We start from the raw sequence: 69,428 nt of genomic DNA on the forward strand, positions 1-69,428 counted from the left end.
AAATGCACTGAAGTGGAGCAGAATGTATAGACTGCTAAGTTGTTATGAACATGCCTCAGGTCAGAGGTTGAATCTGGAGAAAACAACTATTTACTTTAGTAAGAACACATCTCAAGCTGCTAAAGATGCTATTCTTTCAGGAGTAAGGCTGAGGGAGGCAAGATCTTATGAGAAATATCTAGGACTCCCTTCATATGTGGGTAGACACAAAGTGGCAGCTTTCATACCCATATTAGAGTCTATTAGAAATAGAATGAACAATTGGAAGGTCAACTTTCTCTTGAAGGCTGGCTAGGAGGTGATGTTGAAGTCTAAAGTATAGGTAATTCCAACCTACTGCATGAGTATTTTCAAACTTCCTAATGCAGTTTTAATTGCTATCAATAAGCTCATGAAAAAGTTTTGGTGGGGGAGTAGAGATGAAAGGACTAAAACTCAATGGATTTCATGGAAGCAAATGGGAAGACCAAAAGGGAAAGGAGGTTTGGGGTATAGAGACTTTAAGGAGTTTAATCTGGCCCTTCTTGCAAAACAAGGGTGGAGAGTCATTCAACAGCCATCATCATTAGCTACTCAAGTCCTTAAACCCAAATATTTTCATAGATATGATTTTTTACATGCTAAGGTTGGAAGTAATGCCTCTTTTTTGTGGAGGAGTTTTATGGAGGCTAGACTAATTCTGCAAGAGGGTCTTTTTTGGAGAGTTGGCAATGGGGAATCAGTGAACATATGGTCAGACAAGTGGCTCCCTCATCCATCTACTTACAAGGTTCAATCTCCTCATCTTGAGTCTAATGCTAGTAGAAGAGTTTCTGATCTCATTGACAAGCAAGCAGGAGTATGGGACATGAATATTTTGAGATAGTTGTTTGTAGAAGAGGAAGTGAACCTGATATGTAGGATCTCAATCAGTGTGAGTAATGTTCAAGATAAGCTTATATGGAGATGCACTACTGATGGCAGATTCACAGTTCAAAGTGCATATCACTTAGCAGGGGATATGGCAGCAGATCAAAAGGGGCAATCATCTTATAGTGTGAAGAAGGGTGAAGTCTGGAAAGATATATGGAAGTTAATGGTGCCAAATGCAACATCCATGTTATTGTGGAGAGCTTGCCATGAGTCTTTACCAACAAACCAGAACCTGGTTAAAAGGAGAATTAGTGAGAATGTTATGTGCCCAATCAATCAAATAGCACCTGAATCTGTGACTCATGCTCTTTGGTCATGCAGTTCTGCTCAAGATGTGTGGGGAGCTAGTTTGAAGAGTTTACAGAAAATCAAAGTAGAGGAAATCTAGTTCAAGGTTTTGGTAAGGGACCTATTTTCAATCTTGAGTGTCTTTGATATGGTTGTTTTTGCATAAACCAGTTATCAGATATGGAAAAGAAGGAACAATTTTATGTTTGAGGAAAAATTTACAAACCCAAACTTAATTGTTCAAACTGCTATGCAAAAAGTAAGTGATTTCCAGGTTGCCAACCAGAAGCAAGTAGCAGAAGGGGTGACAGCATTCCAAGTCTCTCAGTGGACTGCTCCTCCTCCACAGGTGTTTAAGGCCAACTGGAATGCCTCAGTAGATCGTGTAAACTGCAGAATAGGTGTTGGGGTGATCATTAGAGATTGGCATGGTCAAGTGGTTGCTACCCTCAGATCTCAAAGGGATCTTTTTCCAGATCCAACGATGGCTGAAGCAGTAGGTGCTCTTAATGCAGTAATTCTATGCCAACAGCTACATTTGTCAAGGATTATACTTGAAGGAGATGCCAAGATTGTAGTTGATGAGGTCAATAGTGATTCAGGGAAATGGACTTCAGTAGGTATGATCATTCAGGACATTAGAAACAAGCTTGGTCTGATGCAACAATGGTCGGTTAAGCATGTCCCAAGGAATCTCAATAATGTGGCTCATTTATTAGCTGAGGATGCACTAAAACTCTCTGAGGAGAGCATTGTAATGGAGGGTATTCTTCCTTGTATCCAAGCTGTATTGATTTAAGATGAATAAGAATTGCTATTCTTCTTTAAAAAAAAAATAAGATTTATGATCAGTTATATTTTTATAAATTAGAAATTGAAGGGCCATTCTGGGAATAAGAACCTAATTAATGGTCTTAATTTGTGTACATATTGAAATGTCGTTTAAATAAAAATTAAATGAGAAATAAGAAATACTTGTAAGGAATGAGAATTATTTAACTAATTATAATAAAATTAATTAGGGTAAATAGTTGACATGGCAATTATGAGCAAAGGAAATGTTTCGAAATTTGTATATATAAATAATAAATAGAAACTAAATAATAGATGAAAAATTCAGACGTGAACAGAGATGAAATACATGGGAGCTAGGGAGGAGAAGAGCAAGAGGATATATGGAAGTTTCAATTGGAAATCCAAGAGTAAAAAGTAATTAATAAATTGCTTGCAACTAAAAAAATGAAAATAAAATTAATGCTTTTAAGGCAATGTTAAATGATAAAATTAATTAAAAGAATAATGGTGAAATGGCTTAATAGAAAACATAGAAGATCCAAAATATACAGGTAAATAGAAACCACCTTATCTCATCTCATATCAACTTCCAAATATCATTCAAATATAAATATTTTTCAATTTCAAGTTTTCAAGTTTATCGTCTAATCATTATAACTTTTTCAAACTTCTAAACAAAACACAAAAAATAATTCAACTTTTTCAAATTTCAAAACAAAAATAATATTAAAAAATTATAATTTAATCCTCTTTTAACTTTATAACTTTTTTATTCAACTTTCTCTCATTTCTCAAAACTCCATAAAAATCTTAACTCAAACTATTTTATTACTATTTACAAATTATTTCATTACTATTCACAAATTAATCATCTCATCTCATATAATCTGTATAATCAAATGATGACTTATATAGTTGACGTGGCAATCAAGGGGGAAGGGGAACTTTCAGTTTCCTGTCACAAAGGTTCTTAGTTCCAAAGTCTGATGAAAACTACAACAGTATGAAAGAATTGCAATCGGCCATCAAAACTCTTTACTCGATCGAAGAAGTTTTCTTGTAGAATAAACCATGTAAACTGACTTGGGACTTTGATTTCGCTTTATCTAAGATTAGCAAGAAATATTGGAATACTGAGAATTTTAAGAGTTTTACTCTGTTCCTATCTACCCATGATGAACTAACTACCCTAATTAAGCATGCAAATCCAACATCTAGTTTCATACTGCGCTTATAATGACAGTGGCAATGCCGGAGTTTATTTGAATGAAAGCTTAAAGAATGGAGGTGTTTACAATTAGGAATGGAGAGTTTGTTAACAACTCCATGAAAACAGATTCCACCAAGTATAGAAGCTTCTTGATTCATGACAGAATGCAAAACCCGAAACTTTGTGCTGTCCAAACTCAAAGCATTTGTTCAGCTACATTAGGTTATATAGCAGATGTGTAAATATCGTTAAGGGGGAATTTGATCTGTGTCAAGATCTTTTGGGTACATGGACATGATACACAAACCGTGGGGGAGAAAAAAATAAATAGCTAAGAATACAAGAACTCCAAGATCAGCCTCTTCGCCAACTGCCGGCCGACGAGGATTTACCCAGTATATTTGGCTTGCACACCATAAGCAGTATAGGCTTGCTATGATCAGTATAAGTATCATTGATTGATATGATTGTTTTCTTCTGGACTTTAAGGGCTTCACTCTGTACACCAAAAGAATCAGCAATATGATTATACCAATAAGTACAACTTTGCCTGGTATAATTTAAACAAAACTTTGGATGAAAAAAAGGTAAATACCTGTTGATGTGAAAAAAGCCTCCAATCAAGCAAATGCATAAGAAACCAACTATTACAACGGCATCTGGGTTTATAGGTGCTCGGCTCTCCCACCAACCAGTGCTCAATACCCAAGTATACATTGTGGAATGTCCATTTTCCTGAACATTTAGAAAATGATGATCCCCATCAATTTGAACTGAACATGACTCCAAACTAAAAATAAAATTTTAGCATGCACAAAAAAGAAAAAGATATAAACAAGGTTCTTTCTTTTGTTAAGCATAAAAAGGAATTTTTCTTTCCAGCCAAAGAACATGAGTTTGTCTTCTTGTGGCTGCAATTGCAATGTGGTCCTCATAATGTTTCGATACCCAAACTGTTTAACTGGCCAGCACACCACAAATAATGGTAATTAAAATGCTGGTGTCCTTGATATGAGACTTCAATAACATAATTTGCTTGTGTTATATGGCACAACATAATTTGGTTAAAGAAAAAATTTCCCCCGTCTACCATAATGATTTGTGGACTTTTAACTTTTAAGGCTGAAGGATGCAAGTCTCCGCTAAATCTAATATTACAAGTGCATCAACGCCTCAATATAACTTGTGCAAGTCCAACTCAAGCAAATGCAACATATTAGCAGCTCACCCCAACTAATTGAAGTCAGTTAACAGAACTATATGTCATCACGATTCTGTATTGATGGTGATTTAGGGGAACTTCTGTCCATATTATCCGAATGGTGCTGCTTCTAACTTCTCAGAAATTTAAATGACAACAATCGTATCCAATTTTCACCATGTTATTTCATCCAATGAACATCTCCTTGCTCGTTTTCTTTACATGTAAGTGAACTGCTTTCCAACCAGTGCTATCAGACATGGCTGGTCCTCGTGGCCATATATGCCAATCAAACAAGTAAAAGCGATCAGTGTGGCAACTCTACTTCAATCTCTATCTCCTTACGGAGGTCTGAGACAAGAATACCAAAGCTTAATTCCATCAACCTTGGATCATCTGAAAAACACAAAGGTTGATGGACAATGCCTCCTCATCACGGTGCATCATGGTGGGATGGGGATGTAGTATGTAGCATTTTCCATCATCAAAAGTCTTTCTGCTAAACCTAACTAGACGGCTCATTTGAACAACAGGTTATAACTGCATTACATATCAAGGCCTCCGCTTGACTATCACATAACCAAAAGCCTTTCATGCTTCATTTTTTTTTTTTATCGGTAAGAAATTATCACTATTCTCGAGGTTTTTTTAACTGCAAATAACTTAATCTACAAAATCTCCAACATTGGTTACATTTAACAGAAATACACTTTAAAAAACAAAAGTGGAAAGCAACATGACATATTAGCTTCCATATACCTCAAACAAGTGGTCTAGGAAAAAGTGCGTTAAAGAACCTGCTGAGACCAACAACAAGCATTGCTTCTTAGTAAGCGGCACCTGCAGCATAAAACCCAAGAAGATTATGTTATTGCATTTAGCACCAGCCCACCTTACAAAGAATCAATCGACCCAAGTCGTCACAACTTAAATCCAAAAACTTAAAACCACAATAACAAATCCCAGTTACTGAATTCAAAATCCTAATCAAATTATCTACACAGTATTCATGTTTCCTACATTTGGTCAGCGGCCAAACAACGAAAACACAGAGATTTTCATGCTCAGCAAATAACTCACCCCAGACACTGAATCGAGAACCCCTTTTTGAAGCAAGAACCTGGAGACCCAAGAGTACAGAAAACACAGAGGGAGCCCAAGAATGAGAACGTAATAAAAGGGGTGGTGGACCGCATCGGCCAGCGCGGAGGCGAAGGTCTTGCCGAATCCGAGGGTGGAGCCGAGCCACTCGGAGAAGGAGCCGATGTCGGGGCCGAAGAAGGCGTTGAGGGCGTAGGTGAGAGTGTGGTGAGGGCTGAAACGGCCGTCGGTTAGGGATGTGAGGGCCAGACCGGAACCCATGGCGTACATCATGTGAGGACCTGGGCCTGGCATGGCTGGGGCAGCTAGTTCCTTCCTGCTGCAACGTCTGAGATGCTAGAGAGTCGAGAGGGACAAGGAGTTGTTTGTGATTGGCAGTTAGGTGTAGGCCTTTGATTTGGGTTTGGGTTTGGGCTTGGATTTCTATTTTGACTTCGATTTTTGTAACATCGATTCTTTACAAACTGTCGTCAGCCTAAAGAATCGTCAAAAAAGCTCCAACCTTGAACATATCTCAATGACAAAACTCTCTCTCTCTCTCTCAAATAAACTATTTAATCTTATTATTATAATTTTTTTAATTTTTTATATAAAATATAATAAATAATTTAATTTTTTAAAATTTTAAAATAATAATATTAAAAAATAATATTTTATTTAACTCATCTAAAATTATCTTATCTCATCTTATTTCATATCACTATCTATCGTGAAAATATAAGCTTCTTTTAATAAGTTTCATTATCGCATAAGTGATTATAAAATTAATTATAAAATAGTTTTATGAATAAGATGATGAGTTAAAGGCATACGCATGCAATCTTTTTCACAACTGTTTACGTAATGATGTTTAAAATTAGGGACATTCCGTAGAATAGCATCCACACTAGACTTATTCAACAAATGAAAAACAGCCCATGGAAATTGAGTTTACATTAATTTTATAAAGGAAAGGTTCCCTCTTATGAGCCAACTGATATTGCTGGTAACTCTTTGCATATATATTATCAACTATGTCATTTGGTACAATTTCAGCATCTTAATTAAAATAGTCTCAAATTTCTACATTTCCATATTCCCAAGCAATGGTCAAAAACTTGGAAATTAAGAACCAATCATCATGTTGCATAACTTCCCAGACCAAGTCCCGTTTGAATTTAGAGAGTATTTCATCTCATCTCATCTCATCATTACAACTTTTTCATATTCTCACATAAAATATAATAAATAATTTATTTTTTTCAAATTCTAAAATAATAATATTATTAAAAAATAATATTCTAATAATATTTTTTTCAATTTTTATCTTTTATCTAAAATCATCTCATTTCAGAATTCAAACAAGCAAAATCAAATCCAAATTGGTTACTATGATCAAAACGATCTACCCAAATTTGATGTATAGTAGAGCAACATGATAAGCTTTTTTAACAGTAAACAAACCATTTTTTACTGTAATTCAAACCAAAAATTGAATTGAAAATAGAAAGACAAGGGCTTGTTTGGATTCACAAGTCATCTCAGCTCATCTCAACTCATCTCACTACTATTCATTACTATTCAGCAACTTTAACTCACAAATCTCATTACTATTCACAACTCATCTCATTACTATTCATAATTCATCTCAGCTCATCTCAAGTCATCTTCGAATCCAAACATCATCTCTCTCTCTACACATCCTATATGGGTAAGGCATAGCAGCCCAGCCAATGTCACCATATTAGGAGCATAGAAGTGTAAAGAGGGTGGTGACTAGTCTTCACCAACTTCACGAGAAATTTGGTAACCATCAAGCAAACGTCAAAGGTCCTTTTTTCATATTATAAAAACAAAAAAATTGGGATAAGAGTGTTGGAACATTCCATCAACGTGCGACCAGATGGGACCCACACTACTGTTTTGGTGCTTCTAGATCTTCTTACTGGATAAGACTTTGTGGACCCCACCTACCCTCCCCTCCTCCCACACGCAATCACAGGGCCCCACGACACCCTGCCGTGTAACACGGCCATTCTCTGGATAACGCGGTCCCCACACATTTCTTATTTCTTTATGCCCGAAAGATTTTTCTTTAAAAAGTAAGGAATCATTCTCTTCCACCATCCTACGTGGCTCCGCCTGACCAATGGCCTTCCGTTTTGGTCAATGACGTGGACCTCTTTGTTCTTGAATTTGGGATTAAAGGACTATTTTTTTTTTTAATAATACTATATATAATTGTAAAATTTATAAATACCATATAACTATTTTAAAAAATTAATTAATATTAAAAAATTAATTTTTTTCGTATAAATTTTACATTTATTTATTTTTTTAAAAATAATTACACGATTTTTACACACTCACGACTGTAACTATCATCTCTTTTCTTTTTTATTCCAATTTTAAAAAAGAACCCAACTCCTTCTCTTGCTTTTATATTAAAACTATTTTATCATTAGTCCAATTGCATTTGAAAAATGTTTATATATTGTGTTATGAACAATTCTATTATCTTAAAGTATATAATTCACATCATTTAAATAATTATATTTAATTTATAAAATTTAAAATTTAAAATTTATCTTTTAAATCAAATTATATCATACAATATATTTTAATGACCGATTTGTGGATGTGATTTTTCATCGTATCAAATTTATCTATTGAGGTTTCATGAAAAATCCATAAAGCTAATGACCATCTTTCTTGTCACTTACTTTTTAAAAAAGGGCATGAAAGCGTGTAACGCATTCGAAGAAACTAGAAGACATGAACTACTAATATATTAATGATTAATTAACGTATAAGAAATAAATGCTAACAAAAATGACTTTTTCTTCACAAATTCACGTGGTATTGAATTTTGTTTGAATATGCCATGTAACACGATAGGAAGTACTACTGCCTCCTAAAATTCAAATACCCTTCTTTCTTCAAAGCTTCCTACGTGACCTTTTGTACGTTTAGATAAGTTCACGTAGACTATATTAATTTTCTATCATCTTTAACTCTTAAAGAAATTAACCTTTAAAAATATTTTTATTTTTTCGGACTGCCGTCAATCTCGATAATTAACATTTCTTCTAATGCAAGTCAAGAGCTCCAAATCTCACTTTTACTTTTTTTTTATTTTTAAGAATATCTTATGATTCATATGATATCATATAGAATGAGAAAACTACAACCATCCTGAGATTTTAACTTTGTTTCGTTAAGATATAGAAAAGATTTCATCTCATCGTTATAATTTTTTTTAATTTTTATATAAAATATAATAAATAATTTAAATTATAAAATAATAATAATATTATATTTAACTTTTAACTTTTATATAAAACTATTTTATTTCATCTCCCTATTTAAATAAGCATAAATTTCATTTTATATTATAGAAGAAGATTGTTGGATGCAAAAGTAGGAAAGATTGGTATGTAAATTTGTAATGACATTTGAAGTAGGGAAAATATATTTATAATTGTGAATTATGTAATTATTTTTAAAAAAATAAATATATATAAAAAGATATTAATTTTTTAATAATAAATTTTATTAATTTTTTAAAAAATTACGTGATATTTATGTATTTAATAATTATATATAGAATTACTGTTCGAGGAAGGAAGAAATTTCAAAATGTGAAAGCTGGAAAAGTCCGTACGAGAACAGAAAAAGGATAATGCAGGGAGGATGAGGAGAATGGAAGAAGTGGACTGGCTGACTAGGAAATTTTAAAAAGGCATCAAAAGATCCTTGTCCCCCCACTCTATTTTATCCACATCGTACTCCGCTTCTCATTTTACGACCTCCTTTTCTTCACAATTACCTTTCTTGCCATCCTCCTCTACTCTTAATTTTTTTTTTTTTTTTTTTACAATTCTTTAAAATTTCTTTCGGATTACTTTCGTAAATATAGTTTTAAGATGTATAATATTTATGCACTCCATTTTAAATATAAAAAATTCTAATATTATAAAATAAATTTTTTTTTTTTAAATAGATCTCAAATTTATTCATTTTTTTAAAACTAATGTATGAGACTCTGCATCTTCTACAAATTATTTCCCTAAAATATTAAACTATAATATTTTATTCTACCTTCTAAATTAATATAAAAAATAAACAATTGATGTGTTGATTTTGACATGTCACTATTATACTTCTAAACAAACATGAGCAGTATTATACTTATCGAAAATATATCTTGAATGTGTGTCTTGAAAAGTATAATTTATTCTTTTTATGTATTTTTGTAATCATTATAAATATTTAAAAAAAATAAAAAATATTTATAATATTATTAAAAAATATTTTCTTAATCACTAAACTCAAAAAAAAAAAAAAATCATTTGAGACACTTTTTAGATCCCGAAAGCATTTTTCAACAAACATAATATAAATAAATTTATCCATACGTTGATTTTGATAAGTCAATCTTAAACTTGTGTTCACCGGAAATAAAAGTCGGAAATTTGCAATAAAATATTATTATTTTAATTTAAACAAATTATGGTCGTTAAAATTCAAAAGAAATACAATCGAGCATTACGATTAATGTTCTCTATAATTATTCATTTTAAACATTTTCTCATAATCATAAAAAAAGGAAAAAAATAGTATATTAATTTTTTAATATTTAATACTATTTTTTAAAATGAAATAGACTATGAAATTGGAGTTGGATAAGATTGAGCAATGAAACGCATTAACTTCTGCTGCTCATTTGCGTGACTGTCAATCAGTTTTAGTTACAACTTACAGAATTTAATATGCTAATAAACATATATTTAATTGAGACTGTCGTAAGGATTTTAACCGCACAAATTTAATAAATAAAAAGAAATACAAAAAAAATAATATTAGATATAAGTCTCGTTTAAGATTCCGACAAGAGCCTTAAAAAATATTTGATGTACTAAATCAACGTAACATATTTTACAGTATTTTAAACATAGACAATGATACCCTTTCAACCGGTTAACAACCTTAGGAGACGTTTGGATTCGCAGGACATCTCAACTCATCTCATTACTATTCATTACTATTCAGCATCTTTAACTCACAAATCTCACTACTATTTACAACTTATCTCATTACTATTCACAATTCATCTCAACTCATCTCAAGTCATCTTCGAATCCAAACGTTTCCTAGACATTAAAATTATCTTGCAAAATTATAAAATATATTTTACATTAGTTTTTTATTATTTTTTAAAATTTTTTATTACCTAAATTGTAAACTTGTCGTCAACTGGCAAAAAGGCTACCATTGTTCTTTAAATATATGCTTACAAAATAATAAATAATTTTTTAATAATATAATTTATTACTTAATTTATAAGCTATAAATTCTAAATTTATAAATTATATTTTTTACCGTAATTCTAAATATATACATAATTTTAAGATGTATAAATTTTGTATATTTATTTATGAAAAATAAGATTTATTTTTGAAAAATAAATTTTTTATATAAATTCTATTTTTTTAAAATATAAATAATTGCATAACTGAATACTGCAAATATTATTATTTTTTTAAAAAAAAGGGAAGGAGTGAAAAACGTTACGGGAGCGGAAGAATGGGAGGGAACAAAGGGGAAAGTAATAAAAATGGTGCTGCGGTCTCGAAAACAGAAACTGGAGGACAGATGTGAAACAGCTAGCGTGGTCGAGCTGCCGCGTCAATTCCACCTTTAACTTCACGCTCTCTCCCACTCCTGCTCTATTTCAAAGCTGGTCACACGCTTTTCCTTTTTTTTTTTTTTATCTTTTTATGGAGAAATGATATTATAATAAGTATCCTATAATTATTTTTAAAAAAATTAATAAATATAAAATTTATATTAAAAAAAATTAATTTTTTAATAATAAATTTTATTTTTTTTCAAAACGATTGTACAGTATTTATGTATTTCACGACTGTATGTAGCATTATTACTATTTTTATTATACTTCTTCCAAGTATTTTTATTGTTTTATAATTTAGATATATGAATATTATATTATATGATAGTTTTTTTTCCTAAATTTAATATCCGAATTTTCACTATTTAATATTAAAGAATATTTTGTTTACAACTCGTTTGACATGGTATATTAAATTTTTATACGCCGATATTATCCTTGAACATAATTTAATAAAAAGTAAAGCTAAATTTGAAAAAAATAATAATAATCCATTACTTAAGGGCTTAGATATAAAATTAATTAAAATAAAAGTTGAAAGTTAAATAAAATTTTATTAAAATATTTTTTTTAATATTAATTTTATTTTAAGATTTGAAAATATTGAATTATTATTATTATTATTATTAAATTACAAAAGAATACAATTATTTGAAATAAAATTACGGAGTGGTTTACATCAAAACTCATCATTTTTGTGTGTCTCTCTTTACACGACTTATGGCAATGAGCGTTAAAGTGCCAATTTGTTGGGTTTCTACTTTCACCTCATCCCCTCCTTTATCTGTTCATCATTGGCTTTACAGCTCGCATCTTGACCTTTTTACCCCATTCCCCCATTAATTAATTCTCTTTAATCCATATTGTCCCCAGCTGCTTACGTTTTTGCCCTTTTATGCCCCATATTCGTTCCCAATGCCCCCTCATTTCTTAATTGTTGATAAAACACAACTATTACTTACAATTTTATTTATAATTTTACGTAAAAATTTAATATATATATTTTAAAAAATTAAAATTTTAAGATTTTTAGTATATCACTAATTGAATAAATTTTTCTTAAGAATAAAAAATATTTACAATCGTAAATTGTGCAATTGTCTAGTAATCTTTTTGAATAAAGTAAATAAAGTATAAGACTCACATGAAAAAAATTAATTTTTTAATAGCATACTCCACTCTTTTTCAAAACCATTACGCGGTATTTACGCACTTCACGATTGTATATAAAATTACTCATTTCTTAAATACAATTAGTATTTCTCTTATCAATTAATTCCTACTCCAATTTTGAAGATAAATATGATTTGGGAATCTAGAAATTGGTGGCCTTTTCTTCCACCTTCACCAAACCTTTGAACGTTTCATTCAGTGGATAGCAAAACACAGCTAAAAAATATCTGTTATTAGATAGTTGAATTTTCCTAATTCTATCCATCCATGGATGCAAGTGGGTATTTGTTTTTTAACTAAACCGATAAGAACAAATACTACACTTGATCTTTAGCCTAACGATCGATAAAAATATAAATTTATGAGAGTGGACATTTCTTTTCTTTCAAGATATTTGGCTCTATACCCTACTTAAATATAAATACTGAACATTTGAATTATCTCTCGTTTAACTGTGTTTTAAGGAAATATAAACAAAATTATAAGGACTAGTTTGGATAATGAGATTAGTTGAGATGGTTTTAGATAAGTTGAATTGTTTATTATATTTTGTATAAAAATTTGAAAAAATTATAATTATGAGATGAGATGAGATCAAACCATCTCTATATCCCAAATGGAATATCGCAATTTCAAGAAATAATAAGAAAAATTATAACTCAAGCATTTTGAGTCTATCTACTACAAGAAATTAAATCAAGCATATGAAATTCACTTTTGCATATTCCATTGATTTACAAACAATGAAATTTTACTAGTTTTTAGATCCATACTTGATACTAGGAAAGTATTTATGTGGGATGTGTACTCTCATGGAATATTATACTCATTTTGTGATGCTTACCAAACCACAAGAGTTAAAACTAAGAAAATTGATTTTGGACCGACCAAAAGTAAATTAAATTTAAAAAAAAAAAGGCCACAGGGAGACTTTTTGTGGGCCCATTAATGTATGTTTATCCATAGGCTAATATTGTTAATGATAATGCTGAAGACTTGTATTTTTCACCTTAGGAATTAGGTTGTAGGTAGATTAACATTAAACTCAATTTTTTATAGCATTGTTTTGCCATTTTATTATATCCAAATACCTATTTAGCCCCTTCATGTTTGCTCCATATGTATACTTTTTTGTATCAAGTCGATGTGTAGAACATATCTTTTTGAATATCCTTCCCTCCTTTAGAGGTGGGTGTTAGTTTTTTATCTATGTTTTATACAGAGACTGATATTCTCTTATGAGAGTTTAAAGTTAAGATAATGTTTGTTGCAAATAAATTTGTGTGCGGGAAGGCGTATAACAGATATTAGTTTGGCTTGTATTCGAAATTTTTTTTTGTATTAACTAGTCATAGTTGTAACTTCTTTTATGGATGAAATGAAGTCTATTTCTTATAAAAAAAAATCATAAGATTTAATTTATAAAATTCAAATTAAATTATTTTATATAAACACTTTACTAAGTATTACACACTAGCTAGAAAATAGAATTTCTCTATTTTTTCTTTTCTACTCCAATATATTTTCTCTCTTTCTCTATATACAATCGAAATGAGATAGTTCTCTAATTTCACAACCATTTTATTTATCTTTTTTTAGTTGTGTTTTTTTAGAAAAAAAATATTTTCCTCAGTCATATTTGCTCTCCATTGGATTTTTTTTTTTATCAAAATACCACAAATCACGTGGCGAACTTTTAATAATTAAAAAAGAAAAAGAAAAAAGAAAAAAGAAAAAAGAAAAAAGAAAAAAGAAAGGGTATCACACCAAATAAAGTAGAAGTCCAGGGGCATTTGTGGATGACCAAATCCACAAGACTATAACGTAAGACCAACCAGAGTTGCAATCCAACTGTATCTCTCTATTATCTCTCTCTCTTTCGGATATATCTTTTATTTATTTATTTATTTTATTTTATTTTCTTGACTTGGTACGTTTTTATCTGTCGCAAAGCAGGAGCTTCCTTTGTTGAACCAACCATTATCAATGACAAAGTAAGCACACACCGACCGGAACGGAACCTCTATCCATACATACATTTTTAATAATAATATATATTATCACACACTTTTTCTCAGTCCGTTTCGAACCCATCCATTAAAGCTCCTCACAAATCTCACCAGTTTCGAACCTAATATACTCTCTCACCATTTCTTTTCTTTCACGCTCATGTGATTCTTTTCCCTACTTTTTTTTTTGTTGTTTCTCTCTTTGTAAGCTCCTTCTCATTGCTGCAACGAAGGGTCTGTTTGGGGTGCTCCGGATTCTTTTTTTGTAGGTATGGGTATAGCTACAGCTCCGTTGAATTTGCTTCTGGGAGATGATGCAATTTTTTTTTGTGTTGTTTCTCTGATTTCTTGGTGACTAAACGGAACTCGCATTGTTATCTGATTTTTGTGTGATTTCTTCTCAAAAAATTGATCGTTACTGTCATCACGTTGCTTACTGGAAGCTCCATTGTTGGATCATTTTGATCTCGGTTCAGGTCTCTCTCTCTCTCTCTCTCTCTCTCTCTCTCTCTCTCTCTCTCTTTCTGTTCTTACGGTCCTCTGGGTATTATACCAAGTTTGTTTGTACCTATGTTGAACATATATGAATGTCTCTAAGGCTAGCTGAAGGGACATGAGAGATATTCTTCTGCACAGAAAATACGGGGTCGAAATAATTGCAGCCTTGAAGGGAAAAACATATCGAGAAAATGTCAACGAACTATTTTCCACCGAAACAAACATATTGCACGTAAATTCTTTGGAATATTAAATTTAGACATCGATTAAGCCGTGGTTAGGGTGATGGTTTTTCTTCTGCATTTTGCTTTTTGTGGCATGCTCAGTAAAGATTTCAATTACTGTTGAAGATAAGGGTGGAGTCAAGAATGCTCATCTATTGCTGTAATTGTTTTTGACACTATCTATTGCTGTAATTGAAGATTATTCCTTTTGTCCATAATTAGCGGACGGATAAGCCTATTTAATGATGATTCATTGATTTTTTTCAAGGAGTTATTTTCTGCTAAAAACGAGAGGCCTCGTGACGAGATCAGTGAAATAAAAATTCTCCATAGAAAAGATCTTTCTTTCTTTCTATTTGTAGGCTGGTTGATGGCATATTCCCATCCATATTGAATACTAATAACCAGATCATTGGCTAAATCTAAACATTAATCACATATATCAAATCTCATTCGTTGAATTGAATATATTCCCTTATCTATGATTAGAAGTCGGATAAGGTGATTTACAGCTTTTGGTGGCAGCCAGGGGATGCTTTTTAAGTATTATATTGATGGAATTTACTGACATTTCTTTATCAGTTGAAAAAAATATTCTTGTCCATTCCACTCCTTCCATAAATCTTGACCTGATCCTAAATTTATAGAAAACCAATTCAGACGTGTGCTAGAGTAAAGTGGCACTTCCCCTCAAAACGACTATGAACCATAGAAACCGATGAAACAATCCCATCAGTTGTGTCTGACCTAAAAGCTAGGTATGTACATACATACATGATCGTCTGTGTTTACTGTGAATAAATTTATACCGTACTGACTCCTTTTTTTATTGTTGCTTAAACCATGGATGATGTAAATTTTTTGGGTTGGCATGGATAGTCACCTCTTGGTCGAGTCTCTGACCATTCACTGGTTTGAAGTTATCTTATCATGGAGAAATGAATGCAACTTCTTTTAGTCAAGACTTCAATGGAAAATAAGATAAAACATTTCAATCATTGCAAGTTTGATGCTATTGAAACTATGGTTGTGGTAGTTACCGTTTTAATCTGCTTATTTATATTTATTCTGAAACTACAAATTTTGTCCTTTGCTCTTCACATCTTTATCCATATTTTGACTTATGCACTTTCTCCATGCCACAATTATCTTAACAAATGAGGTGGACTTTATAACCATGCGATTTGAAGATATGAAGTGTAAGAGCATTTGGCTTCTTTGCCTTTTGAAAATCTTGGTAGACAATCAAGCATAAAAAAAGAGTACATTTCATGTCGAATTGGAGATGCTGTTATATTTGTTTTGAATAGAAATTTTTTATCGGCGATAAAAGAAAAAGGCTTGAAATTTTGATGGTATTGCAAGCAAGGTCATCCATGCCTTTTTGTCTTCATTTTCTATAATTTAGAAAGCATCCAAGGTTCTGTCTTTGCCTTTCTTTCATTCTTCATTATCTCTTTCCCATTTTCAGGTTAGTTTGGCATGGTTCCGTTTGGTTATCAAATTTCAATAGCAGCTAAGCATGCCTTGCTTCCATTATCACTATGTTTTGGGACTCAGAGTTTGTTTTTCTTGCTTCCTAGGTTGAAACAACCACAAGTTCCCCCGGCACCTGCATTTTGCATTCATAAGTGTTAAATTCTTTATGATTTCACTCTAAATCTGATGAGTTCCTAGCTGAGCATGTGCCAGATTGAGAGCTCAATTTGTTATGGTAGCAAATAAATTGGATATTTGTTATATATGCCATATTAGAAACATGCGAAAGATTTGTCTAGTGTGAGTTTGGCTGTTTGTGACTTATGCTGGTGGAGAAACTTTTTTGCAAAAAGTAGGATGCGTATTTTGGAACAAAAAGTCCTGATATAAATTTTGGGCCCTAGCTGATCATCTGTAAAATGTTTATTTGTCCATTACAATTAATCGAATGTTTTGTTTATAAAGTTTATTTGATTGCATAGTTTGGTCGGCATTGTATTGTGCAGGATAGTTATAACAGTAATTACCTGCATTCCTGTGCGTATTAGGTTCTCTGTAATTGGGTTACCATTTCACAATCCTTTTGGTGGAAAGGTCTGTCTTTTATTATCCTAAAACTTTTTATTCAATAAACAGATTTATGAACTCCTACAGGCAATCATGGTGTCAAGGTCTTACATGAGTTTGTTGGAATTTGCATCTGGGGACATGTTAAATTTCCCTCAGACTCCTAGAACCCTTCCAAGGGTGATGACTGTTCCCGGAATCATTTCTGATGTAGACAGTGGTGCAAGTAGTAATGAAGATTTAGATGTTCCCTCTAAAATCCGTGAAAAGATAATTATAGTGGCAAATTTTCTCCCTCTAAATGCTCAAAAGGACCCAGAATCTGGCAGATGGTGCTTTAGTTTTGACGAGGATGCACTTTTATTGCAACTGAAGGATGGTTTCTCATCTGATAGTGATGTTGTTTATGTGGGATCTCTGAAGGTTGACATCGATGCCAGAGAGCAAGAAGAAGTTTCCCAAAGACTGCTGGAGGAGTTTAATTGTGTGCCCACATTCCTCCCTCCTGACCTCCAGAAAAAGTTCTATCATGGGTTCTGCAAGCAATATTTGTGGACCCTTTTTCACTACATGCTGCCCCTGTCCCCAGACCACGGTAATCGCTTTGACCGGATGCTTTGGCAGGCCTATGTTTCTGTGAATAAAATATTTGCTGATAAGGTTATGGAGGTCATCAATCCTGAAGATGATTATGTGTGGGTTCATGACTATCATCTCATGGTTCTCCCTACGTTTTTGAGAAAGCGTTTCAATCGAGTTAAGCTTGGCTTCTTCCTTCATAGCCCATTTCCCTCATCAGAAATTTACAGGACTCTGCCTGTCAGAGATGAGATTCTGAAAGCACTGCTTAATTCAGATTTGATTGGTTTTCATACGTTCGACTATGCTCGCCACTTTCTCTCTTGTTGCAGTAGAATGCTGGGCTTGGAGTATAAATCTAAGCGGGGCCACATTGGACTTGAATATTTTGGACGCACAGTTTATATCAAAATTTGTCCCGTGGGCATTCATATGGGTCGACTTGAATCTGCATTGAATCACCCTACTTCTTCCATCAAGGCCAAAGAGATCGCAGAGCAATTCAAGGGGAAAAAGCTTATTATTGGTGCTGATGACATGGACATTTTCAAAGGCATTAGTCTAAAATTATTAGCCATGGAGCAGCTTTTGCAGCAGAATCAAGAGTTAAGGGGGAAACTTGTTCTGGTGCAAATTGTAAATCCTGCAAGGAGCACAGGAAAGGATGTTCAGGAGGCAAAAAGGGAGACATATATGACTACCAGAAGGATAAATAAGGTTTTTGGTTTTCCAGGTTATGAACCAGTTATCCTTATTGATCGTAAGGTGCCTACATATGAGAAGACTGCCTATTATGCTTTGGCAGAATGTTGCATTGTCAATGCTGTGAGGGATGGTATGAACTTAGTCCCATACAAGTACATTGTTTGTAGGCAAGGGACTGCAAAAATGGATGAAGCTTTGGGAATCACCTCTGCATCTCCTCGTGCTAGTACACTTGTTGTTTCTGAGTTCATAGGATGCTCACCATCCCTAAGTGGGGCAATTAGGGTGAACCCATGGGATATTGATGCTGTGGCCGATGCACTAAATTTGGCCATCACGATGCCTGATTTAGAGAAGCAGTTGCGGCATGAGAAGCACTTTCGCTACATTAGTTCTCATGATGTGGCTTATTGGTCTTGCAGCTTCCTGCAGGATCTGGAGAGGGCCTGCAAAGATCACTATAGCAAACGATCCTGGGGCATTGGGTTTGGTCTTAGTTTCAGAATTTTGTCTCTATCTCCCAGTTTTCGGAAGCTTTCGGTTGACCATATTGTCTCTGCATATAAGAGGACGAAAAGAAGGGCAATTTTTTTGGATTATGATGGAACAGTTGTGTCTCAAGCTTCAATTATTAAAACCCCAACACCTGAAGTCATCTCTGTTCTGAACAACCTGTGTAATGACCCCGAGAACACTGTTTTTATAGTTAGTGGTAGGGGGAAAAACTCACTTGGTGAATGGTTTGATCAATGTGAGAATCTGGGTATTGCGGCTGAGCATGGATACTTCATAAGGTACCTGTGTCGTGTCCTCTCTCTCTCTCTCTTTTTTTCTTTTTAAAAAAGTGGTGTCATATGATGAATGTTGTTTAATAACCGTAGCTACTTGTTTGTCAAACTTTTAAACATGTTTTTCTAAAAGAAATGGGAGTTCCTCAATGGTTTGGAGATCATATCATCTTTTTCTAAGTTGTTGTTTTCTTCCGTATAATGAAGGTTAATTTTAAGTGCATATTTGAAGTTGTCCCCTTCATCAAATCAACATAATAGTCTTCAGATAATTGGCAACAACTTTTATTAATATCACAGTTGCTGTGATTCTTCTCATAGGTGGAGTAGGACATCCAATTGGGAAACCAATCCCATTGCCACAGATTTTGATTGGAAAAGAATTGCTGAACCTGTAATGACATCATATACCGAGAAAACTGATGGCTCCTATATAGAGGCCAAGGAGAGTGCCTTGGTGTGGCACCATCAAGATGCTGATCCCGACTTTGGATCTTGCCAGGCCAAGGAGCTTTTGGATCATCTTGAAAATGTCCTTGCAAATGAGCCTGTAGTTGTTAAGAGGGGACAGCATATTGTTGAAGTAAAACCACAGGTATACACGTTCTCTCTCTCTCTCTCTCTCTCTCTCTCTCTCTCTCTCTCTCTCCATGCATCTGTTGTTTCTCATAGGGTCTAACATTGCCATCTACGTTGCAGGGAGTTACTAAAGGATTGGTTGCAGAGAAAGTTCTCTCAACAATGATCAGTAATAGCAAACCACCAGATTTTGTTATGTGCATTGGGGATGATAGATCCGACGAGGACATGTTTGAAAGCATATCAACCACGTCTTATAGCTTATGTTTACCGGCAGCTCCGGAGATCTTTGCATGCACTGTCGGCCAAAAACCAAGCAAAGCTAGGTACTATCTTGATGATACTGTGGATGTTGTGAGATTGCTTCAAGGTCTGGCCACTGCTTCAAATATCAAGCCAAGGTGTAGTTCAGAAACTCAAGTTTCCTTCCAAAATTCTGCTTGAAATGCACACAGGTTGAGAAGCAATGGTGTGGATATGGACGTGTTGAAAAGGATTGCTCTATTACTACAGCAATTTGGGATTGGTCTTTGCTTTTGACATTTAACTTATTTGTTGCAAGGTCGGGGGGCTGCTTGATGCAGCTCATGGTTCCTTTAGAGAGGCGGATGAGCACCTGGGATTATGGTTGTCTGGAATCGTCGCCGACTGACTGACATAGCATTTTTTGTTTACTTGAAAGGTGGGCCGGTCTGCGTATCTATCCGCGCTTATTAGGCACCATTCATCAGATGTTAATTACAGGTATAGTTACCAATACATGGAAATTCATTCTACTATGGACGTGTTCCTCCTAGGGCAATGCTTTCTGGCTGGAGATCCCAATGAGGATGGTACTTTGCACCTTCACCCCTTAAAACTGAACAGGTTTCTTGACTCAGACGATGTATAGAGAACTTCATACTTCACAGAATGTTAGATAATCCTATTTTTCTTTTGACCTATCCACGATTTTACTCTCTTATTTGCACTCTTTATACATTCTACAGGGTAACCAAAAGCCATTCAAGGGCACTACTTGGTTCACTATTTAAACATTTTAAAGATATCATTACGAAACCAATCTCATTATTCTCTTGAAAAAAAAAAAAAAAAATGGCCTGATCTGTTATCGGTAGCCTTGCAATCATATTAAAGAGAAGAAATCCAGAAGATCAAGAATCAAGGACTTCTACTCAGACTACTCCTACCCAAACCGAAACTCATTCAAGTGAAAAACAACTAAAAATGTGAAGAAATGTTATTTTTTATCCTAGATTTTGTTTATCTCCAATTACATTCGTTGATGCGACATATTTTAAGTAGTTGTCTACGTGCGTTGTAGATATACGTAGTCACTTAAAATATGACATATATAAATTTTGATAAGAATAATGCTACATACAGTCGTAGAGTGCGGAAGTGCTGTGTAATCATTTTGAAAAAAAGTGAGATCTACTATTAAAAAATTAATTTTCTTTTCATGTGGGCCAAGTATTTATTTATTTTTTTTCAAAATGACTGTACAACACTTACACATTAACGACTGTAACTATCCTTTCTTTTTTAGCAAATAAGTTGATCTTAAAACATTTGTTAAGCAACTCATCGAGTAGCTATACATGTCGTAAGCTTCGTGTTATATGTTTATCTTTTTCCTATTCTAAATCTTAAAATCTGGATATAAAGATCTTGACCTATAAATATGGTATAATGTTATTAGTTTCCTATACATCGCCGTATGGAATGGAACTTTTTTCCTTTATTTCATATTAGAATGAATTTGTGTTTCTATTTTTTTCAAAAGATCCACGATTTAGTTGATAAAATATACTTCTCAATACTTGGATAGATAATAAAATTATTTCAAATATTGCTTCATTTACAGTAAAATTTTATTTTAATTTAATAACATCATTCCATTAATAAGACCTAATAAAAGAAATTTCATTGTAAAAATAAAAATAAATATTTTTTAAGTTAGGCTATAATACGAAAGATTCTAATCATCATTTCACATCGTACGTCATATATAATTTTTTTATATTTTTTTTTTATCAAATATTTAGTATATAGATGATAAGTAAAAGAAATTAATTAATTTAAAAAAAAAAATTAAAAAATGAAAAATAAATAAAAATAAGTTTGTTGAGATGATAAAAAGTAAATATCTGATTTTTTTATATTTTTTAATTCTTTGTCCCAGACAAATAACAGAAATTCTAGAGACAACCGAGATGTGTTCCCGCCGCGGCACCTGCTGACTGCCACGTCAGTCTAATAATATTAAAAAAAAAAAATAAAAAAAATGTAGAAATGAGAGAAAATCAAAAACGAAATCTGCGGCTGGGTTCGGAAGAGAAATTGGACTTTTGAGAGTAGTTTGGTTCGATATGGGTTCGGATTCCATAATGTTGGAAGCTCAAGAAGTAAAATTAGAAGACAATGCTGAAATAGCCAAAAATGGGAAAAGAAAGTTCAATAAAACCATGGATAATGCGCACGCCATACCAAAAACTCATCAAAAGGATTATATTATCTTTGACCAAGCCATCTTCTGTTCTAGGACTTGGTCCAAAGACTGGCTTGAAGATTGTGAGATGGAAAAATCGCATCAGGTTATGCTATCTGTTGTGCAAGCTCGGCAAGAACTCGTGGGTGGATCTGCGGCTTTCTCGAAGACGAAAGGTAATCGTGACAAAAGGGAGAAGAAGAAGATGAAATTAGAAAGATAAATTGTGGGGCGAAATGGGGGAGACGAGAGGCCCTTCTGTCTGTTACAAAACGATGCCGTTTTTATTTTTGCCACGTGGGATGCGATGTCGCAACGAAGATGCAAGACGGTTGTATATAGAATTTTTGGACAAATAAATACTAGGTTTTCTCACTTTCTGCGCAGAGAGGGTAGACCTAGATTTCACCGATCACTGAGGTTGTCAAGTGTCAACTGTCAAAGCATAACAAGCAAGCAAACGAACAACCTGAACAAAATGTATTCCCCTAGCTTCGTCTTCGTTGTCTTGGCCATTCTCTCCTTCACGATCGTCCCCTATTTTCAGGTAAAGTTTTTTTTTTTTTTTTTTTGTTTTTCTCTTTTTTTCATGGAAACCGAATTTGTCTGTGTAAATGTGCAGAAGTGCCACGCAGAAAATGAAGTGAATGAGCTGAGCTTCGAACCCTCGTCGCCGTTTTCGATTGCGCTCGAAGCCCTTCAAAAGCAAATTGGGTTTGCCTTTTTCTTTCCCTGATTCTTGCTTTTTCCGACTTCTAATTTATTATCTTCGCTTGGTTGCTCGGATTATGTATGACCAGAAAAACTGGGGTTTTTATTTCTTTTATTTATTTATTTATTATTATTATTATTGTTTTTTATGTTAATCTTGCGGCATTATGGGACGAAAATTGAGCATGTCACGGGGTCTCAACACAGCAAACAAGGGAAAGCAGAATCCATATCCCGCATATCACGCGTCTGATTGTGAGATATGGGCAGCACGCTGCTTTCCTTTGCTTTGTTGACACCCAGAGACACGTTCAATATCATCAATTTTGTCCCATAATGGCGCATGATTAACATTTTAAACCATACGTTCATAAACCAAAACATTGAAAATATATTTTTTTTGATTTTCATTCATTTTTTCTTTCTCATACTTGTTAATGTCTTAGCTTAAAGTACATTCTGTATCCAATTTCTCTTCTTTATTTATTCATTGTTGTTCCATTTTCTGACTTTCCTATAATTTCCTAGGGAAGTTATAATATCAGAGACTTGATTGTACACTATTGTCCATTTACTAACAGTTTTAAGCTTTAGGACTTTCCAGAACGTTGGAAACTGAATCCATAGTGGCTAACATTTGGGATTTGGTTTACACTTTTTGGCCAAAAGATTCGTTTTATATCTATTTGCCTATATTTTCTCAAATAATTGGGTTCTGAATTTCTTAGTTCTTGTAGATATTGCCACAAAAGTTTCTTTTATTTTTTAAAGAATTGTTGGTTTCTCTATCTTCAGCTATACTTTCCAGAGCAACGTTCTTCTTCGCCGTGCCATGACACATGCCTCCTTTTCTGAAGAGAACAACCGAGGGTTGGGTGTTCTAGGTGCCAGTGTGATTGAAACATCAGCTGCCCTCCGATTTCTTGGAAAAGATATTGAGATGTCGGTCAAAAATCTGAACCAGCGCATATCAGAGATCTCCAAAGTGGAATCTTCTTGTATGATGGATGGGATGCGGTTGGGGTTGCAGAAGGTGGTCAGGGTTTCTTCCAAGACAAACTCTTCAACTCCTGCAGTGGTTTGTGGTGCTTTCCGAGCAATCTTTGGTGCCATTGCTATTGATGTTGGGAAGTCTGATGATGCTGGAAACATTTTCTGGGGTGTTCATCGTGGTGATGCCGGAGGAGTTCTTGTATTGTAAGTTGAGCTTTCTGGTAGTGTGGTACTAAAAAAGCACGGATTCTAAACTACTATTAGCTAGTTATGACGTTGGTCTTGGTGGAAAGAACTTGTTAGCATGTTGTTTGCATCTTTGTTAAACTGCTTATTATTGTGTTTACTAAAAACTAACCCTGGGTCTATATGGTGTACTTGTATACTTGAGTTTGTGGCAGAATGTAAATTTGTCAATGCATTTTAATTTTGGTTTCAGCCTCTTTTATCTTATGTATGAATTATTTTGTGTTTTGGCCGGTTGGGTTATTTTTCTTTGAAAATGGATCTTCTCTCAGTGACTTCTGAGATCTACTGGAGTTTGTGTTTTGGATACTAAGAATATTTCATAATATTTGTGAATAGTAATGAAATGATTTGTGAATAGTAATGAAATAGTTTGAGTTAAGATGTTTTATTGGATTTTGGGAAAGGAGAGAAAAAGTTGAATAAAAATATTATAAATTTAAAAAATTATTTGAATATTATTTTTGTTTGGAAGTTTGGAAAAGTTGTATAAGATTTTGTGTTTTGTTTGGGAGTTTGGAAAAGTTGTATTTAAAATTAAAAAAGTGTTTTGTGTTTTAGTTTATTTGGAAAGGAAATATTTGAGAACAATTGTGTTCCCAAATGGGTCCTGAAGTCAGGAAATGTATGCCAAATGGTCTTGAATACTCAGTGAAGAACTTCATCTGTCATGCCTCATGACTGAGGAGAATATTTCCCACTGCGGAGAATACTTCTGTGGAAATTCGTATTTGATAGAATTGGACTTGTAGAAACCACATACGAGACCGAGACCGAGAAAAAAATGTAGGAATTCATGGTCTTCATATTATATACATTGAAGTTGACATATTTGTTTGGGTCGGGATCATGATGCTGGTTTAAAGATTGTGTCAAATTAAGATTAATTGTGATGCTATGAGTTTGCTTGAATTGAATAATGCATTGTAAAACCATGTGACATTTGGGCACTATTGCATATCTTTGGTCTCCACAGGATACTGTACAAATGAGGTTAAGGCATCTTAGGTTGTGATGAGAATGACTTCATACTTTTTTATTTGTGAACTTCCTTTCAACCTTTTTTTCTTCTTTGATGGGGATGAATTTTGAAGACTTTTACTTGAAACTTCGCAAGAATGTGATAAAAGTTGTTTGGCTTTCCCCTCTAGATAAGACAGCCTATGCTTGTCCATGAATTCATATTTGATGATGTCTTGATTCCTAAGTATCTTCACAAGACAAGTAAGCTGATTTCGTGCAGGATGGGGTTGATATTGGTATATTATTATATAAATAAGTAAATATCACAGCAGCTGACCTCATGCACACGACAAAGCCAGATCTTACATACATATCTCTTGCCTTCTTCTGTTTCAATCATCTTCATGCTGCTCCACACTCTTGTTCCTCAAAATTAGAACAAATCACTCTATACATCGAATAACAAAGAACAAAATACAGCCGGACGTTCTTTTCTGAAACACCAAAGCTGAACATTATTAATGTTTTTTTTTTTTTAATCCCAAAGGGTTGGCTCAAGTGGTGAAGGCTTTGGTCTTGGAGTATCACTTTCTTTAAGGTCTAATGTTCAACACCTTATAGTTCTAAACAATCTTTTGGGGCCACATTTCAAAAGTAGCGATTTAACCAATTTCGTGTAGATAAATTTTTGAAAGTGCGGTGCACGAGATCGAGATTTACTCTGTAGGAATAGATCCGAAGGATCCTGCCTTAGAGAGGTTTCCCAGCATTAATATTTTCTTCTTTTTTTTTTGGGGGGGGGGGGGGGTTTGTTTTGGGTTTGAAGGTCGCCAGAGTGCTAGTGACAAGGGTAAACAACTTAATTTGATCTAAATAATGGTACACATTTCAAATGACAATTGAGGATTGTTTGCTTGAAAGTGATTATGATTATCTCTAAGTAGATTATATTAAAGATTTCTTTAACATGGTGAGAGACTAGGTTTAGGATATGCAAATCGTACACATTTTTTAAAAAGAAAAACGAAATTTACGTGAAAAAAATCATTTTGTTTTTCAAATTACACTTTTAATTTTAATTTTTTATTTCTTATTCCTTATGCATGAAAAATAAAATTATTTTATTTGAATGATATGGAATATGAATCCCACCGCACTCGCTTGTGGATAGAAGTTTTGATTATGAGCTGCTAATTTAATACTTGCTTAAGTCAAATAGAGAACAGAAAGGAAAATGCTCAGAGTCACAGACGCGTCTCATTGGTTGTCACGTTAGTGAAATGTGTTTTTAAAGTAGACCCCACCGACTTTCCAATCGATTACACCTAAGCACCGGGACCCACGTTTGTTTCTCACTCTCTCTAATTCCTGTTGACCTGGTCTACTTGCAAACCACCCAATCGCCACACTCCACAACGGCTCTATTCCTCCCTCCCCACACTATTTAATTACTCTTATCACAGATAAATAAACTCGAATCACCGGCTACTCCAGGTGGCTCTACTACGCCTCTACCGGTTCTTCCCGGTCACTCTATTTTCCGTTACAACCCTCCACTTCTCCTCCCCTCCCACCGTATATATCACAACTCTATATCTCTCGAAGAGATAGACGACGATAGAGATTTAGGGTTTGTAGGAGTGCGAATTCCTGCTTACCCTCAATTATTCTGTCCCAGAGATGGCACACAGAGACCCTGAATCAAACGGCGAAGATGTTAACAATACTCTCGTGGCCAACACCCGCTGCAGCTTTTGTTTCCCTTGCTTTGGTACCCGCCGATCGTCGGCTGTTGGAATTGTCTGGTGGGAGCGGATACGGTCGGTGCATATCGATGAGGACAAGTGGTGGTTCAGTGGCTTTCGCGCCTTCAAGAAAATCAGAGAGTGGTCGGAGATCGTCGCCGGCCCGAGATGGAAGACCTTCATCCGGAGATTCAACCGGAGCCGGAGCGGTGCCGGGGGCAGTGGAAGTAGGCACGCAGGGAAATTTCAATACGACCCTTTGAGTTACGCTCTGAATTTCGACGAGGGACCGGGGAAGAAGGACGATATCGACGGCGACTACGATTACCCCTTGTACCAGAATTTCTCGACACGGTATGCTTCGGTCCCTAGCCAAAAATCATCATCGTCGGCGTTGGATAGCAGTAAGGATGTGGCGGTGTTTTCGTAAAGATACGCGGTATGGGCTAAGTTGCGCCGCTGGATGAGCTGGAGAGTTGACTGCTTGACGTTAACATGGCGGCGACAAATCGCTTTAACGTTTTCTTTCTTTCCAAATGTTTGGATAATATTATTATTAGATAATTTAATTATATTTGTTTTTATTTTTAAAATAATATTTGTGAGGATGGTGGTGTATGATATATATAATAGTATTAGATAGTTGTGTTTGTATAAATAAAGTAAGAAAAGGTTGTTTTCAACCATTACGTGCATATCTTCATCCATCCATCCATCCAATCTATATATTATATTACATTATTAATTATGGTTCATTCTACCAATTGACATAACTTATAATATTAAATTACGTTAATTTATAAATTTATTTTTATAATAAAAATATTTATATTCAAATATAAGAATTTTTAAAATTTCTACGTCATCTTCTAATTTTGAAGTATTTATTTTATTAAAAATTCTTTTTATTAGTCGTTATTTACTACTCTACATCTCATATCTTAAGAAAAATATTTTATATTTTATGAAAAAAAAATTATATGTGTCAGATGTAAAAGTAAATTGTGACTGATGCATAAATTTTTTTATTTTATATTCTTTCTAAATCTTGATTTCAGCTTGACCATTTAAAATTTTAAACAATAAACTTGAGCTCATACGGCGCTTATAAATAACAAGTCATAGTGTTCTTAAGAATATTTTTTGTGTGCTCCATGGAAACAGCCCAACATATTCAATAAAAAAATAAAAAAATGATAATAGTTTTGCATCCTATATATTTATTAAGAGGGAAAATGGTCAAAAAAGAAGAAGAAGAGAAGGAATCTTTTATGTATCTTGCCTTATTTACAAATAAAAGAATTAAATGAAAGAAAGCAAATTTATAAATTTAGTTTTACCATAATAAGTTTTTTTTTTTTTTTTGGTTGAGAAAAAGAATTATTTTAAGAAGGATTTACTATACATCAGCTACTATTCATCCACACCTGATAATTTTATTTTTATTTTTTTTATATGGTGTAGTGTGTACAGTGAATAGTGACTTATGAAAATAACTTTTTTTTTTTTAAAGAATTAGGAGGAATTAGAACGAGGATGGATCAAAAAAGTAGTGAGGAGGGGGGGTCCAGGTAAAATATCCCCATCTTTCACTCCCTCCAACCCTTTCCATTCTTACCAAACAAGGGACGAACACATTCCACCACTTATTTTTGCTTTCTACCAAACCAACTTTTTAATGATATATTTTTGTTCTTGTTGATATGTTTATTGAAACTTTATTCTCTGTTGTTATTGACGGTAATGCATGGTGATCTTTTTTAAAAAAATGGTGAATGATGAAGACGTGAGTAGTACTTTGCTGTTTTCAGGTTCCAACTTTGTAATTATCGAGACCCAAAAATAAAAAAAAAATCTCAGGCTGTAAGTTGACGGAGTTCAGCATTTTAAAAAAGAATCATTCTTGGATTCCTTGTTTGGTGATAAAGATGTAGGGACAAGTGTCTAATGTCTCATGACATTATTATTATTACTATTACTATTACTATTATTATTATTATTACTTGTTTGAGAGAAAAGATATTTATAATTATGAATTGTGTAACTATCGCGTAATCGTTTTAATAAAAGTGAATAAAACATAAAATTCACATAAAAAAATTAATTTTTTAATAATAGACTTATCTCAAACAATAATTAGAGTTTGCTTATTATTGTTGATAACATAAGGAATTGGGTTACCGTGACTTGGATGGATGTGGATGTTTTGGATGCTTCCAAATGGTGCTTTCAGTTTCAAGCAATGTAATTTTCAAGTGATGTATATGTCAGTGAACGCAAACAGAACAAACACATCATCTTTACGATTATCTCTCTTTTTTTTTTTTTTTTTCTTGTGCCTGATTATTATATTTGCCACCTAATCAAAGGATCTGTTCTGTTGGGACCTTGTTCAGACATCTTACCTAGTACCCACCAGCTCAATTGCCTTGTCCCAACATGATTAAAAAACTATTTATTATCTGGGAATCGTTTCAATCTGAAGATGATTAAAAAGATGACGAACAGTATTTTTCTATCTTGCATAATATATACTGACATAAAACATAGATGCATGAGATAATTCTTGCAAGTCGGCCTATTTTGGGTATAGAAGTATATTTTGAAAATATCTCGCTATTATTTATTATTTTATTATTATTTTTCACTACTATTTAATATTTTATCATTACTTTTTTACTATTATTCCCAAAATATTTCAGAATACCTCACTACTCCGATGCAACCGAATCAATGGCTTCAGGTACAGAAAACTTTCCCAATCACTGAATATTTTGGAAAACAGGTACAAATATGATGGGGTTCTTCCTGATAAAATCCAGAATATGAATACATGTTTTATCCATCAACTTTTCTGCTATTTACAGATTTTATGTTCAGCAAAATGTCACCTAAGATCCACGGAAAGCTAAGGCAATTAAAGCCTTCCCGGGAATAACTTGGGTGAAAACTCACGTGATACCATGCAGAGGCCAGCTGCTGATGTTCATGATTTTTGCAGCTACTTTCAACCCATTCTTTGGCTTCATTCTGTAATCTTTTTACTGAGTGCAAAATCCGATCCTTCATATCACCATATTTCCTGTTATCACGCTGCAAATATGCTTCACGGTTCCGCAGATTACCCGTTAGGATCTCATCTTCATTCTCAGCTCCGTAGTACTTCATTAAGGTACTCAGTTTCTCTATATACTGCTCCTTATGACTTTCTGCAATTTCAAGAAAGGCCTCGAAACCATCTACTTCAAGGTTATGATCATAAATTACTTGACCAATCTTCTCCGAGACCAAGTTTGACCTTTCACGCGTTGCTGAGCCAAGAATGGCATGATACAGTTTCCCCAATACTCCATTGGAGGTATACATGGGTTTTTCAATCCTCTCCATGAAATCTGGGAATTCCTTTGGTTTTAAAACCCTTGGCATTTCAGCTGGTGCACCAGTCTTTGCAAAGTCAACAGCTATCGAGTGAAGGTTTGCCAACTCTAGACATTTTTTACTTCGGGCTTTATCTGGCTCACGGTCAGCGAGAACTAAATGTGCAGTAGAGATGGCACCCAAAGTATCATTGATCATGTAATCGACAAAAAATTTTTGAATTTCCTGCATTTTTTTACCAGAAGAAATTTAGAAATAATGAAGAAAATATGTTGAAAGTTCAATTTTACCTCCATAGGTTATAACATAGCCTAGAAAATCTACCTCTAAGGTCACATCATGATCCATTACACGGGGTCTTCGCCCAGTGTAGTCCATGGGAGGCTCAATTTGAGATGGGATGAGATCTTTGTCCCAGCTAATGAAAAATTGATCTCCGTCAAGATCTCCACCAGAGCATTCATTTGGATGTGGTCTGCAAACACAAATTATTAGCCATACTTGGTATCTGTTTAAAAAAGCTAAAAGAATTGACCATCTCTTCTAGCTCTATTATGCATTGCTCCAATACCACATAGCTCAAACCATTGTGGGAAATGGTATGTCTAGTGCAGGTAGGAGACTAAATAGAATAAGATGTTAAGTGCAGGTAGATGATTAGAAACAACACAAAAAATTTGCTTTTTTTGGAAAGGCTTCATGAGTAAGCTGCTGACCAGGTTACCAGCAGTTACCAGGTAAACTGCTGCTGTTAAAAGGCGTCAGATGCAACGTAGTTGTTGCAATGACTGATGACATCAGGTGCAAACACATCATTGAGGACAAAGAAAGAATAAGCTCAACCCAGCAAGGCCTTTCAACAAACAATTTGGTTTGGAATTTGGATACCAATTACAACCAGTGGAGAAATTCAAAAGGGAAACAAAGATTTCCTTGAAAAAATCTGAGTCAATAATAACACACCCATAGTTTAAATTCTGTCTCAAGAAGTCACAAGATGCAGATGTGCCCCAAGAACAGTTTTTAAGCCGGAACTATAAGCCAAGTAGTTAAAGATTGTGTACTAACACGGTAAAATGAACAAGAGTATTTTCATGTCATCATCAAATCACTATGGGGAAAGGTTTGGAGAGCAGCACAATGGTTCACACAGTTGCTCTCACATACTATATCTGGTCAAGACATAATTGCTGACTCCAAAAATAAATACAAAAAAAAAAAAAAAAAAAATCTCAATTGCACATCACGTTCCATATCTGGTGAAGACATATTTGCTAGTTCCAATCCAACAATGTAAACAAAAATAAGCAAGTCTAGAGATGAGATTTTTACCGTTCTCCTTTCTGAGGGAAGACAAGGCAATCCACCAGACCTCTCTCCTCTAAATCCACTTCATAGATGGCCTCAAGGACTCTGATGTCTCCTGGGTGAAGACAAGGATTTTTTGTTACAACCACACTACCTACAATTACACATGTTGCGTCATCCACCTTCCGGAAGAAACTCTGATCCCAAGATTGCAGTTCAGCTTTTGTCATGGTAACACGGACATATACTTGGCCATAGTTTAAAATACCAGTTTCATCAAGGCAACCAACCAGGATCCGGCCCTTTGGAACAAATATTCGACATCTACTTTTCAAATCAGACAAGAGGTTCTCATAGTGCGCTTGAAGCATCATTGAGAGATAAGGTTCCTGATTTGGCTCATAACCCTGTAGCAGCATTTTTACCAGAATGTTTCTAGAATCTGAGCCATTCAAGCTCTGTAAGACATTTAAAGCTGCCTCTCTATTTGATAGCATTTTTCCCAGCAGACACAATTGTTCCTCTTGCAGTTTCTCAAATACTTGGTCCTCCACTCCCAAGGTAGACAAGAGGGAAATAATTTCCCTATTCAGATAGCAAGGCATGGACTCACTCCATTTAGTGACATTAAGCATCCTAGTTTTTGATTCAAATTTAAGCATACTACCACGCAGAGATAGCTTCATATAGGAATCTCGGTCAACAGCCACAACACCTTTATATCCACCATATCGAATTTGAAATGCTGAAGGGGTTTGATTCAATCCACACTTCTGAGCAACTTGGCCAGCGAAAGACAGAGAAATTTTTCCAATGCCATCTGAGAAGCAGTAGTCAATACCATCAGAGGTTACTTCAACATCAGGAATAATCTCTACATCTTGTATGGGGACAACCAGAGTTTGGAAAGAGGAACTGAACAACTGACCCATCCTTGCTGCACATTTAGACACACTGCGAATCTTGTTGAAGCACCCCATCCATTCTCTGATATCTTCTGCTTTTACTTTTTCATTAGAAGCAAACATCCAAACAGAATTTGATCGGAGTTGACTAGCTGAAAAAGCCAAAAACTCAAATCTTTTGGGCCCAATCACAATCCCGTCACGAAGAACAGACAATATCCTATGATATATTCCCGTTCTAAAAGGTTTGGCAAAAATACCTCGCTCGATACTTGTGGAGATGGCATTTGCTGGAAGCTTACCCCAATCCTCTTCAACAAAACTCACTCTCATAAAGTCTGAAGCATATGGTGCAAAATTCTTCACGACATAATTAGAACTTTCAAGCTCAGGACCCAAGCAATAAATCTTTGATGGGGTAACTAGAGCTCTATGACAACTCATCACATTAGGATCTAAACTTTTGTAGGAAGATGGGGGAACCCTTTTACAGTTTCTTCCTAGGACATGCAATTGCATTTTTACAAATGATACAGGCTCGTAACAAGTGAAATTCAGCTTGTGCAACTTCTGAAGAATCATGAGAGCAGTTTCAACGTTTAATCTGCTAAGTATCTCAATCAGATCAGCACCTGCTCCAGCAAGACAGATTTTTTGGGTATGGACAAGGGAGTTGAGTTGGAAAAGGATTTCATATGCTAAGTTACAGCTCAATTCGCACTTCACAAGAGGAACAATTGTAGATGTAGAACGGAATTCCTCCCCATCCTCTAAAATCAGATCTTTCATATCTTCTCTATAGCGTGGGAAACATTTAAAAATATCCGAAGCGGATAATCCTTCAATTTCCCAATAAAATGAAGTCGATTGTCCAATTGACTTCGTAACAGAAAAGTCTATTGTGCGAACCCAAAGATAGTCAAAATCTTCCTTGCATATATGGTAACGGTCAGCACTAAATTTTGAAAATATATTGGGTCCAGAAATTCTTTTATAGATCTTCGGCCCGTGTTTGAGCTGGGAAAAAAGATTAGCACATATCGACTTAAGATTATGATTAAACATAGAAATAGCACTCTAAATCTAGAAACCATTCAACAATTAAATCAACATCAAAAGAGGGTTAAAATAATTGGAAATTGGTACTTTCATCTAAGTGTTGTATGCTAAAACCTTCACATTCCATTTTTACAACTCAAGCAAATGGCATTAGAAGGATTAATACAAAACAAAACTCAGTGCTGTGTGTCGAAGAAATATCAATTCGGGTTGAGTGAGAAGGTATATCTCCTTAGATTTGTCTCAATAAAACTTTATTTTCTATTTGATTCAATAAAAACTTTAATTCACCCATAAAAAAAAAAAAAGGTTTGTCTCAACACTAGCTTCTCTTAAGGAACAATTCCAGCTTAAGCCCCATCACTTCCAATGCAACTAGTGACACTCAAATAAAACAATAAAATGCCTTCTTTTCTTGAGACCCTTGTAGCCTTCTCTTGAAAATGCTTTTTAGTGCTCTAAGCTCATCAAGTGCTCTGTCTAATTTTGTTATTACGGCCCTTCCTGTCCTTGGAGTAAGTTGATAGCCCAATCCTTGCTATTTCATAATAGGGATGAGAAACCCCTATAAAATGATCTCCAGCCACTCACATTTCTATGTGAAAGCTTTTATTGTTGTACATTTCACTTGTTTTCTTTCAAGTTGTGATGTGATCCAAATTTACTCTATTTGTTAAAAAAATCTACAACATTCATCATTCCAGCATATGAAAATAGGAATTAATGTTACAATGGAATAGCAACATGGTAATTTTCCCTGCGAATATTACTTGTAAAAAAATTGTCCCTGCCAATATGAGCAGTGATGATAAAAATGAGAATGTTGTCATTAGAACAGACCACACCACTAGGGTTGGTCTACGCGGTCATTCCAGGTCCATACATGTCAGAGATGTTGTTATAAAATTGAAAGAACCTAAAATGGATGAAAAACCAGATAGATGAAGATTGGAAACTGTTCAATCTGCTGCTCCTCCAAAATGGCTGATAATCTGCCAGTCTTTTTTAACACCGGCAACAAGAGCACAGAGGTGGAAAATCTGGTTCGAGTGATGACATGCAGGTAAAAATTATTCAAAGGATAATAGTAGACCTATTTGCAAATTGGAGAGAGTTATAAGGCAACTCATAAAATGTAGCAATGTGTACGATGACTCCTATCTTGTCTGGTATGGTGTATATAGAGAGAAACAAATGGAAGAAATTTTAAGGGAGCATAAGTTTTCTATTTCAATTGTTTCTTTGTGCAGCTGCTACAGAATTTCATAGGCTGAGTTTTCATGATTTCCTTGTATATTTTTATTTTCTACTTAGGTGTTTGTCTTGCATACGTCCTAACTTGGGCTATTTCTTTTGTGTTTTTCAAAAAACTCTTCAATTACTCGCCAGAAAAACATTCGAACCACACTTCACAGATGATCTAAACTGAGATTTACTCTTACTATGCTATCCTTTACCTGTATGAATTTGAATTGCAGAGTCATTAATTTCCCTTTTTCTGGGGTGAGTGAAAAACTATAGCGATCTCATGGTTTATGGGGAGGAGACTTTCATATTCTCACTGAAAGTCAGGAAAAGATTGGGGGTTTGCCCCTTGGTAATAATGCGATGTTAGAATTTCAGGAGATTCATGCTCTTCTACATAATGAAGCATGCTTTATTTTGAATATAAATAGAGAATTCGGTATAGCTGTCTTTGAATCCTCATCAACTAATTATTCAAGTTGAACTCACTATTGAATCTAACTCGTGGGGGCTATCAAGTTAAATAGAGAGGCTTCATTCTTGAGTACATGGGCTATGCCTATTTCATTTGTATCGATAAAATTTCTCTCTTACTTATCAAAAAATAATTTTTTTTGTTTTTGATAAGTTACTTATAAAAAAAAAATAGAGAGGCTTCAAAATAGGTTATCACTTTTTCTTGCAGGTAATAGAATAGAAGTGATGAAATTAAAAAAAAAAAAAATAGAATAGAAGTAATGAATAAATTCTTATCTAGAAAAATAATAATAAAAAAGTTCGACAAACCCCTATATTAAAAAGGAATAAATAGAAGTTCAAGTCTAACTTTTTTTGATAGGTAACTTCAAGTCTAACTTCTATTGTCAGATAATCAAAAGCTACACATTTTGATGGCATTAACATCAATTGTTTCAATTAGGTTCACCTTCTATCTATATAGGGCCAAAACGAGTTAGATAATATGTCATCAAGTCCATTCTAACCAACCTTGATCTGTTATATGTTTCAGAGCAAAAGGGCAGAGGGATAAGGTCTGTTTATATGAATTCATCTTATAGTTCACTCGGTGCCAAATTGTGGCACAACCTTTTGGAGGTAACTGCGAGATTCCAAATTTGGTCAACATTTAATCGAATCACATACACGGTATCAGAAAGCCAAGAAGGAATGCCAACAACCCAACCCAATAACAATTATGATACTAGGTTATCTAAAACAAAGCCACAATCTTAAGGAGTCATTTGAGTATCAATCTGACAAGAACAGACAAGATTTTTGTAAAGGAACGAGCTAAAAAGAAAAATTATATAGAAATAAAAGGAGAAGTGCTTGTAGCGCCTCTTGGTCATTAAACCCTCATTCCTCCACAATTGCACACCTAACTGTAGTATAGAAGTAAAAAACACAGAAAAATCCACCAATGGAGACAACTCAAAATGAAAAATCCTAAAATAGTTGCTTCCTTTTACAAACGTCATCTTTCCTGTTAGATCAATTCTTTTTTACCCGTTAAACAAATCCAACAGAGAAAATAACAATCAAAGCTTGTTTTATTTCCTGAACTATGATGACGGAAATTAAGAAGGGAATTTCCATTAACAAAATGAAGCACAAGTCGCTTCCCTCATGAAAAAACGAAACACATCCCAAACAACAAAATAACAACAATCGCAAAAATAGAAAAAAGGTATACCTTCAAAAGAAGTGCATTGACATCTCCTTCAAAACCACACCCAACTGCCTCTAAAACCTCCGGAAGCAAAACCTCCATTTTATAACACTCCCCACCCTGCCACAACCAGAACTCCACCCGCCCCCTCTCAGGCATGACCCAAACCCTCACGCCCTCCCACGACTCTAGAACACTCATGCGATCCTCTTTCACCATGAAACCCACGTGCAGAACGCAGTTCTCGAGGCGATGCTTGGGTTGCACGGGGCGGACAACGATGTCGTCGAACGTCTCTGAGAACCTGAGGGTGTGGGAGTTGAAGGTTAGCGCAAGTGACTGAGCCTTGGACTTGACCTCGAGGGTGGTGAACTGGACGCGGCCGAAGCCCCGGGATTTCCAGTTCTTACGCTCAGTGAATATATCGACGGCGAAGACAGAGTCGGGGCCGAGAGTGGACTCGAGGAAGTGAAGGAGGTCGTGGGCCGTCACGTTTTGAGGGATGTTTGAGACCCGAACTGTGGGTCTCTCCGCCACACCCATTGTTATTCCACAGCGAGAGAGAGATAGAATCAAAGGAGAGATCCGGAGCAGAGAGATTGAGCAAAAGTTTTGTCCTCAGAGACTGTAATCAGAAGAAGTTGGGAGTCCCACAAGCACACCTTCTTCAGAGACAATTCATTTTGTGATGGGAAATGCTATGCATCAGCCCCGTACCGGCACACTTCACATTATTATTATTTTTTTTTTACACTCAATAGATTGAGTGTGTGCCGGTGTGAGGCAGATGCAAATATTTTTCTTTTTGTTATTATTGAAATAAAAAAATCGAAAATTATTATTTTTCTTAATTAAAATGTAATTCTCAAGTTAAGTGGATGTATAAAATACATTATTTATATTATTTAAATGATGCAATTCTGCTGCTTAGCACTTTCAATGGGTTGTAAAATCCAATTTTATGTAAAATTTGAAGAATAGTAGTTCAAAACATAATATATTTTTAAATCTATTTTTCATTTTGCTATAGTATTTAACTATATGTAGCGGGAAGTGTATATAAATATAAAAATATTTTATTTTTATTTTTTCTTTTCATGTATTTTGTCTCCTACAATAATTTCTCTCTTTATACTTTATTTTTCTCAACAAACTATTAAATAATATAACATTTAAATAATGTAAATAATAAATAAATAAATTGATGTATGATATATTATAAAAATTAATATATAAAAAAAAAATTAAATTAAATAATATATTTTAAAAAATATGACACATAAATCATTAGAGTGCTCTTACGATCATAAGTGCGGAGATACTATACACGTTGTGGCATTCTACCACGCCTGTATTTATATAGAGGTTTGCTGGGTATCAACCGGAAGCTGCAACACACCTCACATTATTTTTTTTATTTTTATTTTTATTTTTTTTTTCACTCAATATATTAAGTGTACTGAGGCAGGCTTCCGGCTGATGCACAAATTAACACTTTTAAAAAAAGATGTAAACAATGGATAGACAAAGAAAACGAACCGTGCAAGGAGCTTAGGGTAACAATAATGAGAAGCACGCTAGCTGGCGTGCATGAGATCTTTCCCTTTATGCCTTTATTTTTTTAGAGTCTTTGTAAATGATAATATTTGATTTGTAAAATTTAAGTTTTAAAATTTATTTTTTAAATCAAATTATATTAATTGGAATTAGTATATATTATATAGTAATATTTTGACCGAAACTTTTGTTATGAGTATCAAAATTAGATATAAGCCTCCGTTTGAGAATGTTCTTTTTGACGTACGTATTATAATCTCTAAAATATGCTCGATGGGCAAAAATTTTTTTCTGTCATTTGAGTTTAGTGTTAATAACTCAGCGTTAGAATTCTAATTCAGCCGACATAAAAACTTTGACTTCATCTAAAGTAGAAGAAAGCGGAAGAATATGCTCCAAAAAGTGGTAAAAGGAAGTCTAATGCCAAGGATCTTCTTCAAGGAATAACCTTTGAGATTTCGAAGTCAACTCAATTCTCTTATGACAGCCATTTTCATTACAAAAAAAAGATCAAACTTCTCTGTAAATCATTGAAATACTGACATTCTAACAAAGGTTTGCTCTCCTCTCACTGATTATTCTCACAATCATGATGATAATGATAATAATGCATTCCTTCCTTCAACTTGGACAAACTTCTTGGGCCATCATCTCTCTCTTCTCTCTCTCTCTCTCTCTCCTCTGTATATTCTATATGAATTAAAGTCACGAGGTACAAGATAACAGAGAGGGAGAGACCCATTACCAAAACGCTCCTTACCACTTTCACGATCTCCCACTTCTATATCAAATACTTACTAAAACGACTACTTTAGGTGAAAGGAAAGAGCTTTTATGACTGAAAAAAAACAATTAGAGAATGAACTCCAAGCCTTAAAAGCAAGATCGAAAAGCTCCGTAAATCATGCATTCTTTGATTCATTTCATTTTAAACATCCACTTTAAACGCACTGATACTAAAATGAGACTGCCATTCTTGTATTATTGAACCGTACCGAGCCGTGATATTCGTAAGCCTTACATCCTGCACACCTATTTTAAAATATATTATTTTAACGTTTGAGTAATACTACATAAAAACTCCACACTCTGTATACCATTTAAAAATATGTGATTTTACTTTTTTATTCTCATATTTTATATTTCATATTTCGTAAAATATGATGATAAAATTACGTATTTTTAAGTGGTGTGCAGAATGTGAGTCTTATGTTTAGAATTTTTCTTATTTTTTTATCCTATTTTACTTATAAACATGTCTGGAATAATTTTCATCACATGAATAAAAATGTAAAATGATATATTTTTAAGTAAGTGTACAAGGTGTGAGGCTTATGTCTACCCACAATTATTTCTTTTTTTTTTCTTAAAAAAAAAAAAAAAAAAACCTTCTTGGTACATTATATTCATATCTAAGCAAGAAGATAAGAAGTATGCTTATTCACAACTCAACATGCTGCTGATGATGTGAAAGGCATTCTACATTAACTAACATAGAAAAACTAGTATCGATGGTAATTGAGTAATATTAGATACAGTCTTATAATATACAAGTTTTGTGCATTCTTTTTGAAAAAAAATAGTCGATCATTAAAAAAATAACTTTTTAATGTAGTTCTCAGATTTAAACAGTTTTTTCAAAAAGAGTGTACGGGACTTGCACACTCTATGACTATAAATATCATTTCTTTTGATTTTTTTTTTGCACAATAAGTGAAGTGTTTACGCACCCGGCTTCTATATAGCAATTCTTTGAAAAATTTATTTGCAATGCATCTCAAGTTGTGGGTGATGGACAGTAATCAAGCCTGTTTAGTGTTTTCCACAGACTTCCTTAAGTGATGACATCCTGGAAGGAAAAAGATTAGCTTAATATAGGAACAATTTACAATTGATATCAGCTAAACTAATCTGATTCTTGGGATTTTCTTTCACCGAGCTATGCCTAATAAGATAAGACTACAGCAGAGTGGAGGAAAGAAATCATAGTTTTGTGAGCCAACGCAAAGAGATTCTAGTTTTCAAAAGATGAGATGTTAGTTCTGAAATTTTAAACAAGGATGCTCAATCTTTTTATGAAATTTACAATTCAAGCTCTCTTTTTTTTTTTCTACTTGTCCCCCTCAATAAAAATTACAATAGACAGCTTCTCCAATAGTCTTGAAGTTTTGCTGCACATGAGGCATGCAAACCAAGTGGAAATTGTGCTTGAAACATCAAGCAATAGATGAGAAGATTTTGAAACAAGAGGTGTATGCATCAGCAGCAACAACTAGAAATAAGAAAAAAGCAGAACACGATAACCAGCTGTTATGTGTACAGACTGATTTGTCAAGAAACAACACGAATTTCATTATTATTTGGGACACTTACATTGAGAGAAGGCGACAAATCCATAGGATTGTTTGAAGAACTTGGGAATCTGCTGTGCTTTGACCAGAGCCAGATCTTAGATATGGAGAAGCTCTCACCCCTAGTCCGGCCACTGATTTTCTTCCCCTCCACATCCCCATTAACTGAAAAATTTGAAAGGTACCCTCTCTCTTTGACAAGCCTCACATTGCCATCTCCATCACCACCACCACCACCACCATCAGAAAATGCCACTTGCAGATTTGAATCATCAACCACATACTGTGATGTTCCCATTGAATAGCACCTTCTAGCATCCAAATTACAACTGCTTGTCTCTCCTCTTTCTACTCCATCATTAAAGCTTCTGAACTTCCCAAGTCTCACAGAAAAGACCCTCCTTTCACCAACAGTTTCCTCAATGATTGGCTTCTGACTAGTAGAAAACCCACTCTCTCCATCACCAAGAAACCTATTTGATAGCTCCCTGGAAACATCAAAGTTAAATACTGGAATCTCTATATGATTACCTGGCCCCAAAAGTGTCCTTCTACAGAGAGGACATGTTGAGTTTGACAGAAGCCATGTGTCTATACATTCAATGTGGAAAGCATGACTACACGTAGGAAGCAACCTCAGCTTGTCCTGTTCAGAAAACTCACAGAGACAAACGGCACAATCAAATGGCTCCTTCAAACCCATTATATCTTTGTAGTAGAACACAGGTAGAGCATCTATGAAAGCTTGGTCTAGACCTGACTCGTGTAAGCGGAAGAGCTGTTGAAGCTGCCTTTGGAAAGTAAAAGAACCGGACGTGTCTGGGAATCTATTTGATTGATAAATAGCTGAAGAAGATGGCCTTTTCATGAAAAATCTTACAAGTAAATGGAGAAGGCCGTAAATAAAGAAAATTACTGCCAGAATTACTATAAGCAAAAGGAGTAATGGACTGATTCTGCTAAGAGATGAGGTGGGGGTCGCTTCTTCCTCATAGTTACCGCTATGATAAGAAGCAGAGAATGATGAAGGGAGAGATGATTGCGGAGGTGGGTATACCAAAATACCTTCTTTTTCCTTGGTTTCGTATGGAAGTCTAAACATTTTGAGAGATGGGAATGCCCACAACCAGATTTTTTTCCAGTCAGTTTCTCGAGCTTAGGCAATTGAATCTTTGACAAATTCTGCAAGGGACATTCTTTCTTGCATTGGGTCACAGGAGAAAAATGGGTGTGCAAGCTAGAAAATATTATCTGGCTAGAATTGTGCTATGCTGTCGACAACCATGGGCATGAAGGGAAATGAATGCTTTTCGATAGGGATTTTCCTGCTGTTAAATGAAAGCTCAGTGAATAGATTTTCAATATTAAACAGAAGAAAAGAAGAAGATGGTTTTTCGGAGAAGCGAGGAGGCCGTTCATGAAGGTTGCATACTACTTATGAAACCATTAATAGAACTGCAGTCTCTCTGGTTGGTGAAGATGGGATTTTCTTTGTTTTGAGTTCTGTATGCGTCACAGAAATCCCAAGAGCAAAGAATTTTTGTTTTAATAGTTAGCTTTATATGATTATATCCTAAAACGATGGAAGGGACAAGGTGGGTGAGGGAGACAGTGGCAAATTGCAATGGAGAGTGGGGAACAGAGCTAAGAGGCCATAGTGATTATAACAAGCATGCCCTAAACTAGCTTTGAAAAAAAAAAAAAAAGGCATGCCCAAAACTAGATTTTTCCTTATTTTCTGCTCTCTTTTTCCCTCCCCTCATATTTTATGTTCAAATCAAAACACTTTCTTTTTCTTGATAAGGATGCAAAGGATATTCCCTAAAATTTTGAGAAAGAAATATTACATAAAAGTTTCATACATTGTTTTTAAAAAAATAATAGTTATCGTCGTGAGTGCATAAGTATTGCACAATCACTTTGAAAAACGTGAATAAATATAAAATTCACATAAAAAAAAATTAATTTTTTAATAATAAATTTCATTTTTTTCAAAACGACGGCACGACGTTTACCCATTTTACGATTATATGTAGCATTATTATTTTTATTTGTCGAATAGAAAGATATTGGATAGACTGTTTGAAATTAAAGTTATAAATAGTCCTTTTAGGTGGGGAATAGTTTAATATATTAAATTTAAAAAATAATATATAATTATATAACTTTTTTTATTATTTTTAAATATATATATATATATATATTTATGTCCATTTTGTTATTTCAATTTGGCAAAAATGAATGGTCCACCCTTGAACCCAAATCTGCAGGCTCACCACCGCTACCGGTTGTTCAGGAGGCACATATCCAGGAAGCTGTCTAAACTATTCATTGACTATTGCATATGCTTCGAGGATTAGGATAGGAGGGGAGGAGGGGATTTTGTCTCATTTCTTCATTGCATACAAAAACTAATATCGAGGCCTTCTCAGAGCTTTTGTCCAAACTCGAGAATTCAAGTTCTTGTTAGAACTTTAGATTCGAGCAGGAAATAAATAGATACATATAATAGGTCTTACAATATATATTGTTGTCTGTATAAATTTCTTTGGCATTCAGCATGAAAAAAGTAATAATTATTATAAGATCTATTTTATGTATCTATCTTTTTTCTATTTGAAGCTCTCAAATTTCAAAGAGATTTTTTTTCCAAAAATTATACTTTGCTATCATAATATATATTGTCATTAAAGAATAGCATTATTCTTTAATAAATATAGTATTAAATTATTGAAAGACTATCTATTATGTTTCACACAATTTGACGTGGTATTACTCTCAATAAATGTTGAGTGCATATTAAATTAAAGAATGATGAATATGATTTTTTAGATTGATATCAATAAAATTTGTATGCCCTTTCTTAACTCTTTTTTTTTTTTTTGTTGATGTCGGGGAACCTCTCCAAGGCAGGACCCTTTGGATCCATCCTGCAGAGTAAATTTCGGTCTCGTGCACTGCACCCTCAGAAGTTTTTCTACATGAAACTGGTTAAATCGTTGACTTTTTACAATTTTACAAAAGGATGCGGCCTGAAAGGATTGTTTGTACCTATGAGATGTTGAACTTTAAACCTTGAAGAAAGTGATATCTTTAAGACCAAAACTTTCACCCCTTAGCCAATCCCTTTGGAGTTCCCTTTCTTAACTCTTTATCCTACCCTTTGGTCTTAAAGAACTAGATGAATTTCCTCAAATAAAAAAAGAAAAAAAAAAGTAGATGAATATGCATTTAACTAAAAAGTAAAATAAGGTTAACCAGGTCATGACATTAATGAACATGAGGAATGATTAAAGGTCCACCATTACACACAATTCGATTGTCCACAGTAGTCTTTGTGCCTTCTTTATTAATCAGAAATTATGACCTAAATAATTGGCCTGCCTGCAATGATGATGATGATTAATTTTCTGTGTCATTTCTTGCCAATTATCCAAGCAATTTCATTCCCTTCAATCTTGGCTTGACTACTGCAGTGAACTAGCCATTTTTGGAGTTAAATAAATCTTCAAACAGGGAAAGGTAAAGGCAATAATATTATATTTTGACTCCACCAAAGAAAAAGGCATTTCTATTTGACCATTCGTGAGGTTTGATTAGTTCTCTCTCACACATACAAAGATGATCAGTACTACATGACTAATAATGAGTGATGATGATGACGATGATGATGGATGGGTTAAGGCACAAGATCACATGTTAAATAATGGGTACAAATTAGTTGTTGCATATATATATATATATATATATATATGCAGGTTTTCATGTTTATAATGGTTTAACAAAATGCAAAATTAAAGGAAATTTTTGCATGCATGCATATTAATAGGCCATTGGATTTTATTACTTTTATTTTTTTAATTTACCATATGGCATCTACATTCTTATGATAATTAATTTGCATGTTACATACAATCACTTTTACGTATTCTTTATTTCTGCAAAGAGAAGGTCAATGCCAATTTATAAGCTATACGGCACAATTGATACATTACATGCAAATATGCGTAGTGGTGTGGTCCTATGCATTGATTGGCTTGCTATACTATATAATGCAAACACCCTCCTTAAAAAGATTGCTTCGAGCATAAATTTATGGTCTTTTTAGAACGAATTTTTAGGTAGAAAAACAAATTTTTAGACATCTTAAAGAAGATGTTGTGGGGTTTAGAACGAATTAAAAATCTATTAAAATAAACATATAACGCGTGGATATATATATATATATATATATATATATATATATATATGATCATAGGCATGAGCATGAACATAAATCTCAGAGGGGGACAAAATTAGGTGGGAGGAGGAGGGAACCCACAGTGCTTTTTCTTGCACTAATGCCATTTCATCTCATCCATGATTGAGCAGCGCATGCACTCAAAAGAGATCATGATTGAGTAATGCTAGATATAAGTTTTAAATAGACAAATTTCGTATAGGCCTTTTGTAAAAAAATAGATCTCACTAAGAAAGAATATGACAGAAGCGGATTAAAGGTGTAGTATGTAGCAGCCCGGCAGTTTTGTGCGACTTTAGTTTCTTCTTTAGTGCCATTGCTGGAAGGGAGGAAGTTTTGTTTGGTTGGAGGCATTTTCGTTTCTAAACACAAGGCCCAATCTCTAAAGCCAGCATTAAGAGTCTTCCTGCATGACAAGTTGGGTCTCATGCATACTATTGCTATGTTAAAAGTGCTTGATAGAAAGAAAATGCTATTCATAATTTTTCAGATTAGCTAAGTTGAGGTCTAGATGCTGAAGAATTTGGTGTGATCAGCAGTAATCCTGTGTGGATGTCGATCTAGGCAGACGTCTGTAAAAGGGAGAAGGTTTTAAAAACCAAGGGATTTTTTTTGTTTTGGTTTCTGTATTGGGAATTGAAAATTGTTCTAGTATGGAAGAATCTAGTTTGATATACAACCAGATCGACTACTAATAATAGTGAAAGCAAGTTATGAATTAATAATGCAATCCTCAAACATCATTAATCTCAAAATAAAAACAACTTTTATTCAATTAATATCCGGTTCCTAATAGGTTTTAAGGCACCAATCCTAACACGTGTGTAACAAAGTACATCCATACCGTCATCTATGTGATAGAGAGAGATTTTCTCCATGTAAATGGATGGTACTGATCTGCTTGGAACAACTTGGGTACTTCGGTATAGGGATAAATAGACAATTCTCTTACATCAAGTGCTTAATTTCACAGTTGACTCTTTGCTCACAAAAATATTAGAGAACCTGCATCAAAAGATACTGATCCCACTTCTTCTTCCTGTTTTATTGTCATAATCATTGCAGCAACTTGAGCCATGCTAGGCCTTTCATTTGGAGAAGGATTTATGCACTTCAGAGCTATCTTCAACAAGTTCACCATCCTTTCTTCACTAGCACCTTCTGATTGCAGTGCCCTGTCAAAGACTTCTACAGTCCATTCCTCTCTAACTACTGAATGCACCCAAGTAACTAAATCAAACCCGTTGTTCTGGACCAGCTTCCCAGTAAGCAGCTCCAGGAGAATCACACCAAAGGCAAAAACGTCAATCTTGAAGGTGCTATATGGACGGTCTCCACTCAGATTGTTGTTCTTAAAACCTTTGGTTAGGGGAAGAAATGATTCCTTTTGATTGTCAACAACCATTAGACCATATTCACTGATGTGCATATGTTTATTTCTGTCAAACAAAATGTTTGTGGATTTTAGGTTCCCATGAGAAATCCCATACTGATGCAGCTCCTTGTGCATGTATGCCAAACCCTCAGCAATGCTAGCTGCAACACTTAGCCTGCTTCCCCAGTCAAATGTATGGTCATTATGTGACCCTGAAAATGAAAGGAAAAAAAATGACTCAGAAAAAATATTTTTGCATTTTCTCGTCTGAAATTATGAAGAATACACAAAAGAAAAAAGTTGCTACCAGAAAAGGGGATGGATGCAGAATACCACGATTCCACTGACAAGGCATGGAGTAGAGTTTTGACCTAATTTTGTACCAGGATTCTCAAGCAGCTTAGAAATTAAAACGGGTTTTATCGTCAATCTATCATTGAGTCTTACAGTTTTGGTTGCTCACAGATTGGGTACGGTCTGATAATGCAACATCTCCTAGTACAAAAACACCTCCCAGTCATTCAAGCCCGCGGGCATAGGATTTACCAGAGCATATTTCTTTATTTTATTCTACTAATCTCTTGCATGTGTCACATTTTAAACTACAGCTATGAGTTTTCCTTTTCTGTTTGGGGGAGGGGAAAAGGCACCCAGAAACTATGTAAGCTGACATTCTAAATATAGTAGTATACTGAGAATGAGAAAGTACCGTGGAGAAGCTGGAATAGACTGCCATTTGGCTGATATTCATAGACCATAAGCCTCTCTTGCTTGGTGCAATAAAATGCAACCGGTGGCAATACATGTGGATGCCTCACTAAGTTTATCTTCTGCATCCTCCTACGGAAATCTTCTTCAGATAACTCCAAATTGTTGATTCTCTTTACAGCCAAATTATCCCCACTATTTAGCATGACTTTGTAGAGGCTCCCATGCTTTCCTCTCCCGAGCAATTCAGCTGGAGCACTAAGCAAGTCCTCAAATCGTAGTTCCCTCATCGATGGATTCGTGAGAATTACAAGGGTTGATGTAGCCGTTGAACTCTCAACAGATGTCATTGAATACTCTGATGTGCTTAGGCCGAACTTGAGCTCATTGGAAGTTTCACTAGGCTTGTTGCCATTACTATCCCCTGCCACTCCCTTCTTTGCAACATCTAGCTTTTCTTCTTTAGTCATGTTTTTTCGGATTAATTTGATGGCAAAGAAGAGGACCATGAGCATACCAAGAATTATATAGCCCAAGTATATAAGAAAATCATTAGATGAAGATTTTTTTGGTTTCGTTTTAGATGGTGGAGGTGCAGCCTCAGGTGGACAGGTAGTTGATAAGGGTTTTCCACATAGTCCAGGATTACCTGAAAAGATATCTGCAGAGAAACGGTCTTGGAGATTAGGAATTGGACCGCTGAAATTGTTGTTGGAGAGGTTGAACTCTTTCAAGATGTAGAAATCAAAATTTGGTATTTTTCCACTCAGATGATTGTTCTGAGCTAAGAAAGTCAAAAGGCCTGAAATCCGGGGCAGATCAGGAAGCTCACCAGAGAGGTTATTGTCAGATATATCCAGCCTCTTCAAATTACCCAACTGTGAGAGAGAGTCAGGAAGGCCACCCGAGAATCTGTTCCCACTTAAATACAAGCCAGTCAGAGTCTTACATTTTCCTATCTCTCCTGGTATTAATCCATGGATTTGGTTATTTTTCAGGCTTAAGACAGTAAGAGACTTTACCATGCAAATAGAACTGGCATTCAGAATTCCAGTGAGATTGAGACCTTCAAGAACTATTCTCCACACAGAGTTCTGAAGACAGGTCACTCCGACCCATTTGTCATTACAAGGATCGGAGGTCAAGTTCCAGCCCCAGTTATTTTCTGGTGAGAGATTCTCCATGAATTGAACTAGTGCCTGCTTCACTTCCCCTTCTTCTGAAACTGCCATTGGACTGATGAGAAAGATCAAAATGAGGAGTACCCAGATGGGAATCCGATCCATCTTTTTGATAAACCAGTTGGGTTTTTTTTTTATGCAAATTGCTCTAATGCTTTGCTTTCCTTGTTTATGTTATAAGCTGGTTTGGCTAATTGGAATTGAGAAACAAGTAGAAAGTAACAAGCCATATTTTGCTTAAACCACTTATGATTGCCAATTGGCTGATATTACCAAGATAGCTTGAAGTAGCATCTATGTAATGTGACTGCCAACAAGGACCTGTTAAAAATGAGCCAGAAGGCATAAACTGACATTTCAAATAAACCAAGAGCCGGCCTTTTGAAACAGTCAATGCTTTTGAATGCCATGCATAGTGATTCATGCCCTTCTCAGTCGGCTTCCCATTAAACTATATATTTGCTGGTACCACTAAGATTTACTTATTAATAATCGTGTTTTTATCTATGATGCATACTTGCCAACAATGAAGTAATCGGTACACATTATGAATACGAGTAGTGCTACATGTACTTACATTTTTGCTTATGATATTCATTTTTTTAGTTTTCTTTTGAAATTCAAATTTTGAATTGTAAATTTCATAATTTTCAACATATCAATAACATACATGTGAAAAAATAAGTTTTTTTTAAGTACATTTAATATTTTCCTATGGTTATATATAATTTTTGAAGTAAGAGCTTTGCTCTCATTGAGCTACATCATCCAATCTTTCATTAAATGATTAAAACTTTAGTTGTTTAAGTTTAAAATAGTTGAAAATGTTGTGTCAATAAATATTAGAAAATTAGAAATTTTAAAAGTCTCGTATTCTTTCCTCTATATCTCATTTTTACATTTATTGATTGAAGGATACCAAAACTCATGATAAAAATCCCACAATCATGTCATAAAAGGTAAAAGCTTTTACATGCAAAACAAGGTTGCAAGAAGAGTTTTTATTTATGGAGACTTGCCAACGATTATGTAAACCAGTACACAAGAGGTTACTTCTTTATCTATCTAAATGGGTGGTAAACAGAGCAGCTTTTTTTTTTGGATTTGTGAACTCTTTTCTTGTAAAAGATTATAAAAGGTAAATACTAAAGACAAGCCTGATTCACTTAACCAAAGGTTAATACAAATAATTGAAGATATGCTCTCCTCAGAATTGCAAATTCTGTGTATCTGAACTGTTAACCACGAGTGTATATATATATATATATATATATATATATATATATATATATTATGTCAGGGAACCTCTGAACCTCTCTAAGGCAGGGGGCCCTTCGGACCCACCTCTGCAAAATAATCCCTGGTCCCGTGGAAACCACTAGTATATTGACATGCAATATATTCATTACCAATGTGTACATTTCAATGACTTCAAAGATTGTCATAAATGTCACAACTGTGTACCCACAAGCACAATAACAGCTCAAACTACAATTTAGACCATAACAAATTTTTTTTTTTTTTTTTAACATTTTAAGAGCCAAGGAAAAGACCTAAGAACTACTACCCAAAAGAAAAGACCTATTAACCAATGAAAGACATAATTAAGTTGATAGTTTTCACCCTCACATAAATATAAAATTATATGAAATTAGAATTTAGGTCATTACCCAATGCTAATATCAACTCCTCCCTATGACATTAGAATAGAACCTACTCTTTATGATATATATTCATAGAGGTATGAAAAGAATCCAAGCCAGTCTTGATCAGAGAACCATGGAAAAATAGGTCCAAGCCCCAAGACATAAAACCAATATGACCTTTAACAAAAGCATAAAAGATAATTCTGCCAATCCTATCCATAAATAAGCAGGATACTACATCAACTATCCTTAAATATCGCCTGCATCGAGTCCAGAATAGTAATCAGATAAGCTGGCCAATGAAAAAAATTAAACTGAAATAATAAAACTTGAAATGGAACGTAAGTTAAAAACATTGACTTAACTTGTCAATTTCTTCTGTTTGTTTGTTTTCCATTTCATCCCCCGTACCTTTAAATATCAGTCCAGGGGTGTTACAATCGAAGTATCTGGTGCCATTATGATTCTACAACCAATAAAAACATCATCATACAACTAGTAACAATCGAACATGTAAACACACTATAGAGTTTCATTGCTGCTGCTATTTGAGTTTTGGGGGTGGGTTAAGATCAAGAACAAAGATGCAGCAGTTCATCATGGGTCGGCATGTCCTGCAACATCATCATCACTAAAACCACCACTTTCTTCATCACTTGTGTCCTCATTGCCACTGTCCACTTCAGATATGGAATTGGTGATATTCTCCTTCTTTGCATATTGTTCACAGTACTCTGTGTCCACAGATAAAAGTGGAAAAACTTATATTTCTAATTCCAGATATGACATTCAATTCTATCCCTTTAGCAACAAGAGACACAACAAGCTTCACCTGATATTTATATCATTTTTAGTGAATGTGTCAAGAAACAATATCCTTTTTCTGATAAGTCAAGAAACAATATCAATGAAGAATATATTATAATTAGACTCAAGTGACTAACGTACTTCCCAGTACCATACCCTTGAAGTAAGTGGTACTGACTTATATTGGGAAATAAATTCGATATTTTAAGTGTTTGAATGTTGAAATAAGATGGAAAAGACTACATAAAAGAATAAATCTAGTAACCGAGCCCCACTAAGAAGCTGAAGACACACTTCTTGAATTTTGCAGGCATTTCTGAGGAGATTTGTGGCCAAATCATCAGAATTTTTATGTTTGTTTTATTTTCTAGGTTCTTCCTCCTACACCATTTAAATAAACAATATATATTAGATAGTCATAAATCATCTTATCTACCTAAATTTCATTTCAGAAATAAATGCCAAACACATGCTCAAAACAAACCATGTCACTGCCAATGTGAGTTCCCAAATTGCAAAATTTCATTCAGTTCTGATTCTTCCTTGATGTTGATTTGATAGAACACTTGCCAATATTGCAAAAAGAAAGAGAATTCACATTGTAATAAAGTTTCACCTTTTACTTTCTGATCATACTGCTTTCGGTCCTTCATCATCAATGATGCAGCATCACCATTAAGTGGGTCAGAAGGATTTGGATAAAGCAAAAGCTGTGGAAGGAACACTTCAAACACATTTAACAGATCTGCAGCAACAGAAAACATGGGTATATAATGAGAGGAATAGGAGTGAATCCACACAATTCAGAAGAGAGAGAGAGAGAGAGAGAGAGAGAGAGAGAGAGAGAGAGAGAGAGAGAGAGAGCTTGCTGACTTGTGCAAGAGAGTAACAGGTTTGGATCAGGGAGGGATAAATTGGTATTAACATTTGAAAAGGGCGCTGGAAAGGGGAAGCCCGTGTTGGGCTCTGGCATGGGCCCTGGTGTGGGCCAGGCTTTAGGCCCGAAACAGGGCTGGAAACAGAAGCAATAGGCGATGCCCGAGATATCGGCCCTTGGCCAGAGTCGACCTCTGGTGGTGCCGATAAGTGCCTCGCCGGCTCCCACACCGGCACAAAAAGAACCGCTGGTTGCGGTCGACCACCACGGTGTGCCGATAGGGTCATTTCGATGGGAAGATAGGGACGACAGCAAGGTAACAGAGGATCTGGTTGTAACGGAGATTTCGAGGGCTGTTTTCCCGTCGCCGTCAGCTGGGTTTTTGTTGGAAAGCGCTTAGTGCGAGTGGTGGTCGACGGAGCAGATGTTGCTCCTATGCAGTTCCTGCCAGCAGAGGATGGGTTTTTGGTGGAGTTCATGTCGCTGCCGCGAGGCTTTTTGCTGGAAAATACACAGACAAGGCCGTGTGTGGTGGATGGAGGCCCAATGGTGATTCTGGTGTAGTCAGTCGTGTCGAAACATGGCTTTTCATCGCTGGGGTCTCCGATGGGTCTTGTTCCTTCCAATGGGGAATCAGATTCAGTGAGTGGATCAGAACTGGCTTTATTTTCTCCCGCTAGCATTGGTGAGGAGGGGACCATCCTAACTCCTTTGTGTACACTCCCTCCCAGCTCTACTTATGGGAGTTGTTCATCAAATTGGGTGTTTAAGAAGGTAGAGGAGATTCAAGATGTCATTGGAATTTCGTTTGGAGGTTACGAAGAACAATTCAAGGCTCTCCTTATAGCACTTGAGGCTAGTCATTCGAAGTCAGCCACAAAGCGGGATATGGAGCTTAAAAGGCTAACTTGTTCCATTAATTATGATGTGAAAGAAAAGAGTGGGCAACATAGTTTCTTATGAAGCCTAAGATTATATTATGGAATATACGGGGGCTTAATGATCGCAATAAACGCCTTCGTATCAAATCATTATTGCGGATGTGGAAGGGTGATGTGGTGTGTTTTCAAGAAACAAATATGCTTTTCATTGATAGGAAAATTGTGCGAAGTGTATGGGGGGTGGTCGTATGTGGGATGGACTTATTTGGCTTCTTTGAGAGCCTCAGGTGGAGTGTTACTTATGTGGGACAAAAGAGTGGTTAAGTCGATCAAGGAATGTATTGGAGAATTCTCGGTTGCGACTAGATTTAAAAATGTGGTTGATGGTTAGGAATGATCATTTGCAGGCTCATATGGCCCTAACGTGGATAGGGATAGGAGAAGGTTGTGGGAGGAGTTGGCGGATCTATACTCCTTATGGGATGAGCCTTGGTGTATGGGGGGTGATTTTAATACTATTTGCTTTCCTAGTGAGCGTTCAGAGCACTGTCAGAATTCTCTGGCCATGGAATAATTCCGCGAGTTCATCTTTGATCTTGACCTCATGGATCTCCCCCTGATAGGGGGTGAATACACTTGGTCAAATGGGCGGGTGTGGTCGAGATTGGATAGATTCCTTGTATCTCCTACGTAGGAAGCTCAATATCCGGAAGTTAGTCAGAAACGACTAGCTCGAGTCAGTTCTGATCATTTTCCTATCTTTTTGGATTGTGGGGGTATTCATCTGGGGTGCCGGTATTTCAAGTTTGAAAACATGTGGCTAACAGCGGATGAGTTTGTAAAGATGGTGGTGCTTGGTGGTCTTCATATTAGTTTATTGGTACTCCAAGTTACATTCTTGCAAGTAAGTTGAAGGCACTGAAATAAGATTTGAAAAAGTGGAATTTGGAGGTTTTTGGTCACATTGACAATCAGAAGGCTATACTTGGAGGAACTGCAAGAGCTAGAGGATAAAGAGTTTTTGGGAGATAATTCAGAGGAGATGTTATTGAGGAAAGACATGGTTATGGCAAACATGGAGATGGTTTTGTTGTCAGAGGAAACTTCATGGCGTCAAAAATCCAAGGCCCTTTGGTTGAAAGAAGGTGATAGGTATACGAAATTGCAAAGTGGCTAATTCACATTGGCGTAATAATGCTATCGAGTCACTTCAATCAGGTTCTCAGGTGTTTTCTTCTCCTCCCGAGCTAGAAAACCATATAGTACATTACTATGAGACTTTCCTCACAGAATCGTTTCCTTGGAGGCCGAAGCTTGATGCCTTGCATTTTGAGGCAATTGACTTACAGAGTGTGAGTGTTTTGGAGAGACCTTTTGTTGAAGAGGAGATTTACAAGGTCATATCTGGAATGACTAAAGATAAAGCGCCGAGGCCTAATTGTTTTTCAATAGGTTTTTTTCAAGCTTGTTGGGACATTGTGAAAGGTGATGTTATGCAGGTATTCAATGAATTTCACTCTCTTCAAAAGTTTGAAAAATCCTTTAATGCGACCTTTATTGCTCTCATTCCTAAGAAACACAAGGCTTTGACTATTGAAGACTTCAGCCTATAAGCCTGGTTAGTAGTGTTTATAAGATTATCTCGAAGGTTCTTGGTCTGGTGTTGGAACAGATTATTTCCAAGTCTCAGAACGCATTTATTCGTGGGAGACAAATTCTTGACTCAGTACTCATAGCAAATTAGTGTTTGGACCACAGATTACAGGAGGGAGGTTTAGGTGTTCTGTGCAAGCTTGATATGGAGAAGGCATATGATCACGTGAACTGAGAATTTCTATTATACTTGCTTAAGAGATGTGGATTTCATGGATGTGTCATTGTATTTCAACCGCCCGATTCTCAATTCTGGTTAACGGCATACCGGCTGGGTTTTTTGACAGTTCGCGGGGTCTGCGGCAGGGAGATCCTCTATCTCCTCTTCTTTTTGTTATAATTATGGAGACTTTAAGTAAGATGGTGCAGGCTGCTGTTGGGGGAGGGTTTTTATTTGGCTTTCAGGTGGGCAATGGTTCTGGTGGCCCTACTATCATCTCACACCTTCTTTTTGCAGATGATATGTTAGTTTTTTGTGAAGCAAATAGAAGCAAGATCCAAACTCTACGAGCACTATTACTCTGCTTTGAAGCAGTGTCAGGGCTAAAGGTGAATCTAGGCAAGTCTGAGATGGTTCCTGTGGGTGTGGTCTCTAATATCTACAGTTTAGCAAGCCTTCTAGATTGTAAGGTTTCTTCTTTCCCAATGAAATATTTGGGTCTTCCGTTGGAAGCAACTTTCAAGAATAGAACTATATGGGATGGAGTAGTGGAGAAGATAGAGAATAGGTTGGTTGGCTGGCTGGAAATAGGTGTATTTATCAAAATGGAGCCGCCTCACTCTTATCAAGAGTACTCTCACTAACCTCACCACTTATTTTTTATATTTGTTTCCTATGCCTGTAGGGGTGGTGAACAAAATGAAGAAACTCTTAAGGGCATTCTTATGGGGAGGCATGGGGGAGGAGAAAAAATTTCATCTGGTGAGTTGGAAGACTGTATGTGGCTCAGTTGTGAATGGGGGGTTGGGTATGTGTAACTTGAGAACGTTTAATAAAACTTTATTAGGAAAATGGCTTTGGAGATATCATTTGGAGGGAGGATCATTGTGGAAGGATATTATTGACGTTAGATATGGTATTGGGTTGGGTGGTTGATGCTCTAATGAAGTGAGAGGGGGGTACGGTGTGAGATTATGGAAGTATATAAGGAAGGGGTGGCATGCTTTGCAAATCAAATTCGTTTTGTAGTTGCTGAGGGCAATCGAATCAGATTTTGGCGGAACGTGTGGTGTGGAGATCATGCATTGGAAATAGTTTTTCTGGCTCTATACCATATTGTAGCTAATAAGGAGGCCTTAGTGGCAGACATGATGTTATTTTCTCATGGTACGCACTAGTGGAATATTCTGTTTAATAGGGATTTCCATGATTAAGAATTACCTAGTGTTTTAGTTTTTTTCAACTTATTATATTCCACGGAGACTCCTATGGCACAACGAGATAGCTTGAAGTGGAGGTCTAATAATCACAGGATATGTACAGTTAAGGCGTATTAACACATCTTGACAACACATCTTGACAATACTCCGTTCCCTTAGAAGAATATTTGGAGATCTCGTGTGCCTTCTAAAGTAATTTTTTTTGTTTGGAATGCTGCTCTTAAGAAGATATTGACCACAGACAATTTGAGGAAGAGAGGTTGTGTATTGGTGGATTGGTGCTACATGTGTAAGAAGAATGAAGAATCTGTGGACCATCTCTTATTACATTGTGAGGTAAAAAGGGCGTTGTGGGATGAGATCTTTCAAATGGTTGATGTTGCTTGGATTATGCCTATGAGGGTGGTGGATTTGTTGGGTTGTTGGACAAAGTTGCAAGGCTGTCAACAAGTGGCAGCAGTGTGGAAGATGATTCCGTTGTGCATTATGTGGTGTATTGGGACGGAAAGGAATGCGCGTTGCTTTGAAGATAAGGAATGCACAATGACTAAGTTAAAGAATTTTTTTCTCCACACTCTAATATGTTGGTTTTCCACTATTGTATTGCATGGGGACAATATTCAAGATTTATTGTCTTTAATTTATCGTTTTTAGAATGTATTTAGGAGCACTTATGTATACTTCCTGCGTACAAGGGCTATACATTTTTCATTCATATATATAATATCTATCTTTTACTGACAAAAAAAAAAAAAAAATTGAAAACATGAATAGAGACGTGTATAAACTACACAATAGTTTAAGCTTTTATTAAAAGAAACAAGAACCGTTAATTAATAATTACCAAACATTGGACTCCAAGATTGATTAATAACATCCAAGCACACAGAACCAGATCTGCAATTAGTGAAATAAAAACCAAAGTCAGCTTCCTTGACAACAAACTCAGAAGGATATTACCTGCAGTCAATTTTGCAACTGCTGATGACAAAGTCAGAAAAGCAATCATATTTCCATTGATTTATGCTTCTCAAAGAAGCAGTAGGCAGCCCAAGTGTTTTTAAATTCTAATGAAACTAAACCTTTTATATGACCAAGTCTCCCAAATGCTTTGTTCATTGCAGCTATATATTCCTAGAGCCGAAGAGTTCTGTTGGAAAAATAAGTGACGAGATTGCTTTGAGGTACAAGTTCTCACAGTTCATCAACATTTGGGTGGTATATCTTGTTCACAAACCCAATAGAAGGAGACTTGTATGGATAAGCATCAGGAAGCTCAACATGGATTTTCCAAACCCCGCTTTCATAAAGGCCTGAAACCAAAAGTCATATCACATAAAGAATACATCATTAAAGAAGGAGATTCTAAACAACCAAAGGGGTTTTAAATAAGAGCGCAAGGAAAATACTTTCTTTTGGACCATGGAACTCTACATTGAAATCATTGAGTCCATCGTTTATTGTCTCCACTGTGTAATCACTCATCATCCTGGACAACATTAACACATGTGAGAGGTGCCAGAAAGAAGATTATCACTCATAACTTTAGCATGTGAAATTGGAACTGCAAGCCTTAAGCAGAACTCATGATAGAAGGCCAACTTTGTCAAACTGAAGTGCATACACACATAGAGATTTAACAATGGCAAGCAACTTACAACTTCATCACATCCATCTCTCTCCTCTTGCTTGGAGAAGACATCTTAATTATTATAAACTAAAACTCCACAACCTGTTATAATCCATCAAAGAAATTGAATTAACTTCAACAGAATAACACATACACTTTTGTTCAGGAATATTTATGGACACAACATGGTTGAAGATAAATAGTTTGACATACGAGAATAGGTGCCTACCTTCTTTTCCAGAGCCTCACAAGATGTTATATGAGATAGAGAAGATGGAAGCAAAAGAATCAGAAACCCCAGATTTTCCTTGGCAATTGAACTAAGAATAAGGGAGACACGTATCTGTTGACCCAAAGGAAAAAACACAGTAAATGAAGACATCTTATAACAAGATTACTTAAATCTACTAAAAACAGAAATTTGATTCAACAGACCATGATATCACAAAACAGGGCCCACTTATCAATATTTAAACTTCCTCCATTAACATCTTCACTTTGTTAAACGTTCAAGGTAGGACAGGCCACACTCAGAAAGTAAATTAAAGGAAATCTTAAAGAAAAACACAGCTAAAGCACTGCAGTAAAGGTAAATGACGTCTAAGATGTAACATAAAAAATAACATAACCCAACACTAAAACTGAAAGATGATACAAGCTGATGGGAATAAAACCGTTACTGTGTCAGTGATGGACACGTAAAGCATAGGCATGCAATTCCAAGCAATATCTTTGACCCTTTAGAAGAGATAACATGCGGAAGGTGCAGAAGAGTAAGAAAAAGAGACCAAGCAATCTCACAGTAAGACTGAAAAGCAACATTAGCCAATTCTACCTGGAGTTTGTTTCCAAAAATGGATCTTTTGCATAAGCTAAACGACAAATTCTGGGTCTATCTAACCAACATAGCCAACCAGGTAGAACTCAGATTTTTTCAAACCGTTTGCTTGCAGCCTAAAAACACTCCTAATCCTATGACTATCACCTTCTCCACCACTAGCTCTTTAATGAATAAGATCAGTGGATTTTAATGACTGATTTAAACTTTGAGTGTTTTTAGGTTGCAGTTTTATAGAAAAACACTCCTAATCCTATGACTCCTCACCTTCTATGAGCCTGATCATAAAGTTGAAAGCATTTGCACAATGTGTCTAAAAGACAAATATATGTAAAATATAAAAGCTAAACACATTGTCGTTCAAATGCCTCCATATCAAGCTCAAACTAGGCACCTCCCTTTAAAAAAAGACGCACTGATAGTATGCTCTGGTCATAACACAATATCTATTAGCCTATTTAGTTGTCCATTTCAACAAACAGAAATTTACTACCTAAGCAGCAAACTGATGATTAGCATGCATAATCTTTACGGATCCCTACAACAGACTTCATGAATCAAATGTATTACTCCTTTGATATCAAGTTAAGATCACCCCCATAGGGCGATCATAAGAAATATTAAAAGATATTCCAATAATTTTATGCGCATATACGATCATTTTCAATCCAATAAATTGAAATTGCCGTAACTTGTTCGAGTTCCCAATAAAAAAATGATAGGATCTCCTGGGCCACGGAGAAATGATCAGAAAAAGCAATGCATAGAGAGGCAAATCAACAATGCAACCACTTAATTCACAAACTATTTTTGTCACCGATAGGAATATGATGGACAAACAGCTTGAATCCTTTTATAAAAACCAGTTCAACCCCATATTCACAGAAAATTCTCACGCTCCATCACTTTCTTCCAGAAACAAATAGCGGATAATGAGTTATACGCTAAATTAAGCAAAAATGAATAAACAAAAGTGAATTTTCAAAGCCAAAAGCTCGACGAAGTTCACACTGCACATACAAGATCTATGCAGTACCGGTAAACAGAGCGTAAATAATACATAAATTGAGCTCCGTCTGACTGATTTCTTAGAAAATGTGAGAAAACACAAATGAAACCTTGGTGTCTTACAGTTTCCACTCAAATGCCGAGAGAAAATTTCAATGACCCTTTTACGGGTTGAGCTTGTGTTTCTGACCGAAGACGAGAAGCCCCGACAAATCAACGTAAAGAGAAATTGGAAGAAGTGAAATTTGTGGATGATAAATTATACGTTAACTGAGTGTAAGAGAGTAACTTAATTTGTACATTTTTATAAAATATAATATAAATAATTATAGACTCAATTCGAAAATAAATTTTTCGATAAAACATGATTAATTATAAAAGATAATGATTTCTGAATTTTAATTTCTTTTTACGTTTTTATTTCACATCAATCTTGTTTTTACTTATGTTATGGGCTAATCATGTGTATATAGATTTTTGCTTTCTTTTTCTTTCTAATTTAGTTTTCTTTTGATGAAGTTCTAAGTTTATTTTTTAATCAATTCATAAATTGTGTAATTAATGTCACATGCATATATAATGGCAAAAGACCGAGGATACATTAACCGAACGTGTATCGAATAGACTATCGAACAGATTGATTCATTTATAATATTTTTCTATTTAATGTTCATGTATTGGTGGGAATACTGAATACATAATGAGAAGGCTAAATTAAATTATTAGTTGATTAAATTATGATTGACCTAAAAGAATTAATATAAATAATTAAGAAAAATTTTGGACATAAGCCTCACACCCTGCACACAACTTAAAAATATATAATTTTACTTTTTTACCATCATATTTCATATTGAATTGAAATATGAAATATAAGGATAAAAAAATAAAATCACATATTTTTAAATAGTGTATAAGAATGTGAGACTTGTGTATAGCACAATTCAACAATTAATAGGTTATATATTATTGACAAAGCTATATATATATATATATATATATATGTTCTATATATGATCTTGATCATTCCAAAGCAATTAAAGATCGAAACTTAGGTAGGTTCATCAACTTCAAGAAAATACATTGGATTAATGATGTATGTCACATTGTCACAATATATCAAAGGCATGAAGGAGACTGGAAGGGTTTTAAAAGGGAGAAAATCACAGAAGGTAAGAGAGAAAGGCTACTCGGACAAGTAGTCCATTGAAAATTTCACTAGAATTTTGGTTGATTGACAACTCGACTCATGAGTTCATTCGACACTCATTCAAGACTTTAATCTATCAAAATATCAAGCAAAAAGTTTGTTCAATGCTCACTCAAGGCTTGATTAAGCGAGAATTAAAACTTAAATTCGCTAGACTCGAGGTAGACAGTACCTCGCCTGAGTGATGGTGTACCTTATCGTTTTATTTTTCAAAATTCTAACTTAATTTGATAGAGAATTAATTGTAGTTTGAAAAAAAAAATTCAGCATTTAAACGCTTGATATTTATTTTGTACAAATAGATTATTATATATATTTATGGCTTATTTTACATATTTATCTCTATCCCACCCTACAACCTAAAGTCACTACAATTAACTTTAAAAAATCATAATCCATCCCATCTTAAACGAGCCTAATTCCTACCTACATATACATATAATATTGGAATTGCGAAGGATAAAATATCCAGCCGGTTGAAAGCTAGACCCAGCCTATCAAGTCACATTAGAGGATAAAATGGAGATGAGACAAGAAGTGACCATCGGTGTAAGAGGTGTCAAAAGGAAGTGAGAAATGGAAGGGATGCTCAAGACACGCTAAGGGTCAGACCTGACCTCTGCTGACAGACACGCAAAGGGACCAGTCACCTCCTACCCAGGCACGCACAATGGAGAGTCAGATAAAAGCAAAGGGTCAGATGACCAACGAGGATGAGATCTTATTCTTCTTCTTCAACCTCTCGAGGAAGAGTTCCAACTTCTTTTGTACAGTAAGAAATGAAAGGTCATAAGAGACTGTAAATAAGTAAATTATAGTGAATTTTTCTTCCTCAAACGCTCGTGGACGTAAGTAACATGCCGAACCATATAAATCTATGTTCATTTCTCTTATTTTCTCTGCACTTATTTTTTATTTACTGCCATATATGTACGTATTAACACCGTACAGCTACTCCAGAATACTGTCGGGGGCTCTAAAGAACACCGACCAAGGCCCAATCGACCAGTAGGCCGATAATGACTCTTTCTCTCATTCCAGCCTATTATGCAATTTTTCCCGCATCAACAAGAGCAACCATTTCTTTATTATCCTATAATTACAACCTTCCAATAAAGGTCTTCATAATGGATTACTCGCATGCATTATAATAAACTAAGACAGAAATTAAGAGAGCAATCCCAAGCTAGGAAATACAGAAAATTCTCACAATCGAAATATTATTACAATTTTGATGATTAATTACACGTGACTGTACTTGATGGTTATATCAACACAGGAATGATCAACAAGCTAGCTCATCATACAGCAGATCATAGAGCGAACGACTCCTATTAAAAACAAAAGACAATAAAAGAGTAATGTACCAATAAAAAAAAATATTGCAAACATTCGATCAGCCGGATCGATACATACAATAAAATTCAAGCGGCATTGGATAGTAAACACAACTAGTGATCAGCGAGATAATATACAGAAAGCTGAGATCAAGTCATGGCTCCTCATGCAAGCTGAGAACAGATTCTAAAACATAAACTTGCAGCCTCAAATTCAGAATGTAATTAGCTGTCTGAAGCAAAAGGTTGTCCGGTTGCAGACCTGGCCCACCAGGCACAATCCTCTGCAGCTTTTGGACCTTCTTTCCAACCTCCCCTTGCCTTCCTCTTCTTCCTCTTCCCCTCGGTTTCACTCCAAACATTTTACCATCGTCCTTAACCTTAAGCTGGTTACATAAATGTCTGCATGATGGACCTAAAGCCATGATGATGATCAGGCATCAACTCTCAAGTAGCTCAACAATGGCAGAGAGATAGAGGTGGAGAGGGATTATTATATCGAGGCGTACGTAGAAATGTACATGTGTATAGAGTTTTTATATATACAAGTAGTGAGATTGAGACGTGAGAGTAGCCATGTGAAGTCTATCTGGCGGTAGGGTTTGTTTTTGTGGAGAGAAATAAGACATGCAAGCAAGACAGCCCAGTTTTCTGTACCTATGTGCATGGGAGGGGGCCGGGGCCGAGCTAGTTGTGAATCGGTTTCATTGGATTAGAAGTTAGAACTTGATCATACGAATGTTTATAGCCACTAGTTTTCTTGGGGAGGGATGAGGACAATATCTGTCCTCGTAATCCTCGGATCCTAAGAGCTGCCCTACCCTGATCACGTGCTGGGATTTGTCTCCCAGTGATAACTTTTAATCCATGTTTTTTTGTGTGGATAAGCTCTGTGGTTTTTCCATGCCTGAAGATATGCAGTTCTGCAGCTGCTGCATGCTGATCATACTACAGCCTGTTATATGTTGTTTGTTTGACTAATTGCATGGCCAATTAAATTATTAATTAAGGAAAAATATTAATAGCAGCCACTATTGAAAGTAGTCATTTTTGTACATCGTACGTAACATCATTCAAACCACACATCTTCCAAATTCAAAATTACTACCGAATTGGAAGAGAGACGATAAGTGAGAGCTCAGACTGAGAGAGAGACGATGAGAGAGAGCAAAGAAGAGAGTCGAGGAGAGAGAGATGATGAGAGAGAAGGATGATGAGGGATGAGAGAGAGAGATGAGGAGAGCGAAAGAACTGATGAGAGAGACTGGAGAGAGAGATGATGAGAGAGAGGAGTAGAAACCAGAAGGTCTAGTGCGTTTTGCAATAAAATATATATATATATATATATGGGACACGTAATGTGTGTTACGGATCAACCGTAAACAATGGCTGATCCGTAGCACAGCTCATTAATTAAGGCTTTGTAACACACATTGGACAAAGCTGTCCGTCGTTTTTTTGTCTGTTTATGAGGTTTAGATGATCAATGCATGCTTGCATCATGGATTTTGTTATTCGTTCCAATTCGGAACCTATTTGGAGCAAGCAATGAGTTCAATGAATTTTTGGTGTTGCCCATGCTCAATTAACCCAACCATATATATATATTTCATATAGTGGCCTTTGTATAATAAAATAATGCAGAGATGTTAATATTTCTGGTTACTTCGGCTCAAATACTTCTTTGCGAAATAACCAAACAAAAATGATACATTCTAACTTCCCCCAAAAATTATTCAAATCAACCATCATTGTGACTAATAACACTCTTTCTTGATCTCCATGAAACTTAATTTATTCAGAATATATAGCCGTAACATGATTGGCATACATATATATATATATAAATGTATAAGCAAAATTGCAAAGGTGCATGGAGCTGAAAAGGACGATCGTCCTGATCCAGTCACCAAAATCAATAACATAACATGTTAGAAGAAAAGATCCAAAGCAGTGTACAGAATTTATGTTGATCGCCAGGGATTATCCCCATAGTAGTAAGCAGTACCAACCATTAGTGCTACCGTAGCACCTTGGGCAACCACACGAGCTCTCATTAGCACCTGACCCAAATGAGAATTGCCTTGTTTGAAACTGATCAAGCCAGCCGTGAGCACCCCGGCTGTCAGAAGGGCACCTGCAGTATTTGCACATCCGTCAACCAAACAAATATACCAAGTATCCATTAGATAAAAATAAACAGCTAAAAATATTGAAGGTGGCGATGATAAATCTTGATATTCAGAAAGTTAATGATCAACCTCGCAAAAGAGTAATGATAAGCATACAACCATTTTACGGCCATCTGACATGGTAGGCCAAATCAACTGACACAACAGCAAACAATTAATTTTTTAATCTATGATAACTCAGTTTTTTTTCCTAATTCAAAATCTAACAAAAAAAATTGCTTGCCCAAGCGCCATTGAAACTGTTCCCGAAAGAATGTTATAGCTCAAATCAAGAACTTCCAGCTACTTCGAGTCTGAAAGGTCAGAGGGCAATTCACCAATATTGAGATGATTGCTTCAAAGATCAAGCAATTTCAGCTGGTCCAATCGACACAAGGGTGTAATACTGTCCCTTTGAGACCCATTTTGGAGAGGAAAAACTCAGTCACACTACTAGCAGCTGAAAGATTACCTTCACATTCTCCAGACAACATCCTCCCATTTACAGTGGATTGATCACTGAACAAGGCTGTGACAATGGGCCCATATATGAGGTTTCCTGCAAATTATTTCAGTTCCATGCCAACATATTATGGGGATCACAGGTTAGGGGTACGGGTGCTGGGCGGGCACCTGCTCTGGCCCACCCAGCCCCAGCATCAAGCGGGCACAGGGGAGAATATTTGTAAAAACATTCACATGCAGGTGGGTGTGGATCCCCACCAGCCCGCCTGCATATATATAAATATCATATAATATATGTTATATTTCATTTAAAATATATATATATCAAAACGAGGTCATTTAGGGAGTTAAAAACTTCCTAAACAACACCATTTAGGCAAAGTAAAACCTAAAGCAACACCCCCCCGCGGGGGGCTGATTTCCTCCCCTCTCCCCCATCTCCTGAATCACCCTCATTCTCTCTTCAGCCATTGCGTCGTCTCTATCGATCTCTCACATCGATGTTGCCGTGGTAGTCGTCGTCGCTGTCTCCCACTTTCCACTCCAAGTGAGTATCTTGAATCCTCGGTGGAGTTGTCCTAAACGGCGGACATTCAATAGCCCAATCTGTCCGCCCGGCATCTAGGTGGGGTCACTCGCCCAAGTGCAATGGGGCCGGGGACCAAACTCAGCCCCCTGCCCATGTGAGTGCGGGGGGCAGGATGGCCGGCTGCCCGCACATAGCAGGCCTAGTTGGGGATGGAATAGTTTAGTGCCTTTCCATGCTAGATACCAAGACGAACTTAAAGAATAGATGAAAGCAACAATTACATTGTTACATTTTCACGACCAACTAAAACTGCATTAAAAAAAAAAAAAACGTAACGTTACCACCTAGGATATGTAACATTGGTAGTCCTGAAAAATTCCAAAGTCTTTCATTGAGGTACCATTACCATACCAAATATCTTTCTATAATTCACCTTTCAGACCACTTTGAAATTCTAGCATTAATGAAACAGATTAAAGCCTTTTGCTGTTGCTTTCAAAAGACAAGCCCCACGGCTTCCTCGAAGCTCCTTAAGACACAATTTCTCTCCAAATAACTAAAATAACTATACTTCCACACTACAACCTCTCTATCATCACAATATCATTAACCAATCTCCAAAGCATTTCATTGAAAGAACTTGAGTCACAGAGAACCAGTCTTCCAGACAGTTGCCACTCTTCTTAGGCAAAGAAATGGAGCCTTAATGCAAAGAGAACCTTAAGTTGCCGAGAGTGTTACCCACCCGTGGGTAGCCCAAATGGTAAGGGTGGACTTGTGTGCATATGCCCCATGTCACAAGTTCGATTCCCCCTAGGATCAAACTACGATTTAAGTGGAAGGCCATGGCGGTGGGTTGTTGTGCTAGTCTCCCCATGGGTTTAGGTTCCATGGGTGAGTCCTAAGGGCTTTGCCGTGGGTGGTTCCCCCGTCATAAAAAAAAAAAAAAAAAAAAAAAAGAGTTGCTGAGAGTGTTGTAAAATCACACATGTTTAAACCAATAATGTATAATAACAAACTAGAATAAAAATAGAATTAAAAAAAGCCTAAAAAAGCAAGATAGTAACTTATTTAGCTTATTGACTCAATTTGTTAAGAGTATAAAATTTTATATATTCTCTTGTGCTATACAAAATACATACAGCTGTGATATTTAATAGCCACAACCAAAAATAAAGTACATGGTTGAATCATAATACACTCAAAAAGACAATAACAATAAAAACACAAGAACTGCAGACACTGACTTCTATGCTATCAGAAGCAAAGAACGCAAGCCTAAGTATATAATCATCCCTGAGCCAATACACCGGGAGTTCTCAAACAACAATAGTGAGAACTAAACCCCAAGGGGTTGGCCCAAGTGGTGAAGGTCTTGGTCTTGGGGTATCACTCCCTTCAAGGTCCAAGGTTCAACACCTCATGGGTGCAAACAATCCTTTGGGGCGCCACCCCCTAGTGAAAAGCCAGCGATTTAACCAGTTCCGTATAGGAAAACTTCTGAGGGTGTGGTGCACGGAACCAGAGTTTACTCTACATAGGTGAGTCCAAAGGGCCCTAAAATAAAAATAAAAATAGTGAGAAATAATTTTTTTTTTTTCAGAAAGATACAAAGCGCCATGCTTTTTAAGCTCACTTCATAAAGCTCCAAAAAGAGCGCACTTCATGTGTTTTCTTAATTGTTCTTCACTTTTGGCTTTTTGTAAGCAAAGCCAAAACAGCCTTGGCTATGTGCAATGCTATTACCAACACTGAATGCCAGTGACAACATCAAAGAATAAACTTTCGTGCATTCTCAACATGAGACCCAGAAATTCCCCCAAAGAGATATAAAAACTGATTGTCTCTCAACAAATATATGCAAATTAGAAGAAAAAACAACAGGGAACTTGGTAACACAAATGAAAAACATAGCCAGATTATATAGAACACCACCAATAATACATAAAACTACCAATAAATTTTTATGAAAAAATGACCATGACCATCTCTAACATTGATACAAATCTCAAAAATACAGCCAAAACAAGACAAGCAATCCCATACCCAGATGAAATTTCATCAACCTGGGCCACTTTCTACTAGAACCACAAACTCAATTCCCACCAAAATATGATGTTAATATTTAGCCGAGGCAAATATCTCATACAAAGCTTTTCTTTTTCCTCTTGATTAAGAAAAATGACGTACATAACCTAACCCAATATAAGAAAAGTCCCAAATTGACAGAAACAAACATAAATCTGACATTAAAGAACAATAAAAAAAACCAAATGGAGGTATAAATACGAAAATTAAATTTTAAAAAATGACTAATGGAAACTGAGAATGGGAGGTTTACCGATAGGAACAAGAGGGTTCCTGACGCGCTTCTTCTCCTCAAAAAACTTTTCCAAGTTGGGCTCCGCAGTACCCATCTTCTACGTAGTATATTTAATATCTATCAAATTATTTTACAAGCAAGTATTAGATCCAGAAAACAAGCACAGAGATCGTCGAAGAGCAGGGAAACAAAATGCCCATTTGTTATATAGGCTTATATAGAATAGCGCTGCAGGTGCGACTTGCGAGCGTTGGCTTTTTAAGTTTCTGAGCACCGTAGCGTTGGGATATTTTGAAGGAAAATTCTTGTACGTCTACCAGCCCATTTTACTTTTTCTTTTTAATGGTCAAGAAATTATTATTAATAAATTTATATATTTTTTAAAATGTTTACAAAAAGAAAAAGAAAATACCATTACACTCTACCCTCAAGGCACATTTGGCAGGCATTGAAAATAAATATATATATATATATATATACACGCTAGGAACAGTTCTGGGTGCATTAGTCTTGAAATGCACTTGACATAATAATTTAAATAAAAAAAAAGTAAAAAAATTAATAGTTTATTTGTCTGAGAAAATAAAATACAAGATTAAAAAAAGATAAAAAATAAGATTAAAAAAATTTAAACTTGAGTAAAGTATCTAACTCAGAGCTATTAAGGGCCTTTTGATAAAACATGATCCTTCATTAAATTTTACAAAAGAGTTACACGTCAAATGGTCAAAGGTCTTAAGAACCTTTTGATAAAATATGATCTTTCATTAAATTCTATAAGAGAACTACACGTCAAATGATCAAAAATTTTAAGCGTCTTTTGATAAAATAGGATTTAACTGAAAAATAACAAAACTTATTATTCACAATATATTTAAACAAACACATATTATAATAGAGTAATATATGTAATTGTCCTAATTTGGAACGGTTGTAGGTCAGGTTGGATAGTCCTAACTCAGATTGGGGCTTAGGATTCGGCCCTTCACTCTATTACTAGTCCAATAGCGAAAACACATATATGCTTTTCGTTTTTCTTTTTCGAGACAGATTATAATTGTGCAGTTGACAATGTTATATAGTAAAAATTTCATTAATATTGTAATCATTTTTCACAAAGATTCAAACTATTTTTTTCAAATTCTACTATGTAGAATGTTTTAGAGTTTGGGAGAGAGAGAGTTACACAAAGTGGACCACATCATATTTGTTAAACATTTAATGTTGCGGGACCTACTTTACATCAAGTATAGCGATTGTATTACATTATACGTAATGCATAGATGTTGCAGCGTAAAAAAATTAGAAACTCCCTCGAGAGTACCCAGATGTAGTGATGGACTTACTTGGAATAATTGAGTTTTTACTGCCTTTTGCAGTGTGATTGAAGCAACTGTGATAGTTGAAGGTTTTCACGCTGTAGAATGGACACAACATAACCCCAAGAAGAGGAAAAGGGTAAATCCCTTGAAGATGAAAGGTTTACTACCACTCACGCAGAAGAGTCCTATCTTGGAGAGGCAGAAGACAGATGAATAGAAAGCGGTTGAATCATCACTTGCTTATCATCTTCAGAACATAATATTCAAGGCAGTCTAGCCTTAAAAGCTGATCTAGTTTATGTTTGTTCTTTATCTCCCTTTTGGAATATAGGTGGATTATAGCATACAAAACATAGGTCTCTCTATGATTTAGCTTCCCATCTCCCAGAATGAGGCAAATATATCGTGGGATGGCTTGTAGGTTCTGTGTATGGTGGTCAAGAATCCCTTGCTCTTCGTACTAGATAGGGTGATTTACTTCAGAGGGGCCAAAGGTGTTTTAAGTAGGAGAGCAATTTGTGATTGCGATGACTACATCCAGAGAGCCATCTCCAAACCAAGGACAGCAGCATTTTGGGTGGTTCGTGCTTCACCAGTAAAGTGATCATCGGACGGACATTTGGCGGCTTATGCATGGGGCTTGTGCATAGAGACTCCTGTAAACAAAATTAAGGGTGATATGTTCCACATGCCACTATCTACATGCTGAATTTACTTCAAATTTCCCCCTTGTGTAGTTGTTTGGTGCACAACCCGTCTCAAGCCATTCAAACATGCCACTGCTAGAGAAGATGTCTCATGGTAAGAAAAGGTTAGTAACTTGGTATTTTACTTTTTCTTTTCCTCTAGATAGGAGTTTCTGACAGACAATTAAGATCCCATTCACATCTAGATATTCTACGGGAGCTATTACACAAAATATATGCCTCACATATCGCTCCAAAATTTATAGAAGAAAAATGAGAGAATAATCTCAAGACCACCCTCAATTCTACAGCCGGTATGGTCTCCTCAATTACTTGCAAAGAGCAGAAAACTATCAATCACCGCTGAAGTACTTGCACCTCACTGCTCTCCAGAGACAGTCCCACATGGGGAAACAATGTCTAACAAACTACAAATATATGGCGAGCAAGTCCGGTCTCCAGAATGTGACATATTCTCTTCTTCAGATGTTTTAGAAAAGAAAAATAGAGGCAGTGCAGCCTAAGAAATCTATGATCAAACCTCACAACTTTAGATCATCCGATATGGCTGATGGTATGCAGTGTGTTGCAAGAATATCTAAAGTAGCTGCTTTGGCAGTCTTTGTCCGAAGGACCACTATCTGTACAGATGTAAAACTTATCAATAAAGAACTGTGATACTCATACAGGAATTTTGCACGGAAAGGAAACACGGGGAGCAAATTTTCTACACTGTTCATGTTTCCTTTCCACGTAAAAAT

The 69,428-nt window shown here is 35.4% G+C and overlaps 11 protein-coding genes across 18 annotated transcripts in view; 4 read left to right on the forward strand and 7 right to left on the reverse strand.

Annotated features, from left to right (window-relative positions):
* Positions 1–1,000: 1,000 nt before the first annotated feature.
* LOC108999119 lies at positions 1,001–1,999 on the forward strand. Its single transcript, XM_018975917.1, has 2 exons — positions 1,001–1,224; positions 1,372–1,999. The coding sequence occupies exons 1-2, from the start codon at positions 1,001–1,003 to the stop codon at positions 1,997–1,999; spliced, it is 852 nt and encodes a 283-aa protein (XP_018831462.1).
* Positions 2,000–3,330: 1,331 nt separating this feature from the next.
* Positions 3,331–5,911, reverse strand: LOC108999293. The gene is made up of 4 exons (XM_018976168.2): positions 5,487–5,911; positions 5,166–5,246; positions 3,801–3,940; positions 3,331–3,703 (listed from the first exon to the last, which is right to left on the reverse strand). The coding sequence occupies exons 1-4, from the start codon at positions 5,799–5,801 to the stop codon at positions 3,454–3,456; spliced, it is 786 nt and encodes a 261-aa protein (XP_018831713.1). The 5' UTR covers positions 5,802–5,911; the 3' UTR covers positions 3,331–3,453.
* Positions 5,912–14,353: 8,442 nt separating this feature from the next.
* On the forward strand, positions 14,354–20,743 carry LOC108999247 (probable alpha,alpha-trehalose-phosphate synthase [UDP-forming] 9). 6 transcript variants are annotated; one of them, XM_018976105.2, is made up of 6 exons: positions 14,354–14,629; positions 14,804–14,836; positions 17,198–19,206; positions 19,522–19,795; positions 19,900–20,180; positions 20,342–20,743. In XM_018976105.2, exons 3-6 carry the CDS (start codon positions 17,222–17,224, stop codon positions 20,433–20,435), a joined length of 2,634 nt encoding a protein of 877 aa, XP_018831650.1. In that variant the 5' UTR covers positions 14,354–14,629; positions 14,804–14,836; positions 17,198–17,221; the 3' UTR covers positions 20,436–20,743. The 6 variants fall into 6 exon arrangements, with proteins under 6 accessions (XP_018831650.1, XP_018831652.1, XP_018831647.1 ...); XM_018976107.2 differs by having other exon boundaries at positions 17,216–19,206; XM_018976102.2 differs by having other exon boundaries at positions 14,354–14,836.
* Positions 20,744–22,626: 1,883 nt separating this feature from the next.
* On the forward strand, positions 22,627–24,412 carry LOC108999284 (protein NUCLEAR FUSION DEFECTIVE 2). The gene is made up of 3 exons (XM_018976157.2): positions 22,627–22,817; positions 22,893–22,984; positions 23,777–24,412. The coding sequence occupies exons 1-3, from the start codon at positions 22,749–22,751 to the stop codon at positions 24,180–24,182; spliced, it is 567 nt and encodes a 188-aa protein (XP_018831702.1). The 5' UTR covers positions 22,627–22,748; the 3' UTR covers positions 24,183–24,412.
* A 2,251-nt stretch (positions 24,413–26,663) lies between these two features.
* LOC108999289 lies at positions 26,664–27,617 on the forward strand. The gene has a single exon (XM_018976163.2). It carries the CDS (start codon positions 26,864–26,866, stop codon positions 27,356–27,358), a length of 495 nt encoding a protein of 164 aa, XP_018831708.1. The 5' UTR covers positions 26,664–26,863; the 3' UTR covers positions 27,359–27,617.
* A 2,049-nt stretch (positions 27,618–29,666) lies between these two features.
* On the reverse strand, positions 29,667–37,166 carry LOC108999241 (RNA-dependent RNA polymerase 2). The gene is made up of 4 exons (XM_018976097.1): positions 36,517–37,166; positions 31,639–33,536; positions 30,631–30,781; positions 29,667–30,531 (listed from the first exon to the last, which is right to left on the reverse strand). Exons 1-4 carry the CDS (start codon positions 37,033–37,035, stop codon positions 29,767–29,769), a joined length of 3,333 nt encoding a protein of 1,110 aa, XP_018831642.1. The 5' UTR covers positions 37,036–37,166; the 3' UTR covers positions 29,667–29,766.
* Positions 37,167–39,825: 2,659 nt separating this feature from the next.
* On the reverse strand, positions 39,826–41,900 carry LOC108999198 (RING-H2 finger protein ATL46-like). Its single transcript, XM_018976011.2, has 2 exons — positions 40,423–41,900; positions 39,826–39,898 (listed from the first exon to the last, which is right to left on the reverse strand). Exons 1-2 carry the CDS (start codon positions 41,500–41,502, stop codon positions 39,884–39,886), a joined length of 1,095 nt encoding a protein of 364 aa, XP_018831556.1. The 5' UTR covers positions 41,503–41,900; the 3' UTR covers positions 39,826–39,883.
* A 3,483-nt stretch (positions 41,901–45,383) lies between these two features.
* LOC108999196 (probable inactive receptor kinase At2g26730) lies at positions 45,384–48,055 on the reverse strand. Its single transcript, XM_018976003.2, has 2 exons — positions 46,725–48,055; positions 45,384–46,227 (listed from the first exon to the last, which is right to left on the reverse strand). The coding sequence occupies exons 1-2, from the start codon at positions 48,007–48,009 to the stop codon at positions 45,626–45,628; spliced, it is 1,887 nt and encodes a 628-aa protein (XP_018831548.1). The 5' UTR covers positions 48,010–48,055; the 3' UTR covers positions 45,384–45,625.
* Positions 48,056–49,870: 1,815 nt separating this feature from the next.
* Positions 49,871–58,902, reverse strand: LOC108999199 (ubiquitin-conjugating enzyme E2-23 kDa-like). 3 transcript variants are annotated; one of them, XM_018976012.2, is made up of 8 exons: positions 58,748–58,902; positions 57,008–57,121; positions 56,807–56,880; positions 56,558–56,637; positions 56,347–56,461; positions 55,993–56,045; positions 50,974–51,102; positions 49,871–50,284 (listed from the first exon to the last, which is right to left on the reverse strand). In XM_018976012.2, the coding sequence occupies exons 3-8, from the start codon at positions 56,848–56,850 to the stop codon at positions 50,148–50,150; spliced, it is 558 nt and encodes a 185-aa protein (XP_018831557.1). In that variant the 5' UTR covers positions 56,851–56,880; positions 57,008–57,121; positions 58,748–58,902; the 3' UTR covers positions 49,871–50,147. The 3 variants fall into 3 exon arrangements, with proteins under 3 accessions (XP_018831557.1, XP_018831559.1, XP_018831558.1); XM_018976014.2 differs by having other exon boundaries at positions 58,653–58,856; XM_018976013.2 differs by lacking the exon at positions 58,748–58,902 and adding an exon at positions 58,637–58,741.
* A 3,985-nt stretch (positions 58,903–62,887) lies between these two features.
* LOC108999200 (RING-H2 finger protein ATL48-like) lies at positions 62,888–66,967 on the reverse strand. The gene is made up of 2 exons (XM_018976015.2): positions 66,678–66,967; positions 62,888–63,308 (listed from the first exon to the last, which is right to left on the reverse strand). Exons 1-2 carry the CDS (start codon positions 66,751–66,753, stop codon positions 63,136–63,138), a joined length of 249 nt encoding a protein of 82 aa, XP_018831560.1. The 5' UTR covers positions 66,754–66,967; the 3' UTR covers positions 62,888–63,135.
* A 1,813-nt stretch (positions 66,968–68,780) lies between these two features.
* Positions 68,781–69,428, reverse strand: part of LOC108999197 (protease Do-like 9) — a 6,264-nt gene continuing 5,616 nt past the window's right edge. The window contains exon 9 of the mRNA XM_018976010.2: positions 68,781–69,308. Within this exon, the coding sequence (XP_018831555.1) occupies positions 69,210–69,308 (99 nt within the window). The 3' untranslated portion in view covers positions 68,781–69,209. The remainder of the gene's footprint in view (positions 69,309–69,428) is intronic.

This window comes from Juglans regia, chromosome 2 (genome assembly GCF_001411555.2).
Source record: "Juglans regia cultivar Chandler chromosome 2, Walnut 2.0, whole genome shotgun sequence".
Classification (NCBI taxonomy): domain Eukaryota; kingdom Viridiplantae; phylum Streptophyta; class Magnoliopsida; order Fagales; family Juglandaceae; genus Juglans; species Juglans regia.

Bases quoted from the DNA above. Each gene is read 5' to 3' on its own strand.
- LOC108999200 (XM_018976015.2), bottom strand. From the start codon at position 66,753: ATGGGTACTGCGGAGCCCAACTTGGAAAAGTTTTTTGAGGAGAAGAAG. The intron at 63,309-66,677 runs GTAAACCTCCCA...CAAATACTGCAG, and splicing joins GAACCCTCTTGTTCCTATCG to GTGCCCTTCTGACAGCCGGG.
- LOC108999241 (XM_018976097.1), bottom strand. From the start codon at position 37,035: ATGGGTGTGGCGGAGAGACCCACAGTTCGGGTCTCAAACATCCCTCAA. The intron at 33,537-36,516 runs GTATACCTTTTT...CTTTTTTCCCAG, and splicing joins TCAATGCACTTCTTTTGAAG to CTCAAACACGGGCCGAAGAT. The intron at 30,532-30,630 runs GTAGATTTTCTA...AAAAAAATGCAG, and splicing joins ATCATGATGTGACCTTAGAG to GAAATTCAAAAATTTTTTGT.
- LOC108999289 (XM_018976163.2), top strand. From the start codon at position 26,864: ATGGCACACAGAGACCCTGAATCAAACGGCGAAGATGTTAACAATACT.
- LOC108999284 (XM_018976157.2), top strand. From the start codon at position 22,749: ATGTATTCCCCTAGCTTCGTCTTCGTTGTCTTGGCCATTCTCTCCTTC. The intron at 22,818-22,892 runs GTAAAGTTTTTT...GTAAATGTGCAG, and splicing joins CGATCGTCCCCTATTTTCAG to AAGTGCCACGCAGAAAATGA. The intron at 22,985-23,776 runs GTTTGCCTTTTT...CTCTATCTTCAG, and splicing joins GCCCTTCAAAAGCAAATTGG to CTATACTTTCCAGAGCAACG.
- LOC108999247 (XM_018976102.2), top strand. From the start codon at position 17,222: ATGGTGTCAAGGTCTTACATGAGTTTGTTGGAATTTGCATCTGGGGAC. The intron at 19,207-19,521 runs GTACCTGTGTCG...TTCTTCTCATAG, and splicing joins GAGCATGGATACTTCATAAG to GTGGAGTAGGACATCCAATT. The intron at 19,796-19,899 runs GTATACACGTTC...TCTACGTTGCAG, and splicing joins TTGTTGAAGTAAAACCACAG to GGAGTTACTAAAGGATTGGT.
- LOC108999196 (XM_018976003.2), bottom strand. From the start codon at position 48,009: ATGGATCGGATTCCCATCTGGGTACTCCTCATTTTGATCTTTCTCATC. The intron at 46,228-46,724 runs GTACTTTCTCAT...TTTCATTTTCAG, and splicing joins TCTATTCCAGCTTCTCCACG to GGTCACATAATGACCATACA.
- LOC108999198 (XM_018976011.2), bottom strand. From the start codon at position 41,502: ATGTTTAGACTTCCATACGAAACCAAGGAAAAAGAAGGTATTTTGGTA.
- LOC108999293 (XM_018976168.2), bottom strand. From the start codon at position 5,801: ATGCCAGGCCCAGGTCCTCACATGATGTACGCCATGGGTTCCGGTCTG. The intron at 5,247-5,486 runs GTGAGTTATTTG...TTTATGCTGCAG, and splicing joins TTCTCGATTCAGTGTCTGGG to GTGCCGCTTACTAAGAAGCA. The intron at 3,941-5,165 runs GTATATGGAAGC...CTAAATGTTCAG, and splicing joins TCCTAGACCACTTGTTTGAG to GAAAATGGACATTCCACAAT.
- LOC108999199 (XM_018976012.2), bottom strand. From the start codon at position 56,850: ATGTCTTCTCCAAGCAAGAGGAGAGAGATGGATGTGATGAAGTT. The intron at 56,462-56,557 runs GTATTTTCCTTG...TTTTGGTTTCAG, and splicing joins GTTCCATGGTCCAAAAGAAA to GCCTTTATGAAAGCGGGGTT. The intron at 56,046-56,346 runs GTGAGAACTTGT...CACTAATTGCAG, and splicing joins CACCCAAATGTTGATGAACT to ATCTGGTTCTGTGTGCTTGG.
- LOC108999119 (XM_018975917.1), top strand. From the start codon at position 1,001: ATGGCAGCAGATCAAAAGGGGCAATCATCTTATAGTGTGAAGAAGGGT. The intron at 1,225-1,371 runs GTCATGCAGTTC...TGCATAAACCAG, and splicing joins TCTGTGACTCATGCTCTTTG to TTATCAGATATGGAAAAGAA.